Here is a 72,089-nt window from a genome sequence, read left to right on the forward strand (position 1 = left end):
ATCCAAAGGATCATGAGAGATTACTACAAGCAACTCTATGCCAATAAAATGGACAAATGGGAAGAAATGGACAAATTCTTAGAAAGGTACAACCTGCCGAGACTGAACCAGGAAGAAATAGAAAATATGAACAGACTAATCACAAGCACTGAAATTTAAACTGTGACTAAAAATCTTCCAACAAACCAAAGCCTAGGACCTGATGGCTTCGCAGGCAAATTCTATCAAACATTTAGAGGAGAGCTAACACCTATCCTTCTCAAACTCTTCCAAATACAGCAGAGGGAAGAACACTCACAAACTCATTCTACGAGGCCACCATCACCCTGATATCAAAAGCAGACAAACACGTCACAAAAAAAGAAAACTACAGGCCAATATCCCTGATGAACATAGATGCAAAAATCTTCAAGAAAATACTAGAAAACAGAATCCAACAGCACATTAAAAGGATCATACACCATGATCAAGTGGGGTTTATTCCAGGAACACAAGGATTCTTCAATATATGCAAACCAATCAATATGATACACCATATTAACAAGCTGAAGGATAAAAACCATATGATCATCTCAATCAATGCAGAGAAAGCTTTTGACAAAATTCAACACCTATTTATGATAAAAACTCTGCAGAAAGTAGGCAGAGAGGGAACTTTCCTCAACACAATAAAGGCCATATATGACAAACCCACAGCCAACATTGTACTCTATGGTGAAAAACTGAAACGATTTCCAATAAGATCAGGAAGAAGACAAGGTGGCCCACCACTATTATTCAACATAGTTTTGGAAGTTTTAACCACAGCAATCAGAGAAGAAAAAGAAATAAAAGGAATCCAAATAAGAAAATAAGAAGTAAAGATGCCACTGTTTCCAGATGACACAATATTATACATAGAGAATCCCAAAGATGTTACCACAAAACTACTAGAGCTAATCAATGATTTTGGTAAACTAGCAGGATACAAATTAATGCATAGAAATCTCTGGCATTCCTATACACTAATGATGAAAAATCTGAGAGTGAAATTAAGAAAACACTCCCATTTACCATTGCAACAAAAAGAATAAAATATCTAGGAATAAACCTACCTAAGAAGACAAAAGACCTGTATGCAGAAAATTGTAAGACACTGACGAAAGAAATTAAATATGATACAAATAGATGGAGAGATATACCATGTTCTTGGATTGGAAGAATCAACATTGTGAAAATGACTGTACTACTCAAAGCAATTTACAGATTTAATGCAATCTCTATCAAACTACCACTGGCATTTTTCACAGAAGTAGAACAAAAACTTTCACAATTTTTATGTAAACACAGAAGACCCCTATTAGTCTAAGCAATCTTGAGAACAAAAAATGGAGCTGGAGACATCAAGCTCCCTGACTTCAGACTATACTACAAAACTACAGTAATCAAGACAATATGGTACTGGCACAAAAACACAAATATAGATCAATGGAACAGGATAGAAATCCCAGAGATAAACCCACGCACATATGGTCCCCGTATCTTTGATAAAGGAGGCAATAATATACAGTGGAGAAAAGACAGCCTCTTCAATAAGTGGTGCTGGGAAAAGTGGACAGGCACATGTAAATGTATGAAATTAGAACATACTTAACACCATACACAAAAATAAACTCAATATGTATTAAAGACCTAAATGTAAGGCTAGACATTATCAACCTCTTAGAGGAAGACATAGGCAGAACACTCTATGACATAAATCACAGCAAGATCCTTTTTGACATACCTCCTAGAGAAATGGAAATTAAAACAATAATAAACAAATGGAACCTAATGAAACTTAAAAGCTTTTACACAGCAAAGGAAACCATAATCAAGATGAAAAGACAACCCTCAGAAAGGGAGAAAATATTTGCAAATGAAGCAACTGACAAAGGATTAATCTCCAAAATTTACAAGCAGCTCATACAGCCTTATATCAAAGAAACAAACAACCCAATCCAACAATGTGCAGAAAACCTAAAGAGACATTTCCCCAAAGAAGATATACAGATTGCCAACAAACACATGAAAGAATGCTCAACATCATTAATCATTAGAGAAATGCAAATCAAAACTACAACGAGATATCTCACACCATTCAGAATGGCCATCATAAAAAATTCTACAAACAATAAATGCTGGAGAGGGTGTGGAGAAAAGGGAACACTTGTACTGTTTGTGGGAATGTAAATTGATACAGCCACTATGGTGAACAGTATGGAGGTTCCTCTAAAAAACTACAAATAGAACTACCATACGACCCAGCAATCCCACTACTGGGCATAAACCGTGAGAAAACCATAATTCAAAAAGAGTCATGTACCAAAATGTTCATTGCAGCTCTATGTACAACAGGCAGGAGATGGAAGCAACCTAGTGTCCATCATTGGATGAATGGATAAAGAATATATGGCACATATATACAATGGAATATTACTCAGCCATAAAAATAAACGAAATTGAATTATATGTAGTGAGGTGGATGGACCTAGATTCTGTCATACGTAGTGAAGTAAGTCAGAAAGAGAACAACAAATACCATATGCTAACACATATATAGGGAATCTAAGAAAAAAAAAGTCATGAAGAACCTAGGGGAAAGATGGGAATAAAGACACAGATCTACTAGATAATGGACTCGAGGATATGGGGAGGGGGAAGGGTAAGCTGTGATAAAGTGAGAGAGTGGCATGGACATATATACACTACCAAACATAAAATAGATAGCTAGTGGGAAGCAGCTGCATAGCACAGGGAGATCAGCTTGGTGCTTTGTGACAACCTAGAGGGGTGGGATAGGGAGGGTGGGTAGGAGGGAGATGCAAGAGGGACGAGATATGGGAACATATGTATAACTGATTCACTTTGTTATAAAGCAGAAACTGACACACCACTGTAAAGCAATTATACTCCAGTAAAGATATTTTTAAAAATAAGACTCAAATAAGGACTTCTTGATACTTGTAAGAAGAGTTCAGCTTGGAAATTGAAAGGCTTACAGAAGACTCTACAGATCTAATAACCAGAAAATGCCAGAAAAAGAAAAGTGATAATCTCATACATTTTATAATCCCAAAGGAATAAAAACAATATGAAATAACTAAAGAGAATATGTACGTACATTTAACAGCATATAGTTTGGACTTTTTTTCTGGACTGCTTTTTATGAGGAGATCATAACAATATTTACAAGACTCTTGAAAAGGTAGGGAGAACATATAGCAGCCACTCACTCTCTTCTAGCACAGTTGAGAGGGCCAGAGCCCTACTGGTCTCTTCTTCCAGGCACTCTGGAAATGCCACTCCACTGAAAGAAATCACTCTGTGGAATAACCTCACCTCTGGTTCAGGCAATCCTTAGACCCTGAAACAGCTAAACTGCCTTTGCTTTCACACTGCTTGTGCATTTGGCTTCATTTCTGCAAATTGCTATTATGGTTTCCAATGATCTATTGTCTATATTTGAATGGTCCCACCCCAAAATTCATCTTTACATTCTTGCAGGCACATTGCTACCCAGCTACACTGTACTAGGTGTACCTGTAAAATGTGAGTTTGGTGAATGAGGTAGAGAAAATTGTTAGCCAGGTCATTTCCAACTTTGAGTGTTCTCTCACAATTCCAGCTTTTCCCCTTCCCGAGGACTGGAATACAGATGTGGAGAAAATCCACCTTCAACTCTTTGCCTAAGAGATGGCAGATCCACACAATGGAAGGACTTGTCAGTGCTATGAGAGAGAGAAGTAAACTGCTTTCTTTATTGTGCCATTGTATTTGGGGAACTCTTGTAGCAGTTCAACTTTATCTACCTAATAAGCCATTCCAGATTAACCTTTGTCAGTGCATATGACAGTGCATCAAGGTGTGCTGCTGCCTGACACTTATTTGCAAAATTGCCAAACAAAACCAAAGAAACACAAAACCATTAGAGAAGTGCTCATTTGGGAGAACCTAAATGACCGTGTTTACCTGCCAGAGTTCTGCCCAGGCCAGCCAGCTTTTCTTTGGTCAAGTGAAGCTGGGCTGCCACACAGAGAGCTTGCTGCCAACTGCCACAGGCCAAAAAGGCGCTGAGAGCTTTCTTGTGGGAACCACAGCAGGTAAACATGGGCCCTGCTGGCTGACAGAGGTGTTCCTGCAGCAGTTGTTCCCCATAAGCAATGCGGATGTCCTGGGACAGGAAGAGACAAAGGGTTGGTGAGGAGAGGTGATAACTGTTGTTTTAAATCTCCAAGGTAGGCTGCCTCAGTAATTACACTTGAAACTCCCTGAATTACTTAGAAAAACCCTGTGGATGACCAGAGAATTCAATCTTCCTTCCATTCAAAACCTTACTGAGGATGTGCCATGTATTCATCCAACAAATAATTACTGAGTGCTATTCAGGGCAGTGGGAGTAACACAGCAAAGCAAAAAATAAAACAAGCAAAACCAACCAAACAAACACAAAAACCAAACTAACAGGAACCACTCCCAAGTTCCTGCTCTTGTGGTGAAAGAGTACGGACTTATAAACACAATATGGTCAACAACATAATGGCAGATAGTAGTAAAGGGACAGAGCAATGGGAGTGCTATTTCAGAGGGCTGTGAGAAGAAGCCATGTGAAGGGTTAGGGGACAGTATTCCATGCCAAGAGCACAGAAAGCACCATGGCCATAGGGCAGGAATGGGTATGGAACACACAGGAAAGAATAACAAGAAGGTTGGTATGGCTGAAGCAGAGAGAGCACAGGAGAGGAACAGATAAGGCAAATAAGAGCAAAGAGGCAGGCTGTGGCCAAATTCTCTATTCCCCAGGCTCAGTATTAGGCAGGGAAACAGAGAGGCATAACACAGGGTCCCTGCCCTTAAGGAAACCCACAGCCTGGTGGGGGCAACAAATCAGTAAATAGCAGATTGATAAATGCCATATCCAAGGTAAGAACAAGGTACTCTGGAAGCTCAGTGTTTGGCACCTCAGCCAGGAATCGCTTTCTGGCAGAAGAGACCCGAGAGTTTAGAAGGACAGGAGGGCCAAAGGAAGGGGAGGGAGAGGGCTGGCAGAGGCTGCTGATGATAAGGAAGCAGGCAGGGACCAGATCACAGAAAGACGTGTGCAATTTGTGGAGAAACTGAAAATGGTGGTGGTGATGACATGGGCTACATATCCCCGGTCAGCCACTTCATGTCTCAGGTCCTCTGGCAAGGTGGTTCCTCATTTGAAAACTGTGCACAACACCTAGCAGGTTGTTGTAAGAATTATAATACATTTAGTTGACAAGCAAAGTATCTGGCATATAAGAAAAGCTAAACCGATGTTTGTTCAAACAAACGAACCAAACTTTATGCAGAAATATATCTGAAAGATCAGCACTATTCAGGATGATCGTGAGGTTGGGCTGGAGGAGGGGGCAGGATGGAAGCTGCCATGGTATTCCCGAGGAGGATTCAGAGACAATGCCCAGGTTTCCGGCCTGAGCAAGTTCTTCAGAAGAGGAACAGGTCAGGGCCATTCTCCCAGTTAAGAAGTTCAAGATGAGGCTAATTAGTTTGAAGATAAACCTTGAAACCAAGGACAGGGTCAGGGACTCAGGAGCCTCATCCTTTTCCAACTAAAGCACAAAGCAAAATCAGGACAGCCTCATTTCACATGCTACACACCTTGTACTGCTGCGAGTTTGGTGGATATAACTTCAGAGCTTCATTATACAAGTCTCTATCTTTTATTAAGTTTAAGCATTCTGGGAAGTACTCTGGTCCTACAGGAATAAGATTCATACACACACAAGCTTGAGACTTGGGAAGCATAACGGATTTCATTTCTACCAATGGTCCCTACATAAAATCAACAAGGGATGTTTTTTAAGACCTGCAAAATTAGAGTATCTGGAGAACAGAATGCAGGAGTGTGAGCTTAAATGAGCACCACTGCAGATTCTGAGGTATGAGAAGCACCAATTAGAATCAGAGTCCTACTTAAAAGGAATTTTACACTACCCCTGATAAATGACCATCCAGTCCAGTGTTTGCTCAGTCTCCTTAATAAGAATCACCTGGGGAGCTTATTAACCATACACACGCCTGAGTCCTATCCCAGCCCAGCTGAAACAGATTCTCCAAGGAAGCCAGAAGCTGAATGCTTAAAAAGCACCCCAGGTGACTCTTCTTCGTCCCTGTCTCAGCCCTTAGGAAAGGGTCATAACTGCTGAAGCCTGAGGCTCCGGTACTGGTCAGGGATGTGGTGAAGCAGAACACCCAGCATCCGTGCTGCTTCTACTCCACATCACTGCCAATCAAAACTGTGTCAGAGCAAGGCCAGTAGGCACGGCCACTCACTCAGACAAGCTGGGTTTCCTTCGGGTGTTTGCAAACACCAGGAGAAGAGTGAATTATCAACCAATTTTGATTTTAAGACACTGAAGTTAATTTCGAGGATGATCACTCTTGACTCAAAAGCATCTGCTCTATCTTCTTAGCTATGGACCTCCTCCCATTCATTCAATGACATTTGCTTTACCCTCAGCTTTTCAAAACATATGGTAAGAATAACCTGCGCCTATGTAATTGTTTACATTTTCAGGTGTGGAAACTGAAATCAGTCTGTCTAAACTAACATTTGATTTCAATTTATACTCTCCCTAGTTCCAAAGAATATTTTAAGTAGAAATAAACATACTAACCCTAACACTTACCACATTTGCTGAGGTGACCAATGGCTTTTTCATACCATTTCAAATATTTGTCTATAGTGAACTGCTGATGATTCATTTCCATTTTAAGTGTATTTAGAAATGGAAGGTATTCTTTGGGATCCTAAAATTATTTTTAATTTTTTAAAGGATAATTTTATTGCTTGTGACTATATTACTTATAAAAATAAAAGTATATAATTATAGCAATAAAACAAAAGCTACATCATTTTTAAAATATGTATTGTGTTAATATATTAATTATACATAAAATCAAACTACATAAAACCACTTTTGGTAAAAATGCCTTAACATATGGGCATATTCTCCAGGTTCCCAATTTCCCCTGGAACAAGAAGCTACATGATAGAACTGGACTGGAATATGAATCATTTGTTATATTTCCTTTATAAGAGAAAAATTTGTTCACACTTATGACTATTAGCTTAAAAATAACCCAGTAATTTTATTTCGATTGCTCAACCTAGCAATCAAAACACTTTGATAAGCCCAGAACAGCGATAGAGAATGAGCTTGAAGTATGGGCCCTGGAGACACAGATCTGCCTCGAGGCCTGTCCTCACAGCCTTAACATCAGACCAAACACTGCACTGTCAGCAGCACTGTTTCATACTACCATGTTCTCATAAACAAAAATGAGAAATATGTCTAAGTAGTAACTCCACATACCTTCTGTGACTTCTCAGCTACCATGAGGACCAAATCAAAGTTATAGGTCCCAAGAGAACTATCATATAATTCATTAACATCTACAAGAAGCAGCAAATACTTCAGGGCCTCTTCAGCACTCACAGCATCAGGAACAGGTAGAGCACTTCCTGTCAGTGTGTAAGAAAACAAAACAGAGCAAAACCACTTGGGGAAAAAACCCACACACCTAGCAACATAACCAAAAAGACAAAGCAATACGTTTTCCTGTCAGAACTGGACATCAGATGAATATACTCGTTTGACTCTTTTGTACAAGCTTTACAGGGCAGCACTCAAAAAAATGGACCCCAGGTCTTAAAATGGAGACCAAAATGCCACACGCTAAATCAGTGATGTGACCCTGGTCCTGGTCAGTGTGATCTCCAGAAGACCAAAGACCTGATGTCAGTCGAGGCCCCAATACACACACTCAACATGTCTCTACCTTGAAGCTTGTATACCTTCTGCAGCACATTTTCCAGTTCTGGGGTTGTTTTTTTCACAAGAGAGGTGAGTATGGATAGGCAGTACCTGAAGTAATAAGTGAAGTACACCAGAATAAGAAAGATGAGCAAGCTGAAGAAAAACAACTACACAGTTCTGTTATTCAAAAGATGCCAACTAATGACAGCACACATACTTGTGAGGATTTATGTTCTCCATGGCTGCTCTCATAGCATCGCAGATAAGGTCTACTTTTTTCCCATCAGGATCGCTGGACAGCTGGACAATGGTGGTAACTGGTGGAGGGTACATGGTCTTTGTAACATCTTCTTCCCTAAGAACAAGTGTGTGTTAAAAGGTCACTAACTGAACACATGTCCCAGCTATCAAACTACTAACATATATGTTGGAATACTGATGAGATAATAAATAAAAAATGGCTTTTGGAAGACAGTTTAATTCTAAAAATATTCATATACGGTGAAAAATGGAAAAACTTGCTGAGAAATGGAAACATGTCCACAGAAGACGTGTACGTTAATGTTTGCACATGTTACATTCATATAGCCCCAAACTGGGTACAGTCCGGGTGTCCACCCACAGGAGAATGAAGAAATAAACTATCGTATATTTACACTATGGCATACTACTCAGCAATAAAAAAGAATAAACTAGTGATACATGCAAAAACATGGATGAATCTCAAGATAATATGCTGAATGAAAGAAGCTTTATACAGAAGAGTAAATACTATATGATTCATTTATATAAAGTCCTTGAACAAGCAAAACTGATCTATAGTGAAAAACTCAAAAAAGCAATTGCCAAGAGGGTGGGGACAAAGAATAAATGAGAAGGGATTTGGCGGAACTTTCTGAGATGAAGGAAATGTTCTCTATCTTGATAGGGGTCAAGATTACATGGAGGTATACATTTGTCAAAACTCAGTGAATGGTACACTTATAATCTGTGCATTTCATTATATATAAATTTGACATACGGGGGGATCCTATATACAAAGAATGCGATCTAAGTTAATGGTGAAGTACTGACAGGTAAAATGGACTGATGTCTATAATTATCTCAAAATTTGTCTAAAATACATATGAATGGTGGGGACTTCCCTGGTGGCACAGTGATTAAGAATCTGGCTGCCAATGCAGGGGATACGGATTCAAGCCCTGGTCCCAGAAGATTCCACATGCTGCGGAGCAACTAAGCTCATGCATGACAACTACTGAGCCTGTGCTCTAGAGCCCATGAGCCACAACTACTGGGCCCACATGCCACAACTACTGAAGCCCACATGCCTAGAGCCCGTGTTCTGCAAAGAGAGAAGACACCAAAATGAGAAGCCTATGCACCACAACGAAGAGTAGCCTCTGCTCACAACAACTAGAGAAAGCCCACTCACAGCAACAAAGACCCAATGCAGGCAAAAATAAATTAATTAATTTTAAAAAAACTGCATTAGGAAAACAATAAATAAATGGTGGATGGACACATGGTAAATAGTGATAAAGCAAATACAGGAAAATAAGAACTGTAGAATATAGGTAGGGGTACAGGATGCTAACTGGACAATTTTCTCAACTTTTCTAAATGTTTAGAATTTTTCATTAAAAAGTTAGAAAAAAGTCATTGCATAAAAGGACACCATTTATTTCAATTAATAGTCTTTATGTAAACCTAAAATTAAAGTCAAATAATAATTCTAAATGACAATTTAAAGTTGTACTTTTACAATGGGACAAGTTTGAAAATCCACTACATGTGGCATCTAAGAGTTACAGAGATTTAAAACATATATATTGAAAAGTAGTTTTTCTCCTCTATTTATCTATCTGACTTCCTTTACCAGAAGAGAAAAAATTATGCATGATACTCATGAATCATTCCAAATACTTACTTTAATTCTGTGAAAAACAATTTAATATGATTTACAGAATCTGTCTTATGAAGGTTTCCACATTTTCAAGAAACACCTACCCAAGAAAAGAATAAAAAAAGGAAAAAATATTTTGGTTCAGATCATATTAGTACAAGCCTAAGGTAAGCTATGATACATACCAGATTTAGAATGTTATCTTAGGGTTATGAGCATGAATCAGATTGAGATTAATTCTCAGTTTTCTCATGCATTTAAATGCTTCTTTAAACATTAAGTCTGTAAACAGACAGAAAATGGACAGAGAGGGCATTTCACAAAAACTAAGCTCCTTAGGTAGGTTTATTCCTAGATATTTTATTCTTTTTGTTGCAATGGTAAATGGGAGTGTTTTCTTAATTTCTCTTTCCGATTTTTCATCATTAGTATATAGGAATGCAAAAGATTTATGTGCATTAATTTTGTTTCCTGCTACTGTACCAAATTCATTGATTAGATCTAGTAGTTTTCTGGTAGCATCTTTAGGATTCTCTATGTATAGTAGCATGTCAACTGCAAACAGTGACAGCTTTACTTCTTCTTTTCCTATTTGGATTCCTTTTATTTCCTTTTCTTCTCATATTGCTATGGCTAAAACTTCCAAAACTACGTTGAATAAAGTGGTGAGAGTGAGCAATGTTGTCTTGTTCCTGATCTTAGTGGAAATGGTTTCAGTTTCTCACCATTGAGGATGATGTTTGCTGTGGGTTTGTCATACATGGCCTTTATTATGTTGAGGAAAGTTCCCTCTAAGCCTACTTCCTGGAGGGTTTTTATCATAAATGGGTGTTCAATTATGTCAAAAGCTTTCTCTGCATCTATTGAAATGATCATATGGTTTTTCTCCTTTAATTTGTTAATATGGTGTATCCCATTGATTGATTTGCATATATTGAAGAATCTTTGCATTCCTGGGATAAACTCTACTTAATCACGGTTGTATGATCCTTTTAACGTGCTGTTGGATTCTGTTTGATAGTATTTTGTTGATGATTTTTGCATCTATGTTCATCAGTGATATTGGCCTGTAGTTTTCTTTCTTTGTGACATCTTTGGCTGGTTTTGGTATCAGCGTGATGGTGGCCTTGTTGAATGACTTTGGGAGTGTTCCTTCCTCTGCTATATTTAGGAAGAGCAGAGACAAAAGACCTGTATTCAGAAAATTAAAAGACAGTGATGAAATAAATTAAAGATGATACAAATAGATGGAGAGATATAACATATTCTTGGATTGGAAGAATCAGCATTGTGAAAATGATTGTACTACCCAAAGCAATCTACAGATTCAATGCAATCCCTATCAAACTACCCCTGGCATTTTTCACAGAATTAGAACAAAAAATTTCACAATTTGTATAGAAACACAAAAGACCCCGAATAGCCAAAGCAATATTGAGGAAGAAAAACAGACCTGGAGGAATCAGGCTCCCTGACTTCAGACTATACTACAAAGCTACAGTAATCAAGACACTATGGTACTGGCACAGAAACACATATATAGATCAATGGAACAGGACAGAAAGCCAGAGATAAACGCATGCACATACGGTCACCTTATCTTTGATAAAGGAGGCAAAAATATACAGTGGAGAAAAGGCAGCCTCTTCAATAATTGGTGCTGGGAAAACTGGATAGCTACATGTAAAAGAATGAAATTACAACACTCACTAACACCATACACAAAAATAAACTCAAAATGGATTAAAGACCTAAATGAAAGGCCAAACAGTATCAAACTGTTAGAGGAAAACACACAAAACACTCTATGACATATCTATGTCATAGATGACACTCTGACATCACAGCAACACTCTATGACAAATCTATGTCACAGATGACACTCTATGACATCACAGCAAGATCCTTTTTGACCCACCTCCTAGAGAAATGGAAATAAAAACAAAAATAAACAAATGGGACCTAATGAAACTTAAAAGCTATTGCACAGCAAAGGAAACCATAAAGAAGATGAAAAGAAAATCCTCAGAACGGGAGAAAATATTTGCAAATGAAGCAACTGACAAAGGATTAATCTCTAAAATTTACAAGCAGCTCATGCAGCTCAATATCAAAAAACCAAACAACCCAATCCAAAAATGGGCAGAAGAGCTAAATAGACATTTCTCCAAAGAAGATATACAGATTGCCAACAAACACATGAAAGAATGCTCAACATCATTAATCATTAGAGAAATGCAAATCAAAACTACAATGAGATATCGTCTCACACCGTTCAGAATGGCCATCATCAAAAAATCTAGAAACAATAAATGCTGGAGAGGGTGTGGAGAAAAGGGAACACTCTTGCCCTGTTGGTGGGAATGTAAATTGATACAGCCACTATGGAGAACAGTATGGAGGTTCCTTAAAAAACTACAAAGAGAACTACCATATGACCCAGCAATCCCACTACTGGTCATATACCTTGAGAAAACCATAATTCAAAAAGAGTTATGTACCAAAATGTTCATTGCAGCTCTATTTATGATAGACAGGACATGGAAGCAACCTATGTGTCCATCGACAGATGAATGGATAAAGAAGATGTGGCACATATATACAATGGAATATTACTCAGCCAGAAAAAGAAACAAAATTGAGTTATTTGTAGTGAGGTGGATGGACCTAGAGTCTGTCATACAGAGTGAAGTAAGTCAGAAAGAGAAAAACAAATAGTGTATGCTAACAAATATAAATGGAATCTAAATTTTAAAAAAGGTCATGAAGAACCTAGGGGCAAGATGGGAATAAAGACACAGCCCTACTAGAGAATGCATTTGAGGATATGGGGAGGGGGAAGGGTAAGCTGGGATAAAGTGAGAGAGTGGCATAGACATATATACACTACCAAACGTAAAATAGCTAGTGGGAAGCATCCGCATAGCACAGGGAGATCAGCTTGGTGCTTTGTGACCACCTAGAGGGGTGGGATAGGGACGGTGGGATGGAGGGAGATGCAAGAGGGAAGAGATATGGGGATATATGTATATGTATAACTGATTCACTTTGTTATAAGGCAGAAACTAACACACCATTGTAAAGCAATTATACTCCAATAAAGATGTTTAAAAAAAAACAAAACTAAGCTCCCTGGACTCAGCACATTTTCATAATGATATAAACCAGTTAAAATTAAGACTATAGCCCAACTACTACTGGATTTCTACTCTGAAATCACAGAATGAAAAAAATCAGGTACCAGATTCATTTACCTTCCTAAAAGGTATGCTTTAGTCATCAGGGCCGGCTGAGGGCTCTATCCCCACACACGCACACAAGAAAATCATTATAGATCTTAGAGCTACTTTCCTTTTTAACAAAATATTAGTAAACATCTTTCCAATATAAAGTTTCCTCCAAATTCAGAGATTCAAACAATGGATCATTTCCTTCACAATAGTGGCTCAGGCATTTTTGGGTCACAGGCCTTTTTATAAGTCTGCTGAAAGCCTTGGGTCTTCTGCCCAGACAAATACACAGAGACACAGGATGGTGTAAAGTTTCCCTGGGTTCACAGGCCAACTAAAGCCCATATGGTTCCCCTTAGACTAGGAAGCCCTGTTTCGTACAATGAGCCTCATGATTCCTTCTGCTAGGAATGTCTATTACACCATACGATATAAGAAGCAAAGTATGAAAAAAAGAGAACCTCTGAGAATCTGATTGAAGACATATGTAATGAAAGATTTAGACTTTTAAGTTTTAAAAATCTTAATGGAATACTTGCTGTCTTCACACATAAGTCATAACAATAACCTAACTAATCATATACATGGTACTCACTTGTCCAACCACTTCTGAATTTCAGCTAAAATCAGGGCTCAATGATGAATAACTTCTAAGTTTCCCCTAGGCATCTTAAAATAAATAAATCAAATCAATAACATTTTAATTAAATAGAAAAAAATTTAAATACCCAGGATATACAACTTTACCTACCTCTTTTTAAAGAACTAACACAACACTGTAAAATGAGCATAATTTTGGCAAAATTTAATTGTGCTCAAAATTTATTTTGACTTTTAAGAGAAGTTTCCCTCTTAGCCTTACTGGGCAGAGCTTGTATTAACATTCCTTTGTATAAAGCTAACAGAGAACTTAGCAAGGAAAGGCTTATAATAAATTAATACAAATGTTAAGAGAGCCTAAAATATAATCCACAAGAATTTTGTTCAGTATTTACTGCCAAATGACTATCAGAAACATAGCCTGAAAAATCAGCTTACCTGTAATATAAGCTTTGTGTCCTGGGGCACAACAGTGACAATGAGTGAACCCCTCTCCACCTTCCGCAGAGATTCCCCATTAGACACATGGCTGCTTCTCAGGCCTGCCTGTAATGCTAAAGACACCTTAGGCTAAACCTTAAGAATCACTGTCAGGACAAGCCACTCTCCATTAACTGCAGCTGAAACTGCACATCATCCAAAGTAGAAGGAAGCAATTAACAACTAAGCCACACTGTGCTCTCACTCAGCCTCAAGACCATTAGCCCCTCTGATATACAACCTTATCCCAAAATCTTGTGCTCTCTCACAGAGCCCTCATGCACATGCCCATACACAACTTCTCAACTGATACAGAAAACACAGGGAGGATTGGGCGGCTTCTCTCTTAAGTGTACTGATAAGGCTATGATCTTATCAGTGAAAGATTCCCTGTTTCCAAGTTATCAATAGAAGCAAAGAAAATAAGTGGGCTTTTTTTTCATAAGTAAATTGTGTGCATGCACACACATACACACTGCATGGGGGGCATGGAACCCAGAAAAAAATGCAGCTGATTTCGTATGAACCATGAGATGGAGTCCTTCAACCCTACAATAGAGGGTTGCCACAGTGAGAAAAGAAAGATTACAAAGAAGATTGAGCATATTGCCAGTTTGGTGCCTACATGGTAATTCAAAGTAAAATATTAGTTATATGAAAAAATTTCCAAAAAAATTTTGTTTACCTTAGGATGTGCTGCTTAAGGAAGAACCTCTTTCTCTTTTTTAACTGGTGTGGAGTGACTCAACTGAGATATTATGTTGAGATTAGGGGCTAAGTAAATGAACTTGAAAAGTTTTCTCCAGGCTAGGACTCCATGATAAACAGCCAAAGTATGAGGGGAATTGAGGAAGACAGCAGAAGAGTAAGACATTGAGATCACCTTCCTCCCCACAGATACATCAGAAATACATCTACACGTGGAACAACTCCTACAGAACACCCACTGAACGCTGGCAGAAGACCTCAGACCTCCCAAAAGGCAAGAAACTCCCCCACGTACATGGGTAAGGCAAAAGTAAAAAGAAAAAACAGAGACAAAAGAATAGGAACAGGACCTGCACCAGTGGGAGGGAGCTGTGAAGGAGGAAATGTTTCCACACACTAGGAAGCCCCTTCGCGGGTGGGCACTGTGGGTGGTAGAGGGGGAAAGCTTCAGAGCTGCAGAGGAGAGCACAGCAACAGGGGTGTGGAGGGCAAAGCAGAGAGATTCCCACACAGAGAAACGGTGCCGAGCAGCACACACCAGCCTGAGAGGCTTGTATGCTCACCCGGGGTGGGCAGGGGCGGGTGGGGGCTGGGAGCTGAGGCTCAGACTGGTGGTGTAAACACAGCCTGAAGGGGCTAGTGTGCCACAGCTAGCCGGGAGGGAGTCTGGGAAAAAGTCTGGAGCTGCCGAAGAGGCAAGAGACTTTTTCTTGCCTCTTTGATTCCTGCTGCACGAGGAGAGGGGATTAAGAGCACTGCTTAAAGGAGTTCCACAGATGGGCGCGAGCTGCGGCTAACAGCGCAGACCCCGGATACGGGAATGGGACGTTAAGGCTGCTGGAGCAGCCACTAAGAAGCCCGTGTGCGAGCACAGGTTACTCTCCACACCTCCCCTCCCGAGAGCCTGTGCAGCCCACCACTGCCAGGGTCCCGTGATCCAGGGACAACTTCCCCGGGAGAACGCACAGCGCGCATCAGGCTGGTGCAACACCACGCTGGCCTCTGCTGCCACAGGCTCACCCCGGATCCATACCCCTCCCTCCCCCCGGCCTGAGTGACCCAGAGCCCCCGAAGCAGCAGCTCCTTTAACCCTCTCCTGTTTCAGCAAAGAACAGACGCCCTCAGGAGAACTACACGTAGAGGTGGGGCCAAATCAAAAGCTGAACCCAGGGAGCTTTGTGAACAAAGATGAGAAAGGGAAATTTCTCCAAGCAGCCTCAGAAACAGTGCATTAAAGCTCCACAATCAACTTGATGTACCCTACATCTGTGGAATACCTGAATAGACAATGAATCATCCCAAATTGAGAAGGTGGACTTTGAGAGCAAGATATGTTATTTTCCCCTTTTCCTCTTTTTGTGAGTGTGTATGTGTAAGCTTCTGTGTGAGATTTTGTCTGTATAGCTTTGCTATCACCATTTGTCTTAGGGTTCTCTCCGTCCGTTTTTTCTTTACTTTAAATTTGTGTGTGTGTGTGTGGTACACGGGCCTCTCACTGTTGTGGCCTCTCCCGTTGAGGAGCACAGGCTCAGCGGCCATGGCTCATGGGCTCAGCCACTCTGCGGCATGTGGGATCCTCCCGGACCGGGACACGAACCCGTGTCCCCTGCATTGGCAGGTGGACTCTCAACCACCATGCCATCAGGGAAGCCCCAATTTTTTTTCTTAATAATTATATTTTATTTTAGTAACTTTATTTTATTTTATCTTTATTTTATTTTATCCTCTTTCTTTCTTTCTTTCTTTCTTTCCATTTTTTCTCCCTTTTATTCTGAGCCAAGTGGACAAAAGGCTCTTGGTGCTCCAGCCAGGAGTCAGGGCTATGCCTCTGAGGTGAGAAAGCCAACTTCAGGACACTGGTCCACAAGAGACCTCCCAGCTCCACGTAATATCAAACAGTAAAAATCTCCCAGAGGTCTCCATCTCAACACCAAGACCCTGCTTCACTCAACGACCAGCAAACTACAGTGCTGGACAACCTATGCCAAATAACTAGCAAGACAGAAACACAAACCCACCCATCAGCAGAGAGGCTGCCTAAAATCATAATAAGGCTACAGACATGGCAAAACACACCAGCAGACGTGGACCTGCCCACCAGAAAGAGAAGATACAGCCTCATCCACCAGAACACAGGCACTACTCCCCTTCACCAGGAAGCCTACACAACCCACTGAACCGACTTTAGCCACTGGGGACAGACACCAAAAACAACAGGAACTACTAACTTGCAGCCTGCAAAAAGGAGACCCCATACACAGTAAGATAAGCAAAATGAGAAGACAGAAAAACACACAGCAGATGAAGTAGCAAGGTAAAAACCCTCCAGACCTAACAAATGAAGAGGAAATAGGCAGTCTACCTGAAAAATAATTCAGAATAATGACAGTAAAGATGATCCAAAAGCTTAGAAATAGAGAAAAGCAAGAAACATGTAACAAGGACCTAGAAGACGAAAAAAGCAATGATGAACAACACAATAAATGAAATGAAAAATACTCTAGATGGGATCAATAGCAGAATAACTCAGGCAGAAGAACGGATAAGTGACCTGGAAGATAAAATAGTGGAAATAAATACTGCAGAGCAGAATAAAGAAAAAGAATGAAAAGAACTGAGGACAGTCTCAGAGACCTCTGGGACAACATTAAATGCACCAACATTCGAATAATAGGGGTCCCAGAAGAAGAAGAGAAAAAAAAGGGACTGAGAAAATATTTGAAGAGATTATAGTTGACAAATTTCCTAATATGGGAAAGGAAGTAGTTAATCAAGTCCAGGAACCACAGAGAGTCCCATACAGGATATATTCAAGGAGAAAAACACCAAGACACATATTAATCAAACTAGCAAAAATTAAATGCAAAGAAAACTTATTAAAAGCAGCGAGGGAAAAACAACAAATAACACACAAGGGAATCCCCATAAGGTTAACAGCTGACCTTTCAGCAGAAACTCTGCAAGCCAGAAGGGAGTGGCAGGACATATTTAAAGCGATGAAAGGGAAAAACCTTCAACCAAGATTACTCTACCCAGCAAGGATCTCATTCAGTTTTGATGGAGAAATTAAAACCTTTACAGACAAGCAAAAGCTGAGAGAGTTCAGCACCACCAAACCAGCTTTACAAGAAATGCTAAAGGAACTTCTCTAGGCAAGAAACACAAGACAAGGAAAAGACCTACAATAACAAACTCAGATCAATTAAGAAAATGGGAATAGGAACATACATATCACGAATTACCTGAAATGTAAATAGATTAAATGCTCCCACCAAAAGACACAGCCTGGCTGAATGGATACAAAAACAAGACCCATATACATGCTGTCTACAAGAGACCTACTTCAGACCTAAGGACACATACAGACTGAAAATGAAGGGATGGAAAAAGATATTCCATGCAAATGGAAATCAAAAGTAAGCTGGAATAGCAATTCTCATATCAGACAAAATAGAGTTTAAAATAAAGATTATTACAAGAGACAAAGAAGGACACTACATAATGATGAAGGGATTGATCCAAGAAGAAGATATAACAATCTTAAATATTTATGTACACAACATAGAAGGACCTCAATACATAAGGCAAATAATAACAGCCATAAAAGCGGAAATCAACAGTAACACATTAATAGTAGGGGAGTTTTCACCAATGGACATATCATCCAAAATGGAAATAAATAAGGAAACACAAGGTTTAAATAAAACATTAAACAAGATGGACTTAATTGATATTTATAGGACATTCCATCCAAAAACAACAGAATACACATTTTTCTCAAGTGCTCATGGAACATTCTCCAGGATAGATCATATCTTGGGTCACAAATCTAGCCTTGGCAAATTTAAGAAAATTGAAATCGTATCAAGTATCTTTTCCGACCACAATGCTATGCGACTAGATATCAATTACAGGAAAAGATCTGTAAAAAATACAGACACATGGAGGCTAAACAATACACTACTTAATAACGAAGTGATCACTGAAGAAATCAAAGAGGAAATCAAAAAATACTTAGAAACAAATGACAATGGAGACACGACGACCCAAAACCTATGGGATACAGCAAAAGCAGTTCTAAGAGGCAAGTTTATAGCAATAAAATCATACCTTAAGAAACAGGAAATATCTCGAACAAACAACTTAACTTTGTACCAAAAGCCATTAGAGAAAGAAGAACAAAAAAACCCCAAATTTAGCAAAAGGAAAGAAATCATAAAGATCAGATCAGAAATAAATGAAAAAGAAATGAAGGAAACAATAGCAAAGATCAATAATACTAAAAGCTGGTTCTCTGAGAAGATAAACAAAATTGATAAACCATTAGCCAGACTCATCAAGAAAAAAAGGGAGAAGACTCAAATCAATAGAATTAGAAATGAAAAAGGAGAAGTAACAACTGACACTGCAGAAATACAAAGTATCATGAGAGATTACTACAAGCAACTCTATGCCAATAAAATGGACCACCTGGAAGAAATGGACAAATTCTTAGAAATGTACAAACTGCCGAGACTGAACCAGGAAGAAATAGAAAATATGAACAGACCAAACACAAGCACTGAAATTGAAACTGTGATTAAAAGTCTTACAACAAATGAAAGCCAAGGACCTGATTGCTTCACAGGCGAATTCTATCAAACATTTAGAGAAGAGCTAACACCTATCCTTCTCAAACTCTTCCAAAAGATACCAGAGGGAGGAACACTCCCAAACTCATTCTACAAGGCCACCATCACCCTGATATCAAAACCAGAGAAAGATGTCACAAAGAAAGAAAACTACAGGCCAATATCACTGATGAACATAGATGCAAAAATCCTCAACAAAATACTAGCAAACAGAATCCAACAGCACCTTAAAAGAATCATACAATATGATCAAGAGGGGTTTATTCAGGGAATGCAAGGATTCTTCAATATACGCAAATCAATGAATGGGATAAACAATATTAACAAACTGAAGCAGAAATACCATATGATCATCTCATAGATGCAGAGAAAGCTTTTGACAAAATTCAATACCCACACTCCCTTATGATAAAAACCTTCCAGAAAGCAGGCATAGAGGGAACTTACCTTAACATAATAAAGGCCAAATATGACAAAGTCACAGCCAACATCATCCTCAATGGTGAAAAACTGAAAACATTTCCCCTGAAATCAGGAACAAGACAAGGTTGCCCACTCTCACCACTATTATTCAACATAGTTTTGGACATTTTAGCCACAGCAATCAGAGAAGAAAAAGAAATAAAAGGAATCCAAGATGGAAAAGAATAAGTAAAGCTTTCTCTGTTTGCAAATGACATGATACTATACATAGAGAATCACAAAGATGCTACCAGAAAACTACTAGAGCTAATCAATGAATTTGGTAAAGTAGCAAGATTAATGCACAGAAATCTCTTGCCTTCCTATACACTAAGGATGAAAAATCTGAAAGTGAAATTAAGAAAACACTCCCATTTACCATTGCAACAAAAAGAATAAAATATCCAGGAATAAACCTACCTCATGAGACAAATGACCTGTATGCAGAAAACTATAAGACACTGTTGAAAGAAATTAAAGATGATACAAAAAGATGGAGAGATTTACCATGTTCTTGGATTGGAAGAATCAACATTGTGAAATGACTATACTACACAAAGCAATCTATAGCTTCAATGTAACCCCTATCAAACTATGAATGGCATTTTTCACAGAACTAGAACAAAAAAATTCAAAATTTGTATGGAAACACAAAACATGCTGAACACCCAAAGCAATCTTGGGAACAATAAACGGAGCTGGAGGAATCAGGCTCCCTGACTTCAGACTATACTACAAAGCTACAGCAATCAAGACAGTATTGTACTGGCACAAAAACAGAAATATAGATCAATGGAACAGGATAGAAAGTCCAGAGATGAACCCATGCACATATGGTCACCCTATCTTTGATAAAGGAGGCAACAATATATAGTAGATAAAAGACAGCCTCTTCAATAAGTGCTGCTGGGAAAACTGGACAGCTACATGTAAAGAATGAAATTAGAACACTCCCTGACACCATACACACAACAAAAACTCAAAATTGATTAAAGACCTTAATGTAAGGTCAGACATTATCAAATTCTTAGAGGAAAACATAGGCAGAACACTCTATGCCATAAATCACAGCAAGATTCTTTTTCATCCACCTTCTAGAGAAGTGGCAATAAAATCTAAGATAAACAAATGAAACCGAATGAAATTTAAAAGCTTTTGCAGAGGGCTTCTCTGGTGGCGCAGTGGTTGAGAGTCCTCCTGCCGATGCAGGGGACATGGGTTTGTGCCCTGGTCTGGGAGGATCCCACATGTCATGCAGCGGCTGGGCCCATGAGCCATGGCCACTGAGCCTGAGTGTCCGGAGCCTGTGCTCAGCAATGGGAGAGTCCACAGCAGTGAGAGGTCTCTGTACCGCAAAAAGAAAAAAATGCTTATGCACAGTACAGAAACAATAAACAAGACCAAAAGACAACCCTCAGAATGGTAGAATATATTTGCAAATAAAGCAACTGACAAAGATTAATATCCAAAATTTACAAGCAGCACATGCAGCTTAATATTAAAAAAACAAACAACCCAATCCCCAAATAGGCAGAAGACCTAAACAGACATTTCTCCAAAGAAGATATACAGATTGCCAACAAACACATGAAAGAATGCTCAACATCATTAATCATTAGAGAAATGCAAATCAAACCACAGTGAGGTATCGCCTCACACCAGTCAGAATGGCCATCACCAAAAAATCTACAAACAATAAATGCTGGAGAGGGTGTGGAGAAAACAGACCCCTCTTGCCCTGTTGGTGGGAATGTAAATTGATACAGTCACTATGGAGAACAGTATGGAGCTCCTTTCACAATCTAAAAATAGAACTACCATACAACCCAGCGATCCCACTACACTACTAGGCATATACCCTGAGACAACCATAATTCAAAAAGAGTCATGTACCACAATGTTCGTTGCTGCTCTATTTACAACAGTCAGGACATGGAAGCAACCTAAGTGTCCATCAAAAGATGAATGGATAGAGAAGATGTGGGACATATATACAATGGAATATTACTCAGCCATAAGAAGAAATGAAATTGTGTTATACACAGTGAGGTGGATGGACCTAGTGTCTGTCATACAGAGTGAAGTAGGTCAGAAAGAGAAAAACAAATACTGTATGCTAACACATATATATAGAATCTAAAATAAATGGTCATGAAGAACGTAGGGGTAGGATGGGAATAAAGACGCAGAGCTACTAGCGAATGGACTTGAGGACACAGGGAGGCAGAAGGGTAAGCTGAGACAAAGTGAGAGAATGGCATGCACATATATATAGTACCTAATGTAAAATCAGTAGCTAGTGGTAAGCAGCCACATGGCACAGGGAGATCAGCCTGGTGCTTGGTGACCACCTAGATGGGTGGGATAGGGAGGGTGGGAGAGACGGAGACGCAAGAGGGAAGAGATATGGGGATATATATATATATATGTGTATAGATGATTCACTTTGTTATAAAGTGGAAACAAACACACCATTGTAAAAAAAAACATGGGCTCATTAAACAGAACAGAATCAAATTCTGGATTCTCACAGAAATGGACTTATAATTAATAATTTGGCTTCTAGGTGATTTTACAATGCCTATAATGTACTTGATGTATTCAATTATATTCAACTCTTCATAGTATCGTTCCAATAGGAAAATGCATTCTGATTTCCAACCTGAGAGCCTCAAAACACAGCAACCAAAAGTTCTGCACTGTAGGATGAGACAAAGTACATACTGCATTAGGTCAGGCACACATTAACAATGTACGTATCCTCATCTGTGTAAGCAACTGTACTCTGCTCTATCATCTGCATCTCCATCTTTCCCATGGGATTTTCCCTGTTGAAAATCCACCCAGGGATGTTGGGGGAATGGGTTCTAAGCCTGCTGAAGACATGCTCCATTGCCACCCATCAGCATATATGATGTTCAGATACATAGGTAACTGACTTCTCCAACCAGGCTGAAAAAACAGGGCCCAGGTGTTGTATCTACTTCTTGTTCCACTAAGCAACAGGCACAGGATAAGATAATAACAGTTGGCTGAATTAAGGACTAAATGCTGGCTGCTTCTGTACCCAGAGTTCCAAGGCAACTAAGAACAACCTACGTGTATCTCTTGTCCAGATGAGGTGTTCTAAGAGAAATGTTAAATCCATTTCCACCCACAGCCCCAGGTTTCACTGTAGATTCTACGCTTGGACTATCACCTAGGGAAAAAAATGCAAATACTATCATAGTAAACTACAAACATTTTTCCTGATACTATGGATATGGGGTCCTGCATTTAATGGGTTCTAGAAGGTAATCCACTTTTCAAATCAAGCAATATAGAAAATAACCACATCTGAACATCTTTCTTAAATTTCTGCCCACCTTTCAGGCTGAGAATTCAAAACATATTTGAAAACAAGGCTACCACTGTCATGTGCCAGTATAACTTATGATACAACCACAGAATTCACAAATTATAGGTTCTTCAAGTACATCAGGAAAGCAACTAGAAACTAAGAGCAACAGGACTGTGGAAGGACAACTAGATTAGACGCTAAAACACCTGAGTAGAGGTCCTTGTCCTTTCTTGCTCAAGCAGACTGCAAACCCTCTGGCATGCTGTTCCCTCATCTATAAAACAGAAAAACTCCACCTCTGACACAGCTCCTAGGAAAGCTGTGAGATCAACTGAAAATATGTGCAATGGCAATGAAAACTGTAAAACATGTTAAGGATGTAATGAGATACTATGTTCTTTCTAGGATTCAGAATTATTCTTAAATAACTAACCCTTCGAGTTCAACAAAGCAAAAAGAATTGTTCTTATTAGCCAAAGTAGGATAGAAGCCCCCCCGCCAAACACACACAAAAAACCTACAAGTGAATTAAACATCACAGTAATAATGATATTAATTATAAACTTCAAAATTTTTCAAAACCCTAGAGTTAACACAACACCAAAGTGTAATTTGATTTTGTGTTGGAGAGATTTGATTCAGAACATCCTGAGAACAGTTTTTGTACATACCACATTTATAAACAGAAATCTGGTTACTGGCATTTAGGACAACGAGGTCGTTACTCTTTTTAGCGTGTGTGGAGAAAAGGATTTGATTTACAGGGTGGGGGAGCAGCAGTCGGTAGGTGCACATGGGAGTTGGAACCACACTCTGCCAGAAGACTGTCACCAATACCCTGTCTGCATGAGAGAGAGAAAGAGGATTAGACACATGGATGTTCAATTTGTAAAACAAGGCATCTGAACAACACAGCACCACTAACAAATAATGGTGGTAGAAAATATACAGCGATTCTTAAAAGTAATTGTTGGTGTTTTTATCATGAATAAGCTTAAATACTGTGTAGAGGAGGAAAGTAAGTGTCAGAGCTCTGTCTATATCTGGCTACTGTCACCTCCAGGCCTATAGCAGTCCATCTCGGGGCTTGGAGTTTCAGGTGCCAGGGACTACGGCAAGCAGGACAAAAGGTCAGAGTTCTAGCTTTAGATCTGGGCCTGCAACCAAGCCAGAAAAACCAAAATCCTTAATGCACTTCCCTGTACATTGATCTGGTTATAAGGCATATGTGCTTAAGTCCTCTATACAGAACATATGATTGTAAAATCAGTATTATGATCACTACATAGAACATAAATTAGTATACCAACTCACATTACAATCTTAGAAGCAAGTCTTCCTTTATGTCATCAGCAATAAATAAATGTCGATTCAGGAAAGACTGACTTTCCCTAGTTTCTTTCCCCTCACTAAACAAAAACCCTCAACCTAATTAAAAAACACCAATCCAATACGAGTACTAGGCAGATATCAGTGACGTGAACTGAAGATACTGGAAAGGTACATAATTAGCAAGCATTATATCAAAAAACAAAGCAACACAACAGAGTGGTTTGAGAGTCAACGTAACGCTGTCAGTGCACAAAGACAAGGCCGACACACCAATGCCACAAGCCTACTGTTGTCTTCCTCTCTACCCAGGGTCAGAAATGTCAATGTCTTCAAAGCCCAGACAAGTAAATATGTAAAGGCCATGGTTGTAGTAGAAAAGGGAGTTGAGGGATGCGGGGGGAGAGGAGAGACTATGGGTCCTCAGGGGAGTACATGCCTCACCTAAGGGTGTTCCCATCCAATCAAAACCAAAACAAGTAAAAACAAACCAAAGAACCTGAATAATCAATCAAATAAAAATCCTGCACTGTCTAAGTCAAACTGCCACATCTGCACTCTCCTGGCTCAGGCCCCTTGCAGGCCCATGGACACACTTTTCAGCTCCTTACTTCCATCAACAACAGCCACATTTGCCATGTCACCTAATTATCTCCTGAGCTCCAGTCAGTCGTCCAGTGTCAGTCATAGCAGAGGTAATGCCAGCCTTGACAGAGAACATGCAACCGGTATGGGGTCACCGGGCCCCACATGACGGACACAATCTTGCTCTTCCCACAGGCGCTGAAGGGTAGGCTTTGCTTGAGATACCAGTGATAGTTTCCAACAGTCCAGAGCTGAACTGCAGGGGAAAATGAAAAGAGGGCCATCAGAGGCAGGGGGCAGAGGACCAGACTTTGTACCACTTGCTGGAGAGGGATGAGGACACCCTTTTCTTTTTCAAATGACCCTTTCTGCTCAGCCTCTTCATTAAGAGAATAATATTAACAATAATTGTTAAAGTATAGTTTTTCATGAGGACAAAATATTAAGCAGCATTAAGGTCAGAAGCACACATGTTCATTTCTGCCTCTATCTTCAAACTTTATGATCATGATGATGGAAGGCTCCTACCATAGAACAGTGCTTTAGTGAGTTGTTTTTTTCACAAAGACTTAGAAAGAGAAAACTTGGCAATCAGATTAAAAGTATTAAAACACCCAATCCAAGAGCACTAGACTAGCATCACTATGTTGTATGATGCCTAAGATGCTTATTATTTTCTTCCAGGTGTTTGGTATGCAGTTATGTCCAAGGGAGATTAGCATGCAAATACCCTTAAAAGAACCAGACCAAAACCTGTAGAGTGCAGGAAACAGAAAGAAGTTGGTCAAAGAGTACAACCTTCAGTTACAAGTTCCAGAGATCTAATGTATAGCATGGTGACTACAGTTAACAATACTGTATTGTATACTTGAAAGTTGCTATGAGAGTAGATTTAAAATGTTCTCACGGGACTTCCGTGGAGGCGCAGTGGTTGAGATTCCGCCTCCTGATGCAGGGGACATGGGTTCGTGCCCTGGTCCGGGAAGATCCCACATGCCATGGAGCCACGGCCGCTGAGCCTGCACATCCAGAGCCTGTGCTCCACAACGGAAGAGGCCACAACACTCAGAGGCCCGCGTACTGCAAAAAAAAAACCCAAAATGTTCTCACCGGGCTTCCCTGGTGGTGCAATGGTTAAGAATCTGCCTGCCAATGCAGGGGACATGGGTTCAATCCCTGGTCTGGGAAGATCCCACATGCCACGGAGCAAGTAAGTCCGTGAGCCACAACTACTGAGTCTGTGCTCTAGAGCCCAAAAGCCACAACTACTGAGCCCGCGTACCACAACTACCAAAGCCCGAGTACCTAGAGCCCGTGCTCCGCAACAAGAGAAGCCACTGCAATGAGAAGCCCACGCACGGCAAGGAAGAATAGCCCCCGCTCACCACAACTAGAGAAAACCCGCACACAACAATGAAGACCCAACGCAACCAAAAGAAAAGTTCTCACAGTAAGGTTAATCAACCTTACTGTGGTAAACATTTCACAGTATATGCATGTATCAAATCATCACATTGTACCTCCTGAATGAACATGTTACATGTCAACTATATCTCAATAAAGCTGGAAAAGAAAAGACCTAATCATGTCAAAGACAAACTTTGTTAAACAGGTGACACACATAAATGAAAATTTTAATTATATTAAGGAATTTCTTTTCTTTAAACATCTCCCTGATTACTAATTCTTAACTCAGCAATAACAGCAAATCCAACCTAGTTCTAGAACCAGGCTACTACAATACTTAGACCTATCTTTGGGTTAACTTAGACTCCATGCTCAGGCTCTGTGAGGACAGATGTTGTGGCTGTTCTTGCAGCAACACTTTTATCCTGAGCATATCACAGGGCCAGCCATTAACACCTGGTTAGTCAGTGGTTGTCAACTCTGGCTACACATTAAAAAATCACCTGGGGACTTCCCTGGTGGCGCAGTGGTTAAGAATCTGCCTGCCACTTCAGGGGACATGGGTTAGAGCCCTGGTCTGGGAAGATCCCACACGCCACGGAGCAACTAAGCCTGTGTGCCACAACTACTGAGCCTGCGCTCTAAAGCCTGAGATCCACAGCTACTGAAGCTCGTGCGCCTAGAGCCCGTGCTCCACAAGAGAAGCCACATCAATGAGAAGCCCGCAATGAAGAGTAGCCCTTGCTTGCCTCAACTAGAGACAGTCTGCACACAGCAAGGATGACCCAACGCAGCCAGAAATAAATAAATAAATAAAATTATAAATAAATAAATGTCAGTGTTTACAAAAAAAAAATCACCTGGAAGCTTTTTTTTTTAAATTAATAATGATGTATAGTCCCCATTATAACGTACTGAGAGCAACTCACAGATAACACATGGATAGCATTTATTTTTCTAAAGGTACAGCCAGGGTTGAGAACTATTGTGTTGAATGAATGAATGAGCTTCTTAATAACATTTCAGTTAGTTCTATTGATTAAAACGTTTGAAAGCCACTCAGAACATAAGCAAATGAAAAGATTTATGAAAAAACTGTTCAGTGCAGTACTGATGACAGTGAAAAATTACAATACTTTAAATGTTTAACAACATAAGATTGAATAAACTGTAGCATAAATGAATATACAGCAAGTTAAAATGATACAGATAGATATCTGAAATGGAAATAGTTTGTGACACACTGTCAAAGCAAGTTACAAAACTGTAGGTATCATACCTACATATTTAACAAAAATGAGATCACAGCTATACTGAGATGTATACATAAAATCTGGAAGACAAGAAAATTTAAATACTGATTATTACTGAGTGACAGAATTACAGAAGAACTTTTTGTCTTCCCATCTTTATTTTCTAATGCTTTCACATATTACATATACACTGAAAAATACATATTTACAATTTGATTTACCATTTAAAAGCTATAGAAGATTCTTACTTATATCTAAACTCATTTCTCTTTCACTTCCACAGTATTCCTTTGGCTAGCATTTTGATTTGCTACACTGGTACCATCCATGAAGAGAAAGCACTGATGACTTGTGGTGGTTAATTTACATGTCAACTTGGCTAGGTGATGATGTCTAGCTGTTCAGTCAAAACCCAGTCTAGATGTTGCTGGGAAGGTATTCTGTAGATATGATTAACCTTTATAATCAGCTGACTTTAAGAACAGCAGACTATCCTCCATAATGTGGATAGATCTCATCCAAAGAGTTTATAGAGCCTTAAGAACTAAAACTAAGGCTTCCCAGAGAAAAGGGAATTTTGTCTCAAGACTGTAACACAGAATCTTGTCCGAGTTTCCAGACTGTGGGCCAGTCCCACAGATTTTGGACTCAAGATTGCAACATCAACTCTTCACTGAATTTCCAACCAGCCGGCTTACCCTGATTCTATTTCTCTGGAGACCCTGCCTGATACATAACTGAAATCCCTCCCATCAAAAGCTAACCACTCCTTCATTCTACCTACCCCCCTCAGTTATCTTTGATTCCATTACAGGACTAAGTGAAAGGGATAATGGAAACTCCACGGCCCACTACTTTCAATTACATTTTGTGGGGCAGAAGGCTGAGATACGAGAGCTATCTTACCATAGGTTTTTAGAGTGGAATTTTCTTCCCTCTGAAGGTCTTCCAGGCAAAGCTGCAAGCACACTGGAATCTGCATTCCAGAGAAGGTCATTAACCTAGTAGGGAAAAAAGACCTGTCACTGGCCTTTACGTATTTACCTCTAAATCTTTATGATAGCTAAATTCCCTGCTCTCACAAGTCAAACAATCCCACACTTGAGTTGATCCCTAGCTGTAAATTACTAACCTATGGAGTTATTAAACAAATCTCTGTCATCATATGTAGAGGACTTCAAAAAAAAGGCATTATGTTTAAATACTTAACCAAAATGAAGGTGACATTTTTAGACAATCACGGAAATTTGAATATGGATGAGGTACTAGGTAATATTAAGGCATTATTACTAAGTTTGTAAAGTATGATAATGGAATTGTGCTTATATAAAGAAAAATGTTCTCAACTGTTAGAGAAATTAATTTTGAAAATATGATTTTTACAATTAAAACCCTAGGAAATTTTTACAAAGTGTGTGTGTGTGTGTGTGTGTGTGTGTGTGTGTGTGTGCGCGCGCGCGCGTGTGTGCAGGTGAGAAGAATAGATGAAAATAATTTTGCAAAATGCTGGTATATATCTGTTGAAAGTAAGTAATAGGTACATGGGAGTTCATTAAACTCTTCTTTCAACTTTTAATATATTTAAATTTTTACACAATTAAAAATTACCATTGGAGGACGGCTTAAAGATGGCGGAAGAGTAAGACGCGGAGATCTCCTTCCTCCTCACAGAGACATCAGAAATACATCTACACGTGGAGCTTCTCCTGTAGAGCACCCACCGAACGCTGGCAGAGGACCTCGGACCTCCAAAAAGGCAAGAAACTCCCCACATATCTGGGTAGGGCAAAAGAAAAAAGAATAAACAGGGACAAAAGAATAGGGACGGGACCTACGCCAGTGGGAGGGAGCCGAGAAGGAGGAAAGACTCCCACACACTAGAGGCCCCTTCGCGGGCGGAGACTGCGGGCGCCGGAGGGGGAAGCTCCGGAGCGGCGGAGGACAGCTCAGCCACAGGGGTGCGGAGGGCAAAGCGGAGAGATTCCCGCAGAGGATCGGTGCCGACCGGCGCTCACCAGGCCGAGAGGCTTGTCTGCTCGCCCGCCGGGGCGGGCGGGGCCGGGAGCTGAGGCTCGGGCTTCAGTCGGATCCCGGGGAAAGGGCTGGAGTTGGCAGAGTGAAGACAGCTTGAAGGGGGCTAGTGCGCCACGGCTGGCCGGGAGGGAGTTCGGGAGAAGTCTGGAGTTGCCGAAGAGGCAAGAGACCTTTTCCTCCCTCTTTGCTGCCTGGGCGCAAGGAGAGGGGATTAAGTGCGCCGCTTAAAGGAGCCCTAGAACCGGGCGCGGAGCTGCCGAAGAGACAAGAGACTTTTTCTTGCCTCTTTGCTTCCTCGGGTGTGAGGTGAGGGGATTAAGAGCACCGCGTAGAGGAGCTCCAGAAACGGGCGCGAGCCGCGGCTGTCGGCACGGACAGTAGAGACGGGTGTCGGACGCTAAGGTTGCTGCTGCCACCACCAAGAGGCCTGTGTGTGAGCACAGGTCACTCTCCACACCGGCCCTCCCGGGAGCCCGTGCAGTCCGCCACTGCCAGGGTCCCAGGATCCAGGGACAGCTTCCCCGGGAGAACGCATGGCGCGCCTTGGGCCTGTGCAGCGTCACGTCGGCCTCTGCCGCCGCGGACTCGCCCCGCCCCCGTGCCACTCCCTCCCCCCAGCCTGAGTGAGCTGGAGCCCCTGAATCAACTGCTCCTTTAACATCGTCCTGTCTGAGCGAAGGGCAGTCGCCCTCGGACAACCTACACGCAGAGGCGGGACCAAGTCCAAAGCTGAACCCCAGGAGCCGTGCGAACAGAGAGGAGAGGGGGAGATCTCTCCCAACAGCCTCAGAAGCGGCGGATTAAAGCTCCACAATCAACTTGAAGTGCCCTGCATCTGTTGAAAACCTGAATAGACAACGAATCATCCCAAGTTGAGGAGGTGGACTTTGGGAGCAAGATATACTATTATTTTCCCTTTTTTTTTCTTTTTGTGGGTGTGTATGTGTGTGCTGCTGTGTGAGATTTTGTCTGTATAGCTTTGCTTGCACCATTTGTCCTAGGGTTAGACCGACCCATTTTTCTGTTTTTTTTTTTGTTTGTTTGTTTTTTTGGGTTTTTTTTTTTGTTTGTTTTTTAAAAGGAAATTTTTCTTCTTAATAATTATTTTTTATTTTAATTACTTTATACTACTCTGTCTTCTCCCTTTCTTTCTTCCTTTCGTCCCTCCTTCCCTCCTTTCTTCCTTCCTTCCCCCTTCTTTCCTCCCTTCCTCTCTTCCTTCCTCCCTTTCTTCCTCTGCACCTTCCGTCCTTGCTTTCTTGCTTCCTTCCTTCATTTCTTCCTTCCTTTCTTCCTTCCTTCCATCCCTCCCTCCTTCCTTCCTTTTCTTTCCTCTCTATTTATTCTACCTTTTATTTTGAGCCGTGTGGATTAAAGGTTCTTGGCGCCCCAGCCAGGCACCAGGGCGGTGTCCCTGAGGTGGGAGAACCAACCTCAAGACACTAGTCCACAAGAGACCTCCGAGCTCCACGTAATATCAGACGGCGAAAATCTCCCAGAGACCTCCATCTCAACACCAAGACCCAGCTTCACTCAAGGACCAGCAAAGAACAGTGCTGGACACCCTATCCCCAACAAAGAGCAAGACAGGTCTACAGCCCCATCCATTAGCAGAGAGACTGCCTAAAATCATAATAAGGTTACCAACATCCTCAAACACACCACCAGACGAGGACCTGCCCACCAGAAGGACAAGATCCAGCCTCATCCACCAGAACAGAGGCACTAGTCCCCCCAACCAGGGAATCTACTCAACCCACTGAACCAACCTTAGCCACTGGGGACGGCACCAAAAACAACAGGAACTACGAACCTGCAGCGTGCAAAAAGGAGACCTCAAACACAGTAAGATAAGCGAAATGAGAAGACAGAAAAACACACAACAGATGAAGGAGCAAGATAAAAACACACCAGACCTATCAGATGAAGAGGTAATAGCCAATCTACCTGAAAGAGAATTTAGAATAATGATGGTGAAGATGATGCAAAATCTTGGAAACAGAATAGACAATTTGCAAGAAACAGTTAACAGGGACCTAGAAGAAATAAAGAGGAAGCAAGCAACGATGAGCAACACAATAAATGAAATTAAAAATACTCTAGATGGGATCAATAGCAGAATAACTGAGGCAGAAGGACGGATAAGTGACCTGGAAGATAAAATAGTGGAAATAACGACTGCAGAGCAGAAGAAAGAAAAAAGAATGAAAAGAACTGAGGACAGTCTCAGAGACCTCTGGGACAACATTAAACGCACCAACATTCGAATTATAGGGGTCCCAGAAGAAGAAGAGAAAAAGAAAGGGACTGAGAAAATATTTGAAGAGATTATAGTTGAAAACTTCCCTAATATAGGAAAGGAAATAGTCAATCAAGTCCAGGAAGCACAGAGAGTTCCATACAGGATAAACCCAAAGAGAAACATGCCACGACACATAATAATCAAACTGTCAAAAATTAAATACAAAGAAAACATATTAAAAGCAGCAAGGGAAAAACAACAAATAACACACAAGGGAATCCCCATAAGATTAACATCTGATCTTTCAGCAGAAACTCTACAAGCCAGAAGGGAGTGGCAGGACATATTTAAAGTGATGAAGGAGAAAAACCTACAACCAAGATTACTCTACCCAGCAAGGATCTCATTCAGATTTGATGGAGAAATTAAAACCTTTACAGACAAGCAAAAACTGAGAGAGTTCAGCACCACCAAACCAGCTCTACAACAAATCCTAAAGGAACTTCTCTAGGCAAGAAACACAAGAGAAGGAAAAGACCTACAAGAACAACCCGAAACAAGTAAATGGTAATAGGAACATACATATCGATAATTACCTTAAATGTAAATGGATTAAATGCTCCCACCAAAAGACACAGACTGGCTGAATGGATACAAAAACAAGACCCATATATATGCTGTCTACAAGAGACCCACTTCAGACCTAGGGACACATACAGACTGAAAGTAAGGGGGTGGAAAAAGATATTCCATGCAAATGGAAATCAGAAGAAAGCTGGAGTAGCAATTCTCATATCAGACAAAATAGACTTTAAAATAAAGACTATTACAAGAGACAAAGAAGGACACTACATAATGATCAAGGGATCGATCCATGAAGAAGATATAACAATTGTAAATATTTATGCACCCAACATAGGAGCACCTCAATACATAAGGCAAATACTAACAGCCTTAAAAGGGGAAGTCGACAGCAACACAATTATAATGGGGGACTTTAACACCCCACTTTCACCAATGGACAGATCATCCAAAATGAAAATAAATAAGGAAACACAAGCTTTAAATGATACATTACACAAGATGGACTTAATTGATATTTATAGGACATTCCATCCAAAAACAACAGAATACACATTTTTCTCAAGTGCTCATGGAACATTCTCCAGGATTGATCATATATTGGGTCACAAATCTAGCCTTGGCAAATTTAAGAAAATTGAAATCGTATCAAGTATCTTTTCCGACCACAACGCTATGAGACTAAATATCAATTATAGGAAAAGATCTGTAAAAAATACAAACACATGGAGGCTAAACAATACACTACTTAATAACGAAGTGATCACTGAAGAAATCAAAGAGGAAATCAAAAAATACTTAGAAACAAATGACAATGGAGACACAACGACCCAAAACCTATGGGATACAGCAAAAGCAGTTCTAAGAGGCAAGTTTATAGCAATACAATCATACCTTAAGAAACAGGAAACATCTCGAATAAACAACCTAACTTTGCACTTAAAGCAATTAGAGAAAGAAGAACAAAAAACCCCCAAATTTAGCAGAAGGAAAGAAATCATAAAGATCAGATCAGAAATAAATGAAAAAGAAGTGAAGGAAACAATAGCAAAGATCAATAAAACTAAAAGCTGGTTCTTTGAGAAGATAAATAAAATTGATAAACCATTAGCCAGACTCATCAAGAATAAAAGGGAGAAGACTCAAATCAATAGAATTAGAAATGAAAAAGGAGATGTAACAAGTGACACTGCAGAAATACAAAAGATTATTAGAGATTACTACAAGCAACTGTATGCCAATAAAATGGACAACCTGGAAGAAATGGACAAATTCTTAGAAATGCACAACCTGCCGAGACTGAACCAGGAAGAAATAGAAAATATGAAGAGACCAATCACAAGCACTGAAATTGAAACTGTGATTAAAAATCTTCCAGCAAACAAAAGTCCAGGACCAGATGGCTTCACAGGCGAATTCTATCAAACATTTAGAGAAGAGCTAACACCTATCCTTCTCAAACTCTTCCAACAGATAGCAGAGGGAGGAACACTCCCAAACTCATTCTATGAGGCCAACATCACCCTGATACCAAAACCAGACAAAGACGTCACAAAGAAAGAAACTACAGGCCAATATCACTGATGAACATAGATGCAAAAATCCTCAACAAAATATTAGCAAACAGAATCCAACAGCACATTAAAAGGATCATACACCATGATCAAGTGGGGTTTATCCCAGGAATGCAAGGATTCTTCAATATACGCAAATCAATCAATGTGATACACCATATCAACAAACTGAAGGAGAAAAACCATATGATCATCTCAATAGATGCAGAGAAAGCTTTTGACAAAATTCAACACTCATTTATGATAAAAACCTTGCAGAAAGTGGGCATAGAGGGAACTTTCCTCAACATAATAAAGGCCATATATGACAAACCCACAGCTAGCATCGTTCTCAATGGTGAAAAACTGAAACCATTTCCACTAAGATCAGGAACAAGACAAGGTTGCCCACTCTCACCACTCTTATTCAACATAGTTTTGGAAGTTCTAGCCACAGCAATCAGAGAAGAAAAAGAAATAAAAGGAATCCAAATAGGAAAAGAAGAAGTAAAGCTGTCACTGTTTGCAGATGACATGATACTATACATAGAGAATCCTAAGGATGCTACCAGAAAACTACTAGAGCTAATCAATGAATTTAGTAAAGTTGCAGGATACAAAATTAATGCACAGAAATCTCTGGCATTCTTATACACTAATGATGAAAAATCTGAGAGTGAAATTAAGAAAACGCTCCCATTTACCATTGCAACAAAAAGAATAAAATATCTAGGAATAAACCTACCTAAGGAGACAAAAGACTTGTATGCAGAAAACTATAAGACACTGATGAAAGAAATTAAAGATGATACAAATAGGTGGAGAAATATACCATGTTCTTGGATTGGAAAAATCAACATTATGAAAATGACTATACTACCCAAAGCAATCTACTGATTCAATGCAATCCCTATCAAATTACCACTGGCATTTTTTACAGAACTAGAACAAAAAATTTCACAATTTGCATGGAAACACAAAAGACCCCGAATAGCCAAAGCAATCTTGTGAACGAGAAATGGAGCTGGAGGAATTAGGCTCCCTGACTTCAGACTCTACTACAAGGCTACAGTAATCAAGACAATATGGTACTGGCATAAAAACAGAAATATAGATCAATGGAACAGGATAGAGAGCCCAGAGATAAACCCACACACATATGGTCACCTTATCTTTGACAAAGGAGGGAAGGATATACAGTGGAGAAAAGACAGCCTCTTCAATAAGTGGTGCTGGGAAAACTGGACAGCTACATGTAAAAGTATGAAATTAGAACAATCCCTAACACCACACACAGAAATAAACTCAAAATGGGTTAAAGACCTAAATGTAAGGCCAGACACTATCAAACTCTTAGAGGAAAACATAGGCAGAACACTATACGACATAAATCACAGCAAGATCCTTTTTGACCCATCGCCTAGAGAAATGGAAATAAAAACACAAATAAACAAATGGGACCTAATGAAACTTAAAAGCTTTTGCACAGCAAAGGATACCATACACAAGACAAAAAGACAACCCTCAGAATGGGAGAAAATATTTGCAAATGAAGCAACTGACAAAGGATTAATTTCCAAAATTTATAAGCAACTCATGCAGCTCAATAACAAAAAAACAAACAACCCAATCCAAAAATGGGCAGAAGAATTAAATAGACATTTCTCCAAAGAAGATATACAGATTGCTAACAAACACATGAAAGAATGCTCAACCTCATTAATCATTAGAGAAATGCAAATCAAAACTACAATGAGATATCATCTCACACCAGTCAGACTGGCCATCATCAAAAACTCTAGAAACAATAAATGCTGGAGAGGGTGTGGAGAAAAGGGAACCCTCTTGCACTGCTGGTGGGAATGTAAATTGATACAGCCGCTATGGAGAACAGTATGGAGGTTCCTTAAAAAACTACAAATAGAACTACCATACGACCCTGCAATCCCACTACTGGGAATATACCCTGAGAAAACTATAATTCAGAAAGACTCATGTACCAAAATGTTCACTGCAGCTCTATTTACAATAGCCAGGACATGGAAGCAACCTAAGTGTCCATCAACAGATGAATGGATAAAGAAGATGTGGCACATATATACAATGGAATATTACTCAGCCATAAAAAGAAATGAAACTGAGTTATTTATAATGAGGTGGATGGACCTGGAGTCTGTCATACAGAGTGAAGTAAGTCAGAAGGAGAAAAACAAATACCGTATGCTAACACATATATATGGACTCTAAGGGAAAAAAATGTCATGAAGAGGTTAGTGGTAGGACGGGAATAAAACACAGACTTATTCGAGCATGGACTTGAGGATATGGGGAGGGGGAGGGGTGGGCTGTGACGAAGTGGGGGATTGGCAGGGACATATATACACTATCAAATGTAAATTAGATAGCTGGTGGGAAGCTGCTGCATAGCACAGGGAGATCACCTCTGTGCTGTGTGACCGCCTGGGGGGGTGGGATAGGGAGGGTGGGAGAGAGGGTGATGCAAGAGGGAGGAGATGTGGGAGCATGTGTGTATGTATAACTGATTTAGTTTGTTGTAGAGGGAAAACTAACACACTATTGTAAAACAATTATACTCCAATAAAGATGTTAAAAAAAAAAAAAAAAAAAAAAAAAAAAAAAACAGATCCCCAAACTGTATATGTATTATAATCACAACTATATAAAATAATATACATACTGGGTGAAATAAAAACAATTATAGTAAAATAAAAATAAAAAAAAAATTACCATGATTTGTTTCCACTCCAGCAAAGATCCAAACGGTACACACCCTCCTTAAGGTTTAAATGTTAAAAATGACAAGTACCTTTATCGCTGGAAGAATTATGCTTTTGTCAAAACGAACAATAAAAACTGACATTTTTATTTCCTTTCTGTGTTTTACCTAGGGTGAGGAAGGAATGCTATTTCTTCTCTGCAAAATCTCCTTAAGAAAAACAATTTGGTCCGTAAAAACAAATTCAGTCATAGGAAGCCACTATTTTTATTACTGTCTACTCTGGGGCTTCTATCTACATACCCATATCAAATACAAATCTTCTCTATAGCTGTGGAAAGTCCTCTAAATGTGATGGTAAAACAACTCAGGCACCTACCTTAACCTCATCTTTGAGGAAAGGAGGTGTGAAATGTTCATGGAGATTTCCATTCTTCTCAAGAAACACAACATCCTGCTGATTGGGTTTATCTTGCATAGATGCAATCAAACTGCCTGAGGGCCTTAAAGCAAACCCAGAGTGTTGGAGCATCCAAAAGCTCATCCAGCTGGCTAAGAACAAGATGAAATTCAGAGAAACAATTCTTTCAGCAAAAACAAGAAGCCTCCATCCAAGGAAGTTTTAAATCCCATGTTTCCTGGCAAGCAGTCACCCTAGTGTGGGACTGTATCTGCCCAGAGGACATAGTGCCTTTTCCTGATTTGCACAAGGTCTCTATTTGCCCACACAGACTCACAGATTTAGACTGCACTTGAGTGACTTTTTAAAAGAACCAATAAATTATTTAAACCATTCCCAGGATAATGTCCTATAAAACCATGAACTATTTCTCCTTCAATTATATGACTTCAGCAACGCAGGTAGGTATTTTTAAAGACTTCTCAATCTACTGAAAACACCTTGATCACCCCATCATGTTTATATTTGTCTCCAGTTTTAATTCAAATACATTTCTCCCTTTTCTCTGTCATCCAATTGCCACTGAAATACTGGTGGGAAACACATGTCTAAAACCTAGAGACCTAGATTTTGCCTGTAACAGATGCTACTGAGGCAGGAAATATTTCTTCTCTCTATAATCAGGACAGCCATATATCACAAGCAGGTTGTGACCTGCACAAGTGTAGTGGGCCAACAGGGGAATCGGGCCCAAATCCAGCCCGCGTGTTCCTCAGCAAACAGGTCCCCTTAGTGTGGGAGCCTGTGCAGAGAAAGGAAGCCCTTTCCTAGTTTTCACCAAAGCTCTGCTGCTTCACAGAAATTCACAGACTGCAACTTTCCTTCTAAGCACCACTTTCTGTTTTACACAGTGGCTTCATGTAGGCCCTGCCTATAACCTACAAAACGTGTGGGCCTTGGAATGATGAGGTCTGTGAAACTCAGAATCTACTATTCAAACCACATTCAGACTTCAGGGAACTAACAAAGAAAGACATAGGCTTACAGCCAAATGAGAAAAAGTAATTATCTCTTTGTGTTTTATGAACACCTACATTCAATAGGTACCACCACTCCCACCCTAGTACCAAGAAATTCTCTGGGAAGAAGTTACAAGGTTTCTTCTCCCACTCACTTCTAAGCCAGAGCAGGTCCCAGTCCTGCCACAGGCTCACTGGCTGACTGTAAAGCAAACTCCCGGCTCCACACTCTGACCTTTTGAGCCCTTGTGTTGTAGATAGAGGGAGAAAAACAACAACGGCAAGACTTAAAGCTTTGTGATAAATGTTGTCAAGTCCGAACTTCCAAACATCTTCCTTATTAATGAAAACTGTCATGGCTTCACAAAGCCAATTAGATGAATCTTGTTAAAAATTTGTATCCAACAGGTAGGAGGCTGGGCCAAATACCCTCAAAGAACTCTTCTGATTCTTAGCTCTATATTCATTTAACACCGAAACCAGCACATTGTTACCTCATGGGTGTAATGAAAGAAAACCCTCAAAGCAAATTGAAGAAAAATTTATTTCCATACCTGTCTCTATGCGAACAACACTCATAGCAAAAACTGTCTATCACCACGCCAGGTAACTTGTGGTCCATGGTCATCCCAGGGCAAAGCAGACTCATGCTAAAGAGAGGAAGAAACACAAACGGTATTGGGGGCCTTAAATGGCCCAGAACCAAACAAGCCTCAGGCTATTAAAGTTAAATCTTTTATATAAGGTTTAAGCTATCTAGAAATCGAGTTTCACAGGATCCTCAGGAACCCTTCCAGAAGGGCCCTTAGACCCAGAAATCAAGAGAAAAGAACTTAACAAAGCAAAACAAAATCTTTCTCTGGGCATTAAAACGTGGCCTCCAAACATAACAACAGGGAGAAAGAGCTACAGATCTACATATGAAAAATAACGAGCTGAGGAATCTATCAGGTAACATTATACAAGGAAATTAATGTTTGTCTAAATTTAAGCGGGTAGACTTTCGTTCACTGAGTAAACTTCGCAATGCTGCACAGAAGAGTTAAGAAGATGAGAGGAAGGTGGGCAGGGAAGAGCCAGAGGAGATGAAGCCAGCAGCAGTGATGAAAACACGGACAAGCTCCGCATTTTGCAGCACAGAAAGAAGAAAGGTTTCCAGTGCCACTTGCACCTCCATCCCGAAAGCCTTGAAGACAGAAGCCAATTCTGTGCGGCTGGGGACAAATGACCACCACCTGAGCATCCATCATCACATTCCAGTGATAGGCTAAGTCAGAATGGTGCTGGTGCCACAAGCTGCACAGTAGGGAATACACAGCAGTCTAACAAGATTTATTCTCAATGAAATCGCCCTGTGGTATACACAAACTTCCTCTAGTGACGGGTTAGGAGACAATATGAGTGACACGGAATGTAGCCAGAAATAAACTAAGGATGGAAAATGTAACGGCAGGCAGTAAATGACTTCATCTATCCTACAAGGTCAGCTCAGGGAAATTTCCACATATAATATTGACAAAATGCTTCCATTTGCTCAGGCCCACATGAGGGGATTATCCCGAATTCCTCTCTCTCTCTTACCCTACATCTGATCTATTATCAATAAATCCTGTAGCTCTATCTTCAAGATGTATCCAGAAAGAAGGAAAACATAGTTTCATCCAGGAAGGGAAATCAGAAAAAAAAAGACTAATATATACATATGTAGGAAAAGTAGAAAAACATGCATGTGAATGATCAACAGTGAATGCAGGGCAGCAGCTCCTTCTGGGGAGGGAGGGGAAGGGTATCAGGAAGGGATACAGAGTGTTTCATTTCTGTCTGTGATGACTTATTTTTTTAAATGAATATTGGTGATAATTATACTCTATGTGAAAAAAAGAATAACAAAACAACTTGGCAACAGAAAGGATAAAAGGATCTTTCTAGGATGACTCATTCCCTAACGTCTCTAAATATCTTCACTTGTACTAGAGCAGAAGACATCTGTCCATTAACACCCTCTACCTGTGAAACAGGGCAGGACCATATGGTCCCCACGCACCCTGCATTCCATGTCCTCAGCCTGCCTTTTGACTGCAGAAAACCTTGAGCCAAACAGTAAGTTTAATCAGAGAAGTGAGAAAATGCAGCAACAAAGGAAAACAGTCCAACATGACTACATAATAATAGTTTAGGCATTAAGCAGTCAAGGACCTTTTTAGTTCCTCCTCAAGGGCTATAGATGATATTCTGAGCCATATCCTTTGAACTGTCTTATAGATACTGAAACCCCCACCGGGTGGAAGAAGCTAACTACATGATGACCAGACTGTGGCCATGACATAAGCTGCCGCAAATCCGAAAATTGGCCTCAAAGAAATGGGAACAAACCGACCCTGGAAGTAAAGACTAACTGCACTTAATAATCAAGATGATGCTGGTCAGACCAGCACATGACCAATTTCAAGATGACTGTCAGAGCTGCCTGTACTGTTTCTGCATGTAGCCCCCTCCCTCGGACTATAAAAGCTCTTGCTCACTGGTTGTCAGGGAGGGGAGTCGGCCATTGCACAAAAATCTGCCCCCAACCCTCCCACCCCACCCCCCGGTTGCTGGCATCCAGTGGAATAAAGCAAACTTTTCTTTCCACCAACCTTGCCTCTTTATTGGCTTTAGAGTGGCAAGCAGCCGGACCTCACTTTTGGTAACAACTGGACAACTATGAGCTCCTGGTGTGTAGCAGAACTTCTATTTGTTCCAAAGAAGGTTCTTTATCCATCAGACATACCTTATCATTTGCAGCTGAAAGGCAGCTTGCCTGCCTTCTGATCCATGGAACTGCGTCTCCTTCCTGCCCCAGCCAACAGTGATGAACTTGCCTAGAGAACAAATGAGTGAGAATAGACAAGACAACTGATAAGATAAATAAAATAAAAGCAGTTTCACAGCTATTCTTCATGAAGTTGGGTCCTCTGAGACCTCTCAATAAATTGACCAGCAGTCAATATTTTTAAAAACTATGCTCCATATTATATGCTGAAGTGATTCTGAAGACTTTGAAATGCCCTTATTTTGGAAAGAGCTCTACTGCAATCGTATATAAACTCCCTTGATGACAGTCAGCAATCCATCCCCACTTTACAAGGAGAATGAAACATGAACAATCTATGCAATATGTCCACAGATAACAAAACATAAAATTCAAGAAGACAAGAGCTGGGAATAAAATTCCGATTGTAAGTGTTCAATCCACTAAATGTATCCAACATCCCTGCTAGTGTGGGAGGAGACCATGATTATGGAATTTAACCACTCACAGAGACTGAGACCCCCTAGTGACAGAGGCCAAAATTAGAACACAGGGCTTCTGCCTTCCAGGCAGCTCTTCCTTCTAAATTATAATGCTGACCTTACCTAAAATGTAAAGTCAGAGTTGCTGAAATAATGCAGCCTTCTGTTACTGAAAGTAGGACTTGGCATCCACCTATAAGAGGTACTACAGAGATGCCCCTGAAAGCATCGGCCAGATCCAGGACCCAATATTTCCCTCCTATAACTGATGCTGATTCTGATGAAGCAGGGCTGTTTATAATTCCTATAAAGTATGGGTCAGCATGACCATTTTCTGTCTGCTCTGCTTGGGCACATCCACGTATTGTAGTACCCCAAAACATACCTTGCTGCTGTATACAAACAGTAGTGCCTATCCTGCTGCAGATCAGATAATAAGTGGTGGAGTTACAGCAGGAATCAGCAAACTACAGACTGCATCTGCTTTTACAAAGAAATTTGTATTGGAACACAGCCATACCCATTTCTTTTTTTTTTTTTTTTTTTTTTTTTTTTTTGCGGTATGCGGGCCTCTCACTGCTGTGGCCTCTCCCGTTGCGGAGCACAGGCTCCGGACGCGCAGGCCTAGCAGCCATGGCTCACGGGCTTAGTTGCTCCGCGGCATGTGGGATCTTCCCGGACCAGGGCACGAACCCGTGACCCCTGCATCGGCAGGCGGATTCTCAACCACTGCGCCACCAGGGAAGCCCACCCATTTCTTTATGTACTGTCTTTTGAGTGTTTTCACACTACATCACAGAGTTGAATAGCTGCAACACAGACCATATGGCCGGAAAGCGGAAAACAGTTACTATCCAGTTCTTTACACAACAAGTTTGTCAACACCCCGGTTAGAAGTAAAATATCTATTTACCACTCCACAGAGTGACTTTTTGTTCTGACAAGTACATTTCTGAGACCTGAGACCCTGACTTGGTCTCCCTCTCCTTTGATTTAGTCTATTAGACTTCTTATGGAAAAGTCGGTGGGATGAGCCAGGCCCAGAGCACTTTCCCATGCAAAGATGCGTTGGTTACTACCTCTATGAGTATTCTGAAAGCTGGATGCCTCAGAGTCCCACCCTGGGCCCTAGACCCAGCACCATACCTGCTCCCTGAGCAAGCACATCTAATCCAAAGATTGGAAAGATTCCCCACATGCCAATGACTCCCAGTCCACAGCTCTGGCCTCTCCTGAACTTCAGCCCCTTCTATTCACCTGCTTTACTTGGTGATCCCATAAGGCCCTTAAACAAATCCAAAAAGGAACTCTCCACCCACCCTTACAGACCAGCACTTCCCCCACCTTCCCTCTCACATACAGATATCTTTATTTCCACCACCTGAGCTTCTGGCTAGAGTCCTACTAAACTTTCTTCTTCACCTTACATACCCAAAGCCTATTTATTTCACTTTCTAAACTGGTGTTTCTCAACTAAATAGGGCAGGAGTGGAACCATGCACATATATTCAAAACAAGTTTCCCATAATTCCAAAAAATGTACTCCTATCCTCATTGAGAATCAAAATTTTCCTGCATTTTTCCCTTTTCTAGTCCCACACCTACCTTCTTGATCTCTCACCTGGATTCCTGTAGCAACCTCCTACCAGATCACACTGTCTCGTCTCTTCCCTCTTCACCAATCAGTCAATCTTGCATTATCAGAACCTTTAATGACTGATCTCCTATAACTTAATGTCCAAATTCCCTATCAAACTTAATCAAAATCCCCCCCTTTAGTTCACTGAACATCCATGTCCTGTCACTAGGCAATGCTAAATTACTCATAGTTGCCTGAATAAGCCATACTGTGTCAAAGGCTTCTATGAAACATCCCTGCCTTGGAATGAACTAATTCACTTGCTTGGACCACTCCCCCACCCTCAACCCTCATTTACCCAACACCAAATCAGCCAAAACACAGCTCAAGTCGGCCTCCTCTGGGAAGTCTTCTGCCCCCATTACTCCCTTTCTCTCCTTATGCTACCCTAATACCTGCACATCCTGTTATTATTGACTCCTTAAGGGAAAAGATGAATTAGCCACAGCACCAAACACACTGCTGGGTTCATACTATCTACTCAAACATTATTTCTGAACAAACAAATTATTTTTGAAGGAATAAATGAGTAGCACTTTTGTAAATGATTTCTTACTTAGTAGAATGAGAAGTCATGAGGTTAGATCTCAGCAAAGGTTAAAATACCATCTCCCCCATCCTTCTCCTCAATCAGACCAGCTACCTGGTGCCCTCAAGTTGGCCAGACCTTATACTCAATAAGCATCTCCCCTTCAGTACTTCCACAGCGTAATGCCCATATCACCTCAGCTAAATCTTAGCAAGAAAACAATATGATGGTTCCCATGAAAATTCAGGTCTAATTAGTAGGAACAAAAATCAGCTCTCGGGCTTCCCTGGTGGCGCAGTGGTTGAGAATCCGCCTGCCGATGCAGGAGACACGGGTTCGTGCCCTGGTCCGGGAGGATCCCACATGCCGCGGAGCAACTAAGCCCGTGAGCCATGGCCGCTGGGCCTGTGCGTCCGGAGCCTGTGCTCCGCAATGGGAGAGGCCACAGCAGTGAGAGGCCCGCATACCGCAAAAAAAAAAAAAAAAAAAAAAAAAAAAAAAAAAAAAAAAAAAAAAATCAGCTCTCTATCCAGCCTCTCTTGTCTTCTCCCCAAAATTGTACCTCAGAAATGCTCTCCTTATCCTAGCTAGTACAGTCTTTTTCATTAAACACCCCGGCTAAGCCTGTCCTGGGCTTTGGGCAACAACTACCCAGGTGATTCTAAGCACAGATCCCTATTCCCCAAGTTATTGACCAAGCCAACTCTGAGACTTGGAGAGGCACCAGAGGTATGCCTTTTAAAATCTCGAATGAACTAAAGGAATTGGGCTCTCAGACAGTGAACTAAGTAGGGGTTTAAGTTCTTTGTGCTTATGACGTGCCTATTAGTGTGCAAGACAAGCCACAAAATGTTTCAAAAAAAGCTATACTTACTTTCACCAAAATCATCCTGGTGGATTTGCTGTTCTATGATTGGTTCCAACTCTTTTGTCAACATAATTAGGGTCTGTTGACCTTGGAGGAGCACAAACAAGAATGATTTTGTTCTCATTTAGCAAATCTGCCATTCCGTAAGTATCTATAGCACTGGAAGCTACTGAGCTGGAGTGGAGGAGCTTATAGTCAAAACAGGGAAGACAGAATTTATTCAAAATATTCTGACTCTCATGTTTATAAAGAAGTTTCGACTGGGTATGTCACCTAGTGTTTATCCTCAGCTATTTATGTATGTCAAGCTAACATTAAAGTCCACATAGCCCTCTTGCACTAACTTCAACGATTTAGTCAGCAAGATATCTCTTCAAATGTACACCTCATCAGGGTGCTAGTTTGCAGAAACCCATCTGGAATGAAAAGACTTAAGGGAAAAAAATAGGACTGGGAGAGCATTTCTTAGAATCAGTTTATTTTATGTAGCAACTCTTCCTCTTAGAGTAGGCTAAATATTGCTGACATTTTGAACCATAACTATGGACCTTAGCAGCAATTTTTGTTTGTTTGGTTGTTTGGGTTTTTTTTTGTGTGGTACACGGGCCTCTCACTGTTGTGGCCTCTCGCGTTGTGGAGCACAGGCTGCAGACCCGCAGGCTCAGCGGCCATGGCTCACGGGCCCAGCTGCTCCGTGGCATGTGTGATCCTCCCAGACAAGGGCATGAACCCAAGTCCCCTGCATCGGCAGGTGGACTCCCAACCACCGCGCCACCAGGGAAGCCCCTCCAGCAACTTTTTAAAACAATATATTAAGAAGTAAAACTTAACCCCAAAACACCACATTCCATATAGATTATCATGTTGGTATCCTTGTTCCAAGAAAAGTTTTTTTGAAACCTAAGCACCCTAAAACTTAAGCCTGTGAGATATTAGGAGTCATGTTTTATAAAAGTCAAGAATTAGGGACCAGTGACATGCTTACCGTGGCAAGAAGCACCAGTTCTTGGTCAGGACTCCAACTCATGACAGAGATACAACTGGCTACACTCCCGACCGATTCCAGCTGACAGAGACATTTAAAAATATTAACGAAAATATGAAAATATAAGAGTCTCAGTAAATATTTATGATGACCTTAATCACAACAATTAACGAAACACACAAGGGTGAAATTATTCAGTAAACACTTATTCAGTAACAGTTATTAAAAGACCAGGCATGGTACAGACCATATGTACTCAAGGTGACTACGGCCACTCCATTCCTCCCGTTAAGGAGATAAAAGAGAGATAAAAGATGCCTCTACAGCAGGGTTAGGGATGTAACAGAGGTCTCTGGGAATTAAGCGGGGGCTCAGAGCAGAGACTGACAAATGGCCCTGGAGAGTCCAGGAAAGCTTCTCTGAGGAGGTGCTTTGAAGGGTAGGAATAGGGCCAGGAGGAAGAGACTGGGGGGAAAATGTGCAGTTAAAAAGAGCACTTAAAATCAGCTGCAACGAGAGCATAAGATATATATACACACAGGAATGATGCGGGTGGGAGGTGAGGCTAAAAATGAATTGGGGGAACAGATAGTGAAAGGTCTTATAAGGCACAATAAGGATCATGGATTCTGTCTTGCAGACACTGTGATGCCATAGATATGGAGGATCTGCCACATCTAGTGGAGACCAATGGATTGGAGGAGCTCAGAAATTAGGAAAAAAATCTACAAAATGTTTTGAAAGTAAAAGCATACCTTTTAAATGTGAGAAATACTCATTAAGTTATACTTCATGGCTATGCTATTTCTCACCATGAAGTGAGAACAAGATTTATTGTTTTACTAAATGGAACCGTTAAAAGCAAAGGTGCCAGACTTACACTGCCAGGGTTTAAATCCCACCTGATAACTGTTTGAACTTGGCCTAGTCATTTAAGCCCTCTGTGCCTCCACTTCCTCTTCTGAACAATGGAAAAACAACAATCTACCTCATAAGGTTGTAGTGAAGATTAAATACAATTTTGCATGAAAACCACTTGAAAAAGTGACTGGCGTATTGTAAACATTTAATAAATGTCAGCTGCTATTATTAAACTATGATTAGTAATATGACTTGTGATACATCCATGTTAAAGGGATCACAACTAAGGGAATAATCAACAAAGTTTAAAAAGCTGTCAAGAAGGTGAGGATAGAAATCCAGAAACTCAGCCTTATGCTAAGTAGAGAAGGAGGAAAATGCTTGTAATCTATCTTCTCTGGTAGTCATAAGATGTGCACATAATGATAGCATTATCACCTTAGCACCTGTAGTTCAGGGACTCTTAAAGTTAGCCATCAAGGAGAGGCTTACTCAGCATTCATAAAAGAAAACATAAGCCATATAAACACTTCAAAGACTCCATAAATTGAGAAATAAAGGTTACAACTCAGGATCAGAGGTGAGCTATACCATACAAGAATGGCCAGGTTTGAGTTTTTGTTAAGTTCTTATCTGGAATGTTCTGATTGTTCTCATTAATAAATGCAGTAGACAAAACGGACTTTTAGAAGAGTCCTGAAATATAGATAAAGCCATGCCAACAATTTTCTGTAAAGAATTATATAATGCAAAGACTTCAATTTGCAAAATGCTTAAATATTATGGCTCCTGACATTTTAAACTTCTACAAAAAACTAGTGACATCAAACCAAAAAAGGCATTTGAAGATGCCTAAGATTTCCTCCTCACTGGTCTCTTCCACTTACCTGGTGTGTGTTGAGATTGCAAAGTAGGACATCTCTAGAGGCTGTGGCCACAAACACAGTCTCGTGATCCAGCAACTCCTGAATACCAACAATGCAGCCACTTCCATCCTCTGAGAGAAAGCTTTCTGCTACCAAAGGAGTGTCATTTTTCACCTTTCACAACAAACAAATAAGCAAATTAAGTCAATCTACTTTCAAGAACAATTCATAACACTTCCAGAAATAATTTCTAATGTTTCTTTTATAATATAAAAGCTTTCTAAAAGGTTTTTCCTAGATTAAAACCCAAACTTTCAGTTGAGAAATATCACAACACTACCATCTTTAACACAAAACACAGTTAATGTGACCTTTGTGCCAAGCAAACATAAAAGCCTGGTATCTTTGAAAATATCCAATAAAATATGAAGCTGATAACTATGATTTCCTAAAATGTACACAGTATGGGGAAAGGGGACTATGAATGTAATCACCTAAAATACATTAGTAGCAAAATATAATTAAGGGAAGATATCAGAATCAACCTAAAGAACTTTTAAATATACCTACGCTCAAGCTCCAGAAGTGAAGATTCTGATTTAGTTGCTATGAGATGGTGACTGAAACAGTTAAAAAAGCCCTAAAGGAAATTTTCGTCTGCATTCCCACTTGAGAACTGTTAACAGACAGTATTTACATGGTAGAAAGGGTGAAAAGTAGGGCACCCCCACAAAATACAGTGTCAGAGTTTTGCCAACTTAGATTAAAACAGAAGCAGACTAAAAGATAGGGTACTAGTTAAGTTATAGCTAATATGACATCAGTATAAATCGAAGGGAGTATTCCTTTGGCGGGACATAAATTCAGAAAGATTTAGAGGACATACTATTTGGGGAAGCAAGTTTGGAAAAAGACAAGCCAAGAGTCATGCCACGTGCTAGCATCTTCCATCAGTAACTTACCTCTCTGGTGACAGGGTCTACTTCTATCAGTCCGTTTTCTGAGCCAAGGAGCACTGTGTCTTGTTCAGTTCAGAGAGAAGCACTGAGGTTTCCCTGGAGCCTGAATATCCCTGAACTCCAAGCTCTGAAATAACTTTAGATTTCTCATGATGAAGTGACTCCTGAAAGAAAAGTACAAATATCTCTTTCTTTTAAACATATTTATTGGAGTATAATTGCTTTACAATGGTGTGTTAGTTTCTGCTTTATAACAAAGTGAATCAGTTATACATATACGTATGTTCCCTTATCACTTCCCTCTTGCATCTCCCTCCCTCCCACCCTCCCTACCCCACGGCTCTAGGTAGTCACAAAACACCGTGCTGATTTCCCTGTGCTATGTGGCTGCATCCCACTAGCTATCTATTTTACGCTTGGTAGCGTATATATGTCCATGCCACTCTCTCACTTTGTCACAGCTTACCCTACCCCCTCCCCATATCCTCAAATCCATTCTCTAGTAGGTCTGTGTCTTTATTCCTGTCTTACCCCTAGGTTCTTCATGATCTTTTTTTCCTTAGATTCCATATATATGTGTTAACATACGGTATTTGTTTTTCTCTTTCTGACTTACTTCACTCTGTATGACAGACTGTAGGTCCATCCACCTCATTACAAATCTCTCAATTTCGTTTCATTTTATGGCACAGTAATATTCCATTGTATATATGTGGCACATATATACAAATATCTCTTGATGAAGCTTTAATGTCTCTGAGAAATTGAAAAACCTTAGTAGCGATCAATGACACTCTAATATAAGCAAAATGATTCAGGAAGTTAGAATAACAAAGAAAAAAAAGGAAAAAAAATAAAGATCTAATCTGAACCCACACAGAGATGAGTGGTAGCAACATAATCAATTGTGTAAATCTATGGTCTACAAATTGAGGCTGTGAAATCTATTTTATGGTCTCACTCTTTGCAAGAGGCAAGATTCTCAACTTCAGAGTTTTTGTTTCAAAAAAGATTTATCATCAGTTATTCTGCAAGAAAGTTGAGAGGAACACAATGAATGAGAAAACACTTTATTTTTGCACATGAGGATGTTTTCATAACTTGACAGATTTACAAAATCATATAAAAATCCACATATATAACCTGGCAGTGGAAGAAAATAAAATTACTTTAATACCACCAACTACATTTATTGATAAACTGGCTCTATATCTTCATTAAAAAATTAAAATTGAAATCAAACATAGAAATAAAGAAAAGCATTTATGGGACTTCGCTGGTGGCACAGTGGTGAAGACTCTGCACTCCCAATGCAGGGAGCCCGGGTTCGATCCCGGGTCAGGGAACTCAATCCCACATGCATGCCGTAAGTAAGAGTTTGCATGCCACAACTAAGGAGCCCGATTGCTGCAACTAAGGAACACGAGGGTCACAACTAAGACCCAGCACAACAAAATAAATAAATAAATATTTACAAAAAAGAAAATAAAAGCATTTATTGCCCTCAGGGAGAAAAGAAGACACTATGAAATTACAACAGTATACTTCAAAATGATGACCAACAGGTCGAGGAGCTTGATAACCAGATAAAAATACTTCACATTACTCCACTTTCCTGGCCTGATTTTCACCAGGGCAATAGCAAAGCTGAGAAAAGAACGACCAATAGGAAATCTACTTTGGTCTGGCAAAATCAGACTTGTTTTAACGTATAACATTATCTAAGAGGCAAAAAAAAAAGTTAACATGCTGTATATTTATATCCAGATCACTATAAGGTTTATACTGTAATTGGAAGTCCCTAACTCATGTTAGAGGTGACAAGTACACAGTCCACACTGGCCTTCTTGTCACCTTAATCCAAGGTGAATTCTCTCATCTTGCATTTCATACTTATGACAATGAAAGAATAAACATGAGTTAATCCTTATACTACATAGCAGATAAAATGTTAAGTGTAGTATGAGTGAGACAACATAAAATGTGGGTTAAGAGGAAAGTAAGCCCACACACGGTGGAAGTGAGGAAGAGTGTCAAGGCAAACAATGGTTTTGTAAGCTTTCAGGACATTTATATTCAAGAACTTCTACAAATTATTTGAACCTGTATTACACCATGAAGACTTTTTATTTAGATCTAATTTTATATAGAAAGCTTGGGTTTTTGAAAGCATATAAAAATTACATTATCTTTCATCTTTAAATAACATAAAGATGACCACTGACATAGATCTGAAAGGATGGGTAGATTTGAGATGAGAGGATGTCTGACTAGAGGGGAGTAAACACGGAAAATAATAGCAAGAGATGAAAACAGGCGACAGAAGACCAGGTGTATTTCATCCTGGTTTAGCTCATAATAATTATGCTGTTATTGTTGCCATGATCAGAGCATCAAAATGTCTCCCTGTGAACTTCGATTCTATTCACCAACAATCTGTGGAGCTCTGGTGTCCGTGAACCCCAGCATAAGTCTTTGGAAGGTAAAGGCAGAAGGAGCTGAGGAGGACTCCCGTTTTCCTATTACCTTGCTGTTTCCATCCATATCACCCCAGCAATAGGCCTTCATCCTTCCAGGGGCCCTTGGTCCCAGCCTCTGGCACTCCCATGACCAGCGTGATAACTACCACCCCAAAGGTACCAGCACTAACCAGGCAGGTGCCCCCTCCAGGTGCCTGAAGTCTAGTAACATGCAGCTCCTCCTCTGAATTCCAGAGTTATCAACACCAGCTTCACAATGCCTCTCCTCCAAGGTTAGGCCATGATAACCCCAATGGCTTCCCTTGTTTTGATCCTCAGACCTAGCTAAGTGTTGTAACTTCTTCTATCAGTTTACTTGTTTAGTTACTTCACTGCTCCCTTTTGCTTTTTGTTTCTCCAGCAGCTACTTAACCAATTCTTCGTTTTAAATTCTGTTGAAATATTATGTGGTTTCTACTTTCCTGACTGTATCCTGACTGACAAACATATCAAACAACCTGAGTTCTCAAATCACTGAGCTTTCAAAATCTCCGGCCAAGTGTAATAGGGAAGAACTTTTGTATTCTATTACAAGTTAATCACTAAAGGGATGCAGCCTATAAGCTTAAATTATACATCATCACCCAACTCTCAGAACCCTGACTCCCAGGTAATGAGCATTAAGCCAAAATACGTTTGTTTAGCTCACAAGAAACATCCTGACCAGGCCCACCTATGGGAGGAAGAAATTCACACATACCCCTCTGGAGGCTGATGGGAAACAGGAAATGTTTAACTTTACTCCCTCCCCTTTTAGTATGGAAGAAGCCTGAATTCTACCTCAGGTAAGATGGTTCTTTGGGGGCATGAGCTCACCATTTTGGTTTGCTGGCTTTCCGAATAAAGTCCTTCTTCCTTGCCCCAGCAACTCGTCTCTCGATTATTGGCCTGTCGTGTGGTGAGCAGTATGAGCTTAGACTTGGTGACACAAGGGCAGCTCATCATTCATCTCCCTCCTCCCCAACCCTTCCAGCCTCAAAATGAACTTCTCTACAATTTTACACCTATCATCCTTATTCCCTTACCTTCTCAGAAGTGTCCTACTCTTTATCAAGACCAGAAAAGGAGAACCCTCCAAACTCCCCCAGGACCTTGGCTTATCAGAACCCTTTCTTTTACATCTGCAATCTCCAAACGCCCCTGCCCTCAAATGACTCATGCTTTCTCAGCCCTTAAATGCGCTAAAGATCTCTCCACACCACAGATAAATTCTGGATCCTCTCTGAAATTTCTGTAACTCCTCTAATTTCTTCTCTTGCTCCTTCATCCATCCACCTCTTGGCTAATTATCATGCCCACGACCAAAAGTACCAAACAGATCACTAATATGCTTAGCAGATCTAAACGTCTAGCCCTGACCCTCCCTAAACTGAACACTAAACTCACATTCTCAACCTCCTGCTGTTACCACAAGGATTTCTCAAAAGCACATCAAATGCAACCTGTTAAATGAAATACCTGCTATTCTCCACCAAACTAGTTTCCCCTCTGGGGACATGGCATTCCTACTTTCTCTGACCTCCAAGCTGAAACTGTGTGTCTGCTTCCCTTTTGCCCACACTTTCACAGTACCCTCGCGGACAGAGCCCGTTTCCGTGCCCCCACCCCAGCTACGTCGTTCGAACACTCACCTACGCCGCGCTCTGAGGACCCCCAAACAGCAGTGCGTCCGCCCAGGGCTGTGCACGGGCTTCTCCCTGTACGCTGCTTCTGTCTGAACTCTCGCGACGCGCACTGGGTCTCCGAGCCGCCGGGCCGCTCGACCAGCCCCGCTAGTGGCTGAAGCCGGGCGGAGGGGCGACGGGCGAAACACGTACTCGCAAGCGAAGATACCCCGACAGGCGCCAAGCAGCGCAGGAGTGACGCCGCGAGGTCGAGGGGCCGTAGCCTGCCTGCTTCGTCGCCCCGCAAAGATATGTGAGGAGAGGCGCTGGCCGCTGCCTTCTTTCCCTACATTCTACTGACTAGCCTATTGTGTTTGAGCCCCGCTTTGACGTCAGACCGCAAAGCTCAGTAAGTGGCACCGGCGGGTGGAGCCTGCGGAGCCTGGGGAGCAGCGCGCGTGCGTAGAACATGTGTCCCGGGCTACACGCAGGAAAGACACCTTCCTCCGTGGCAAGCGGGAGGAAGAGTACAGGTCCCCAGGGGGCGGAGTTTGCAGCACCTGAGGTCGCCATGGCTACCGAGCCCGAGACCCCTTAGGCCGCCGTGGCTGAGGAGCCCGCGGTGCCGTCGCTTGTGGAACGTTTCTTCACTCGCTGGTACAAAGCGGGTAAGTGGAGAATGATGTCAGTCTCCACTGGGCCCAATTTGTCTGACAGTATAGGGACTATGATGACATCATAAGCCACACGCGCCCTCCCCAGCGCTTCCTCCCCACGTCAGAAGGAACTGGATCTCTCTGATCCCCTGTAGGCCAAGGGAATGGCATTTGCAAAGACATGGAAAACAGCAGAGTGCATGCTGGGTAGGGGAAGGCAGTGCGAGTTCAGGAGGGTAGGTTGCTTGCAGGAAGATGGTAGACTAAGGTGAGATCCCCGAGGGAGGCAGGAGATGGATTGCAATCTCCATGAGTGCCTACAGGGATTTTAGGGACTCAGTCCTCCAAGAAGAGGTGATACATAAACTGATTTAAATGCTAGCAGTCTAAACTAAGGTAGAGGCATAGGGATGGAGAGAAGAGGGTGGGTTAGAGTAGAGGCATTTAGAAGGCAGAATCTAACAGTTTTACTTAAAGGAAGTCGCTGGTATTACACATTTGCCACTTAGAAGTAGGTTTTCTGTTGTACAGGGTAAAGCAGTGTACTAACAAGTATTTACTCATAGCATCACACCTGACTTGGCAACATTGGAGAGCATGTTAAAATGTCATGGGGACTTCACCCATTTCTTGAGAAATAGAAATAAGATATATTACTTCCAAACCACTAGAGGAAATAAGGTGCTAAAGAACACTCAGTCCATCCAACAGAGACTCAATTAGTGCAGTACAAAACAGAAAAAGAGAATAATACATGAGAAGTGTAGGGAAAAATCACAATAAATAGGAAGCAGAAATAAGATGACAGAAACAACTGCAAACTACAGATTACTAGGAAAAATTCAAAATGGAGTCATATGATCTTTCAAAGAGCACTATCTAAATCATAAGGGCATGGAAGGGTCAAAAGTATATAGTTGTGAACATTTTTAAATGATTGTTTCAGTTCTTAAATGATTAAAAAGAGGGATTCAGGGCTAATGAGTGTGATTATAATTCTGAAGGCTCAAAATATACACATGCCAACAATTCACTGAATTTGACAAATTCAAAGAGTGGGAACTTTTAGAGTCTCTCTCAGTAACTGATCGATTAAGAAAACAATAACTATGAGCAATGATAAGGAAGATTTGAAGAACCCTATTAAAATCTTGATCGAATGGGTATGTACAGAATACTAGGTCCAAAGATTAGAGGATAGGGCTTCCCTGGTGGCGCAGTGGTTGAGAGTCCGCCTGCCGATGCAGGAGACACGGGTTCGTGCCCTGGTCCGGGAAGATCCCACATGCCGCGGAGCAACTAAGCCCGTGAGCCATGGCCGCTGGGCCTGTGCGTCCGGAGCCTGTGCTCCGCAATGGGAGAGGCCACAGCAGTGAGAGGCCCGCATACCGCAAAGATTAGAGGATATATATTCTTTGGAAGCACAATTGGAAGATTTAGAAAAGCTGATCATACACTAGGCCACAAATATGTCAGCAATTTTCAAAAAAGAGTTGTGAAGGTGGAAACCACGCTAGCTGAACACAATGTAATTAAGTTAAAAAATAATAACCCATGGAAAACAAACACAAACCACTTAGGGTTGGAACGTTTAGAAATATGACCTGAATCAAGTAATATATATGACCAACAAGGGATAAATTGTAATTATTAATCATAATAGAAATTAGGAAATATTGCAACTAAATGATAATGAAAATAGCACTATAAAATCTTGTGGAATACACCAAAATGTTAGAGGGACATTCATAACACTAAATGCTTGTATTAGAAAAGCAGAAACACCATAGATTAATGACCTAAGCATCCAGAATATGAAATTAGAATGAGAATAACAGAATAAATACAAGAAAGTGGAAGGAAGGAACATTCGTCAAAATTAAATAAAGAGAAAAGAAGAAAAAAATCCATAAAGAACTTCAAGCAAACCAAACGGCTGTTGTTAGGAAATGCAAAAGAAATGGATAAATGTATACCAACGGTCACTGAGAGAGAGAGAGAGAGAGAGAGAGAGAGAGACAGACAGACAGACAGACAGACAGACAAGTAAAACATATTAGGAATGAGAAAAGAAATAATCATTCGGATACAGTAGATATTTATGTAAGTAGCATTTCACTTAATTTGAATTACTTAATTTTAAAACAGATGAAATAAATAATTTTCTCAACCTACCAAACTTAAATCAAGTAGAAATAGACTGATCATTTTCTATAATAAAAGTATAATCCATCATAAATACGGAATGCAGGGCTTCCCTGGTGGCGCACTGGTTGAGAGTTCGCCTGCCGATTCAGGGACACGGGTTCGGGCCCCGGTCCGGGAAGATCCCACCAGCGGCTGCTGAGCCTGCGCGTCCGGAGCATGTGTGCCAAAACGGGAGAGGCGACAACAGTGAGAGGTCCGCGTACCACACACACACACACAAAAATAAATACGGAATGCTAAAACTAAAATTGATAAAGCCCTTCAACCTTTTTCCATGGCCTCAAATATTACCATTAAATTTTATGTCTGTAAGATCAACCCCATCTGGGACTCACAATTTATGTACTTATTAATTCATATCAGCCCAGCCCATACACTTGGGAACGTCATCCCCAACTTTGGATTCTACTCTTTTTACAGGCTGATAGGATTAATTACTTGAAAGCCCTCATGTGATAATTCCAGCTTTATCACACAGATATGAGCAAATCTTCAAAACACATAAACAGCCTTTACATGATCTGAAACCTGGAGACCTGGTTTTCTGAAATAAGTGTCAGAAAAATCTGCCCTTGAGCATAGGTTAAAAATAAAAAAGTCTTACCAGGTACTGTTAACAACTAACATCAGTAAAACTCCAGAGTGTTGATCCTTGAGTGGTTCCTCATCACATCTCCCTGTCTACTGGATATCAACTCAGTCTGAAGACCTTAAACTGAAGATTCTTAGGAGTCTTCTAGGTGACACTGACTTCAGAAGTGGACAGAATCCTCCAAGATGACAGCATGAGATTAATTTTCTGATTCTCTGAGACCTTTTTCTCCTCCTTTACTCTACTATCAATATTGTCTATCATTAGACTGTAATGCCTTCTAGCACATTACTGTGACCTTCCCTTATCTTTATTGTATTATTTTTTTATTCCTGTGATCTTCTTCTGCTACTTAAGGAAAAATATCTGACATTCCCAATCAGACCCTGCAGACAAAAGACACAAATGCTGCTCCTTTAAACACTCTTCAAGGCAGATTTCTTTTTGAAGGCCCCTTCTGATTTGTCAGTTTCCCTTACAGCATTAATCCCAACCTCCAGACTTTGAAAACTGGACACTGACCTCCTGCTTAGGTCATTACAATCCTATAAGCAAGTCCTACTCAAACAGGAGTAGGCTCCAATATTGGGGCCATCCTGGCCCTGAGAGTCAAATTTGCTCATGGTATTCCGTTTGTTCATGATAGTCAGCCTGCTTTGTGCAACTGGTTAACTCTGCTAAATACAGTTTGTTTGCCTTGAGGAACACAAAATTGGCTTTCTCTTGCTGTGATAAATGATACTTATACTCTGGATATAGTCTGTGCCACACTGGGGTACTATTCCTTATATAACATCTTAAAAAACACCCATATGGCATATGCTTACTTATCTTGTGTGTTCAGAATAATTGTTAGAGACATTCAGATATGTAAAACTGAACATTCCAGCAGATCTTGTTCCCCTGGGGTGGCTGGGTGGGGGGGATTATCCAGTAACAATCAAACCAAAGTTTTAAAAATATGTCCCAGGAAGAGTAAATGACTCCCTATTCATATATGCTTTGTGACCTGCTATGCTCACATTAGGGAAAATAATAACTAGCAAGGATGGCCCTAAACTTGTCTTTGATTCTGACAAAAGTCACGTGGCTATCAGAAGTGAACGCAGCTAGATTCATTGCCTGGTTTTTATAATCTAGGCCCTTGATTTCAAGACTTGTTTCAAGGGCTAATAATCATTGTGTTTTGAATGATTACTTGTTTTGCAGTTGGCCAGTGCATCCTGTCCAGAGTCTTAAATGCTATTGAATAGCCAATGTCACATCAGAGCGTTCAATGAGGCATTCTACAACGAAAGGAGGGGAAGAGATCAACCCATGTCCAACTAAAGACTACATTCTCTAAATAAATTCCTCACCAGTAAAATCAGAGCAATGGTGGAAGTCTAGATAACATGGATTAAGGTCTTGTGGGCAAACTGGGGTACTGAAAATCTCTCTTGACATCCAGCCTAGGACTTGTGATTCTCCCATTAGACATTACAAAATCTCACAGAATGCCAACTTCAGATGAGATCATGAGATGTCTTCACTCTGAGGTCATGATAAAGTGAGACACAACAAAGTCCACTTCATAATTTTTTCTAAGCCCAGACAAAAGCAAGATGACTGTACAAATCACCATATGTCCCTATCCTAGCTAATATGAGTGACAGCTATTTGGGGGTTTTGTTTTTGTTTTTGTTTTTCTGCTTTGTTTGTTTGTTTGTTTTTAACAATTGAAGCTTTACCCTCACTCTAATCTACTCTCTCTATACAACAGGTTTATGAAGATACTCAGTCATAGGAGTACCTGTCTTCCTGACAGTATCCAATCCAGATCAAAATTCTGATTCCTTAAGACTTCATCCAAATCACCTAAAACAAGTCCAAATGTCTTATTATCCCTTTCCTATCACCCTGTTTCTTATATGGCCCACAGTTCCTCACTGTGTGTGTTCTCTTTCAATGCTAGGAAAAGTAAACTCAGCTTGTTCAACTACCAGTGTGTTCCTGGTAATCCTTAGCTATGAGGCATTGACATATTGAGTCACGTTAAACTTGATGACATAGCAAAACAAAGAATCAGATGTATTTACTACAATGACCCCACATGCTAATATTTCTAACATAATTTTCAGGTCACAGAGACATTTATTTTGTATCCTTTCAACTGGCAATTACAAGGCCTTGAGACTGAGAAGAGGGCTGGCCTACTGGTGGAGATATTAACAAGATAAACAGTAAAAAAAATCAAACATAAAATATATTGCAAATAGATTTTCATGATAGTGGAATGGGAGAAGGAAGGAAAAGGTTTAGTTTTGGACAATGAGTTTGAGATGATGGTCTGGCTACCAGGTTACATGCTCTATGGGCCACAGAAGATAAGACCCAAATTCCTCTAATTCCAGAGGACAGGGCTTCAGAACAAACCATCCCTGTGGGTGGCTACCAATCTTCCTCAAGCCAGGCCCCAGCCTCCATAACATCTCAACAAGCACGGTGAGACAAATAAGATCCTGATGAGACCCTGGCAAATCCAAACGTGATGACTTTTTATTTCCATTTTTCTAACTCTTCCCCACCCACACAAATATAATCAACCCACTTCGAGGTTATCCAGGCAAACTATGTATTCAGAAATAGAAAGAAATGTAAAATTTACTTGGGGCAACTGAGGATAGAACAGCACTATCTAACAGAACTCACTGCACTGATAGAAATGTTCCATAGCTGTGCTGCACACAGTGCAGTAGCCACTGTTTACACACAGCCATTGAGCACTTCAAATGTCGCGAGACTGAGAGACTGAATTTTCAATTTTACTTAATTTTAATCAATTTAAACAGTCACATATGACTAGGGGCTACATTGTGGAGAATGTACCTTTTACAGCAAGTCTCCTCACCTGCTGGTGGACCATACTGAGCCACTTGCCTTCATCCAAAACATGCTCTTCGTGACTGCTTGGAAAATTTTAATTCACTTGGAGTCACTGTTCTTCATAAAATTCCATGTGCTTCAGACATGTTAATCAAAGCAATCAGTTGCTTGTAGATTCCTATTTTTACCATCACCTTGTATTATTTTTATTTTTTTTAAAAAAATACTTGACAGGTATCACCAATGCAATGCACTGTGTTTATGTGATGAATACTTTTCAGAGATTTAAGGATCTTTAGGGTATTCAAATCTCCCAATCTCCCCACGCCTTGACTAAGAGGCTAAAAAACAAAGTGAGTGTCAAGGTGGGAGGAACTTTCCTCCTCATCCTTAGCAGTCAAAACGAAAAGAAAAAAAATGAAGTCAGATAATAGGGACTGATATTGCATAAATTGCCCAAACTGGCAAATAGCAACAGTCATGGATTGTGAGAGTTTAAATGTTTATTAACGAGTGTATTTCAGCTGTCACTGTGTGTACATTATTGAACATGTTTCTATTCTAAACAGCAAAAAGCAATTTAAGAATTTAAAGCTACTTGGGTAGCAAAACAAAAGCAGATCTCTCAGTCAAGGTGCATTTCTGAATAAGTAGACTCTGAATCTCCCAAGTGAGGATTCCTCTCTTTAGATGAAATGGCATCCTGGCATTCAGCTCAAGAAAATGTAATTGGAAATTGCTTAGAGAGTTTATATAAAGGAAGTGAAATTGTTACAGAAAAAATAAATAACAATTTTTACCTTTCTACTGAATCAATGACTTACACTTTCCCCAAGTTTAGTTAATTTTTTTTAAAAAATGTAATGAAGTCTACTGTTTGTAGTTGGTTAGATATACAGAGTATAAGGCAACCCTGGGATGGTGGGTGGAATGAGAAATTAAGGGCAAACATCAAAGGATGCAACAGCAGCTTCCTGATTGAACTATTTCTTATAACTAACACTTCTGTAAATATTACTCTAATACTAGTAGGTGGGTTTGGGATAATGAAGCCTTTAAAACCTCCTTAAAGGGTAAAATTGAATAAATGAATGAAGAAAGAAAAACAAAGAAAGTCAAAAGTAGTTTGTTCACTGGATGACAAAGGATAAAATCTCACTGGGAAGTGAAATATAAACAAACGGTAAGGAAAATTCTTGTTTCAACTAAGTAAAACACTAAATCTGGTGATTATTCTTTTTTAATTTATTTGTTCATCTTGTATGAACTTTCCACACTCTTTCCAAGCATGTATTTATTACTTGTATGGATTCGTAAACAGAGCTTTCCATTCTTTGACCTTCTTTAACCACAAATATAACTCAGTGAAATGCAAACAAGTAGGGCATGTGAAAGGGAATAGGATGGGGCCAGTTTGCAAGTTAGCAGTAATCAGAAACCAACATATTCAAGTCATGACTAGTGTGTTTCTCCTTTGGTGACAAAGACACTTTCTACCTTATCCTTTTGATTGACTGGCTTGGACTGCTTGTCCTTTGATCCCATATCCAGATGCCAAGTAATTCCCACTATAATCCAAAGACATTCAGTTCCAGATGTTACCAGTCCTATTCTTAAGTGGGAAAGAGTCTTTCCTAATCCAATTTGAACATCAAAGATTTCTGAAGAGCAAAGGCCATCAACTTGCTTAAAGAGTACTGTATCTGGTGCATAAATAATTCATGACTGTATACCACAGAAAAAGTATATTTAGCACAGGAATAATCTCACAGAATTAATCTGCTTCCTTCCACTCCACCCCCAATATAGGGTGCTATAAGATTTGAAATGTTGGGGCTTCCCTGGTGGCGCAGTGGTTGAGAGTCCGCCTGCCGATGCAAGGAACACGGGTTCGTGCCCTGGTCTTGGAAGATCCCACATGCCGCGGAGCAGCTGGGCCCGTGAACCATGGCCGCTGAGCCTGCGCGTCCGGAGCCTGTGCTCTGCAACGGGAGAGGCCACAGCAGTGAGAGGCCCGCGTACAGCAAAAAAAAAAAAAAAAAAAAAAAAAAAAAAAAAAAAAAAAAAAAAAAGATTTGAAATGTTTCTCTGGGGTTAAAATGCTAGGGAATTTTAAGTCTAACTAACATCAAGATATGCTTAGGCTCATAAAAAGAAATGAAATTGGGTTATTTGTAGTGAGGTGGATGGACCTAGAGTCTGCCATACAGAGTGATGTAAGTCAGAAAGAGAAAAGTAAATGCCATATGCTAACACATATATATGGAATCTAAAAAAAATGGTTCTGATGAACCTAGAGGCAGGACAGGAATAAAGACGCTGATGTAGAGAATGGACTTGATGACACGTGGAAGGGGAAGAGTAAGCTGGGCCGAAGTGAGACAGTAGCATTGACATATATACACTACCAAATGTAAAAACAGATAGCAAGTGAGAAGCAGCTGCATAGCACAGGGAGATCAGCTTGGTGCTTGATGACCACCTAGAGGGGTGGGATAGGGAGGGTGGGAGGGAGACACAAGAGGGAGGGGATATGGGGATATATGTGTACATATAGCTGATTCACTTTGTTATACAGCAGAAACCAACACAACATTGTAAAGCAATTATGCTCCAATAAATATGTTTTTGAAAAAGATATGCTTAGGTTGAAGAACAACCAATAAAAAAAAGATCATCATCGTGGTCTGGGGGGTGTGCTCACATAGTGAGAGACCATGGAAACCAAGTAGCAGCTCTAAACACACCAACTGAAAGAGAAATGAAACTTACTTTAACATTAATTTAATCAAACTAAAGGAAACACATATTTTAAGAGAGTTTCACTAAAAGTAGTAGAGTAGGTAGGCTCACAGTTTCTCTCTAAAGTAAATAGCTCTTGGTCTTCACAGAAATAATGGGCGGGGTGGGGGTCGTGTCAATGGATCCTAAAACAGGAGGACAGGTTGCAACATTAACAGCCGAAATGAGTTCTAGAGGTGTTTGGGGGGCTTCACAATTTGTCCTCTTCATGTGCTCAGGTAAACAATCTCAAGTATTATGAGCTACAGTTCAACAAAGCCTCTGACAGAGTTGGTTACCAGAGATGGGCAAGCCTGGTTGGTCCCACAGAAGGAGCTGGCATCTGGACCAAGGTGGTCGTCCCTGACCCTTGGAAAGAGCTGCTCAGTTCTCTAAGCTTTTTTGCAGGCGTCCTGCCTTTGGGCAAAGCCCCTCTTGGTGGAGAAAAAGGAAGTTACAAGACACATATATGGGGAAAAGCACGTCTTGGTTTTCCAGGTTCACTACCTCTAGCTCTTGATCCTTTCTCAGGGAAAGCATCTGGTATCCTGTGTCCTTCCTGAAAACGGCCCTCCCAGCCCTTTCCAAGGAGCACAGACGTAGGCGGAACGTGACCTTTCTCTGCCAGTGTAAGCTGACCCCGAGGCTACAGGACTCGTTCAGTGTGCTGCACCGTAAAATGATGTGCTGGTTGGCATAATACACAACCAAGTCCCAGGTGAAGTTGAAGCCTTCCCAGCGCCAGCTGCACTGCTTGTCCCTGTGGAGCTGGCCCCCGCACCGCATGCTGTTCCCGTGGGGGTCGGACACGTAGATGTCCATGGGCCAGAGTTTTCTGGTCTGCTTAGCCCGGAGGGGGGCAAGCCAATGCTCTTTGTACACTGGAGTCAGCCAAGTGGCAGGGATCAGTGCATCCTGATGGATGACGCGTGCTGACGTCAGGTCCCAGATTATGTAGGCAAGCCGCAGCTGCTGGAACACCGGCACGAAGGCTCTGCCCTGCTCGGTCTCCAGGAAAGGGGTGCCCTCCGACTCCCTCCTGGCAAACCACGAGTTGGTGTCAGACAAGAGGGCAGTGCGCGGGCCACTCCGTGTCGGCTGCAGCTTTAAGAACATCCACTTTTTCAGCATGGTGTACACGTCCATCTCCACCTCCATCACCAAGAGATCTGAAGAGGCAATGACCTCTTTCATGAGATCCAGGCTGACTTCTCGCAATAGCTCGTCACTACGCTGGGTCATCATGTTGTCCAGCAGCCACTGAAGACACCTACTCCTGATGTTCTGGAGTCCGTAGCTTTCAGCAGAGTAGTAGTAGCTGCACACGGTCTGGGCAGTGACAGTCTCTTTCATGACCTCCCCGCATTGCTGAATCAGTTCGTCCAGCTGCAGCATGCTGGCTGTGGCCAGGATGGCGACGACCCGACCGGCTGGGATGAGCACGGAGTCGCGGTACAGGGAACCTAAAGCCTCGTGCAGTGCCTCACGATCAATGTTCTCATCAGGCATCTGCAACTCTATAGTATCCATGGTTGTCTCTCGCCAAGCACCACTAAACATGCTAGCAAAATACCCTGACTGGCACAAGTAGGCTCTATGCAAGTTCCACTCCTCCCCCAGTGCGCGGATCCGCACGTCACTCTCTTCTCCTCTCAGGAAGAGTGCCTCATAAACGGACCCTGAACTATCTTTAGCATGTTTCCGGCGGGACACTTTTCTGAGCGGCCCACCGGGGCCTGTCTTCCGCTTGTGGCTCCCCTGACTGTTGGCGGGTCTGGCCTCTTTGCTCTCCTTCCCTTCCTCTCTTTCTGCCACTACTGCCTCCTCAGCCTCCTCCTCCTCCCCAGTGGCACCTGGCTCCTCTGGGCCACGCTCCCCCGAGTGCCATGGCATCCGACTGCTTCGTGCTCCCATGGTCTATACCTCAGCGGTGCGGTGGAAAAGGTTCCGCTCCGGGTGCCGTTGCCATGGGCACTAGCTAAGCCCAGAGTGCTGCTGGGTACAGATGACGTTTGCTCTAAGGTCCTCTGGGATGCCACGCTAAGCCACACCCACTAGGCCCCACCCCACCGGATAAGGGCACTCCATAACAGGGATTCCACTCTTGGTATATCTTTCCCTCCTGGGATGATTGCTTTCGGGCTCCCTTCATAGGATGATGGTGGAACAGAGGCCTTTGTGTGTGAATTTTCCCCATTAATTTCAAGAACACAATTCGCTCTTCCCCATCTAAAACAGTTAGTGATCATTCCTTTATGGAGAATTACATGTCGGTCCCAGCTCTGTCCTCTAGGCACCTTAATTTCCATAACTGACTTCTTAGGCTATCTCATCACCTGAGCTGTGAAACCATTTTTTTTGTGATAAATGTGGCAATTTTTGCCCCCGTGTTTCCTTTGGTCTTTAACGTTTTTTTTCTTTGCCGTACACGGGCCTCTCACTGTTGTGGCCTCTCCCGTTGTGGAGCACAGGCTCCGAACTGCAGGCTCAGCGGCCATGGCTCACGGGCCCAGCCGCTCTGCGGCATGTGGGATCTTCCCGGACCATGGCACGAACCCGTGTCCCCTGAATTGGCAGGAGGACTCTCAACCACTGGGCCACCAGGGAAGCTCTGGTCTTTAACTTTTGTTTTAAAATAGCATTGCCAGTTATAGAATCATTTAGAACTGTGTGTGTGCATGCACATGTGTTTCCAAATCAGCTTCTCAGAGCTCATGCATTCATTTTCCATAGGCACACCAACCTTTAGTTTGGGGGAAGATCTTAAGTTCCCAAAATACTTTTAGCTTTTTAAAACGTTTTTATTTTTGTTCCCACTCTACCTGTTTGAACATCTTGAGCTCTCTGTTGGCACTTTCCTTGTTTCTTGCAAACAACTACGCATTCCTCGTGGTCTGAGATCTGGAACAAAGACCATCGTTTCTCACACCTCCAAGGCAGATATATATCTTTCTTCAACTGTACTCCCATCAGGCCTTGATGAAACATTTCTCCCCATATGGCTGAAGTTATTTCATTGTATTATTTTTCACCACTAGATTTTTGAATGTTGGAGGCAAGGACTTTGTATTACCAGCACCAGACCCAAGGCTGAAACATTTCTCCCCATATGGCTGCAGTTATTTCATTGTATTATTTTTCAACACTAGATTTTTGAATGTTGGAGGCAAGGACTTTGTATTACCAGCACCAGACCCAAGGCTTAGCAAGTAACAAATCTACAGTGAAAGAAAATGAGGAATGAATGGGATGGCTTTCCATTTTTGAGGAAATGAATAATATTAAATACCGCACTGACAAGTGTAATATGCTAAACAAATGAGGTGTTGCAGAGAGAGTCTGGATCTTTCAATGACAAGGAAGGTACAATATATGGGAAAATACAAACAAACAAAAACCTCTTAAAACTGGCAAGCCTCTAAGGTCATTTTGACCCTGCCTAAGGAGAATGTTTACATAATTTGAATAGTGTAGTATAACCATAGGTTATATTCTAAATATTCTTTGTTATAGAGCTTTACAGAGGAGCTTATAAGAGGGTCTACATAAAGGCTGCATGTTCAGTGGTGCTTGGTGGGAGACAACCATGGATACTATAGAGTTGCAGATGCCTGACGAGAACATTGATCGTGAGAAACTGCACGAGGCTTTATGTTCCCTGTACCACGACTCCATGCTCATGCCAGCCGGTCAAGTCATCACCATCCTGGTCACAGCCAGCATGCTGCAGCTGGACAAGCTGATTCAGCAGTGCGGGGAGGTCATGAAAGAGACTGTCACTGCCCAGACCATGTGCAGCTACTACTACTCTGCTGAAAGCTATGGACTCCAGAACATCAGGAGTAGGTGTCTTCAGTGGCTGCTGGACAACATGATGACCCAGGGTAGTGACGAGCTATTGCGAGAAGTCAGCCTGGATCTCATGAAAGAGGTCATTGCCTCTTCAGATCTCTTGGTGATGGAGGTGGAGATGGACGTGTACACCATGCTGAAAAAGTGGATGTTCTTAAAGCTGCAGCCGACACGGAGTGGCCCGCGCACTGCCCTCTTGTCTGACACCAACTCGTGGTTTGCCAGGAGGGAGTCGGAGGGCACCCCTTTCCTGGAGACCGAGCAGGGCAGAGCCTTCGTGCTGGTGTTCCAGCAGCTGCGGCTTGCCTACATAATCTGGGACCTGACATCAGCATGCGTCATCCACCAGGATGCACTGATCCCTAGCACTTGGCTGAGTGTACAAAGAGCATTGGCTTGCCCCCCCGCGGGCTGAGCAGACAGGAAAGCTCTTGCCCATGGACGTCTAAGTGTCCAACACCCAGGGGAACAGCATGTAGTGCGGGGGCAGGCTCCACAGGGACAAGCAGTGCAGCTGGCGGTGGGAAGGCTTCAACTTCAGCTGGGGCCTGGTGGTGTGCTATACCAACCAGCACATCATTATACAGTGCAGCGCACTGAACGAGTCCTGTAGCCTCGGGGTCAGCTTACTCTGGCAGAGAAAGGTCGCTTTCCACCTGCTCCTGTCCTCCTTGGACAGGGCTGGGAGAGCCGTTTTCAGGAAGGACACAGAATACCAGACGCTTTCCCTGAGAAAGGATCAAGAGCTAGAGGTAGTGAACCTGGAAAACCAAGATGTGGTTTTCCCCATATATGTGTCCTGTAACTTCCTGTACCTCCACCGAGAGGGGCATTGCCCAGAGGGAGGGCCACTGCAAAAAAGGTCAGAGAACTGAGCAACTCTTTCCTGGGGTCAGGGATGGCCATCTTGGTCCAGATGCCAGCTCCTTCTGTGGGACCAAAGAGGATTGCCCATCTCTGGTAACCAACTCTGTCAGAGGCTTTGTTGAACTGTAGCCCCACAATGTGGAAATCTTAAAGGTGCTGCAATATACAAAGGAAGAAATTTGAACTTATGGTCTAGGCATCCAATTTTAATCTAACTGTAGCTTCCTTCCTCATTTGAATCAATAAATAGAAAGACATTGATGGTGGTAGGGAGATAACAACCAAGACGTTGGCTGAAATTTATACTTCATCAAGTGATTGTTTGAGTTTCAGTAATCAAATGTGTATGTTCATGATGTTCTAAAGATAGGTGGCGTTTTCCCTAGTAGGCAAGAGAACTGAAATTTACCTCATTTATTTAGACAACAAAAATCCAATTGACATATGAACACCCTTTGTGAAAGATTTGTTCTAATGGTGCAGGGGAGTGTTGGGTTTAGTCTGTGAACACATTTTCCACATCGATTGTTTTGATTAGATGCTGAGATTAGACAACAAAGAATAATTTCACAACAAATTGTAGCATAATTCAACTATCAAACTTGCTTTAAAGACTAGCAGGGTAATATGATGCAGTGGAAGGGATTAAAAACCACCTGGGCAAATTCATGCAAAGATTTGAATACCCAAAAGATTCTTAAGTCTCTGAAAATTATTCTTTATGTAAACACAATGCATTATATTGGCGATTCCTGTCAATTATTTTAAAAATATAAATAAAAATAATGCAAGGCGATGGTAGAAATGGGAATCTACAAGCAACTGATTGTTTTCATTGAAGCACATGTAATTTTTTTTTTTTTTTTTTTTTTTTTTTTGTGGTACACGGGCCTCTCACTGTTGTGGCCTCTCCCGTTGCGGAGCACAGGCTCTGGACGCATAGGCTCAGCAGCCTGGACTCACGGACCCAGCCGCTCCGCGGCATGTGGGATCTTCCCGGACCGGGGCATGAACCTGTGTCCCCTGCATCGGCAGGCGGATTCTCAACCACTGCGCCACCAGGGAAGCCCGAAGCACATGGAATTTTATGAAGAACGGTGACTCTAAGTGAATTAAATTTTTCCAAACAGTCACGAGGATCATGTTTTGCATGAAGGCAACTGGTTGAGTATGGTCCACCAGCAGGTGAGGAGACTTCCTGTAAGAGGCACATCCTCCGAAATGGTAGACTCTAGTCATATGTGACGATTTCAATTGATTAAAATTAAGTAAAATTGAAAATTCAGTCTCTCAGTCTCATGACATTTGAAGTGCTCAGTGGCTGCATGTAAACAGTAGCTACTTCACTGTGTGCAGCCCAGATATGGAACACTTCTGTCAGTGCAGATAGTTCTGTTAGATAGTGCTGTTCTATCATCAGTTGCCCCAAGTAAATTTTATATTTCTTTCTACTTCTGAATACATAGGTTGCCTGGATACCCTCGAAGTGTGTTGATGATGTTTGTGGGGGTGGGGCGGAGTTTGAAATATGGAAATACAAAGTGGTCACGTTTGGATTTGCAGGGTCTCATCAGGATTTCATTTGTCTCACCATGCTTGTTGAGATGTTATGGAAGCTGGGGCCTGGGATTGAGGAAGGTTGGTAGCCATCCACAGGTATGCTTTTTTCTGAAGCCCTGTCCTCTGGAATTAGAGGAATTTGGGTCTTATCTTCTGTGGCCCATAGAGCATGTGACCTAGTACTCAGACCATCATCTCAAACTCATTGTCCAAAACTCAACCTTTTCCTTCCTTCTCCCATTCCACTATCATGAAAATCTACTTGCAATATATTTTATGTTTGATTTCTTTTTTTACTGTTCACCTTGTTACTATCTCCGCCAGTATGCCAGCCCTCTTCTCAGTCCCAATGCCTGGTAATTGCCTGTTGAAAGGATACAAAATAAATGTCTTTGTGAACTGAGAGTTATGTTAGAAATATTAGCATGTGGGGTTATTGTAGTAAACACATATGATTCTTCATTTTGCTTTGTCATCAAGTTTCATGTGCTACAATATATCAATGCCTCCAAGCTAAGGACCACCAGGAACACATTTGGAGTTGAACATGCTTGGTTTACTTTTCCTTGCAGTGAAGGAGAACCTACACACAATGAGGAACTGTGGGCCATATAAGTAAGAGGGTGATAGAAAAGGGATATTAAAACATTCAGACTTGTTTTAGGTGATATGGGTGAGGTCTTAAGGAAGCGGAGTTTTGATCTGGATTGGATACTATCAGGATGACAGGGTATTCTTATGACTGAGTATCTTCATAAACCTCTTGTAAAGGAGAATAGATTAGAGTGAGGTTGAACGTGCAATTGGTGAAAGCAAACAAACAAAGCAGAAAAACAAAAACAAAACCCCCCAACTAGCTGTCAATCATATTAGCAAGAGGAGGGATATATGGTGATTTGTACAGTCATCTTGCTTTTGTCTGTGCTTAGAAAAAAAATTATGAAGCAGCCTTTCTTGTGTCTCACTTTACCATGATCTCAGAGTGAAGAGATCTCATGATCTCATCTGAAGTTGGCATTCTGTGAGATTTTGTAATGTCTAATGGGAGAATCACAAGTCCTAGGCTGGATGTCAAGAGAGATTTTCAGTACCCCAGTTTGCCCACAAGACCTTAATCCATGTTATCTAGACTTCCACCATTGCTCTGATTTTGCTGGTGAGGAATTTATTTAGAGAATGTAGTCTTTAGTTGGACATGGGTTGATATCTCCCGCTCCTTTCGTTGTAGAATGCATCGTTGAATGCTCTGATGTGACATTGGCTGTGCAATAGCCTTTAAGACTCTGGACAGGATGAACTGGCCAACTGCAAACAAGTAATCATACAAAACACAGTGATTATTATTCCTCGAAACAAGTCTTGAAGTCAAGGGCCAAGATTATAAAAACCAGGCAATGAATCTAGCTACATTCACTTCTGATAGCCACATGACTTTTGTCAGAATCAAAGACAAGTTTGGGGCCACCAGTGCTAGTTATTATTTTCCCTAATGTGAGGAGATCGGGTCACAAAGCATATATGAATAGGGATCTAGTTACTCTTCCTGGGAGATATTGAAAAAGAAATTGATTTGACTGTTTCTGGATAATCCCCCCCAACCAGCCACCCCAGGGGAACAAGATCTGCTGGAATGTTCAGTTTTACATATCTGAATGTCTCTAACAATTATCCTGAACACACAAGATAAGTTAGCATATGCCATATGGTTATTTTTTAAGATGTTATGTAAGAAATAGTACCCCAGTGTGGCACAGACTATATCCGTTGTATAAGTATCATTTATCACAGCAAGAGAAAGCCAATTTTCTGTTCCTCAAGGCAAACAAACTGTATTTAGCAGAGTTAACCAGTTGCACAAAGCAGGCTGACTATCATGAACAAATGGAATACCATGAGCAAATTTGACTATCAGGACAACAATGACCCCAATATTGGAGCCTACTCCTGATTGAGTAGGAATTGCGTATAGGATTGTAATGACCTCATCAGGACGTCAGTGTTCAATTTTCAAAGTCTGGAGGTTGGGATTAATGCTGTAAGGGAAACTGACAAATCAGAAGGGGCCTTCAAACAGAAATCTGCCTTTAAGAGTGTTTAAAGGAGCAACATTTGTGTCTTTTGTCTGCAAGGTCTGATTGGGAATGTCACATGGTTTTCCTTAAGTGGTAGAAGGAGATCACAGGAGTAAAAAAATAATACAATAAAGATAACGGAAGGTCACAGTAATGTGCTAGAAGACATCACAGTGTAATGATAGACAATATTAATAGTAGAGTAAAGGAGGAGAAAAGTGTCTTAGAGAATGAGAAAATTAATCTCATTCTGTCATCTTGGGAGGAATCTGTCCACTACTGAGGTTGGTGTCACCTAGAAGACTGCTAAGAATCCTCAGTTTAAGGTCTTCAGATGGAGTGGATATGCAGTAGACAGGGTAATAGAATGAGGAACCACTCAAGGATCAACACTCTGATGTTAGTTTTACTGATGTTAGTTTTTAACAGTACCTGGTAAGACTTTTTTTTTTTTTTTTTTTTTTTTTGCAGTACACGGGCCTCTCACTGTTGTGGCCTCTCCCGTTGTGGAGCACAGGCTCCGGACGTGCAGGCTTAGCGGCCATGGCTCATGGGCTCAGCCGCTCCGCGGCATGTGGGATCTTCCCAGATCGGGGCACGAACCCGTGTCCCCTGCATTGGCAGGCGGACTCTCAACCACTGCGCCACCAGGGAAGCCCAAGACTTTTTTTTAACCTATGCTCAAGGGCAGATTTTTCTGACACTTATTTCAGAAAACCAAGTCTCCAGGTTGCAGATTATGTAAAGGCTGTTTATGTGAGTGTTTTGGTGATTTGCTCATATCTGTGTGATAAAGCTGGAAGTATCACACGAGGGCTTTCAAGTAATTAGCCCTATCAGCTTGTAAAAACAGTAGAATCCAAAATTGGGGATGAGGTTCCAAAGTGTATTGGCTTCACTGATATGAATTAATAAGAAGATAAATTGTGAGTCCCAGAAGGGGTTGATCTTACAGACATGAAAGTTAAAGGTAATATTTGAGACCATGGAAAAGTTTTGAAGGGTTTACCAATTTTAGTTTTAGCATTCCGTATTTATTTATTTATTTATTATTATTATTATTATTTTTGCGGTACGCGGGCCTTTCACTGTTGCGGCCTCTCCCGTTGCAGAGCACAAGCTCCGGTCGCACACACTCAGCGGCCATGGCTCTTTGCTGCATTTCACAGTTGATCAGCGACTCTGAAGGCTTGGAAAGAGCTGACGAAGATGTCTGATACCTGCAGTAACTGTACTTTCTTTTAGTTCCAGTGGTCATTTATGTCTCAATACCAGTTGTTACCAAGCCATCATGGTGACTGGCTGCTGAAGCCTGGTGTATTATGAGTAACATATGTGTATCTTAAGGGAAAAACTCTTCATGGAATAGGTGCTACATAACTTTCCCCCATTAAAAAATTGGGGGTAGATTTGTCTTGGGTTATCATCACTAAGGTCATGAGGATGCAACCCACAGCCATTCTCCAGACACTTCAAGCAGCAGATGCTCCTCTCCAACCAGACTGGATTCTCCATCAACCCGCAGGGTATACAACTGGAGTCTGGAATCGGTGCAAAATGAAGGCTGCCAGTTCTGCAGTGTGCGTTTGTGGGAGGCTGCTCCATGCAGGTCATTCTAACCCAACTAAGGAACTGAAGGTACATCAATATCCTCATTGTCTGGGAAGCCCTTCCAGAGCCCAGCATGTTCTGTGATATTTCCCGTGGGGCAATTTATAATTGGCCTTCAGTTTTTTAGAACAATCTCCAGTACATTCTCTGCCCTGTCTCCAACACTGTCAAGCAGCATAAAATAGTGGAAAGAGCATGGGCTTTAGACTCTGAGATTTGAAAGTGTTTTCCTACCAGCTAGCTGTGTGACCTGAGACTGCTCACCTGTAAAATTGAATTCAAATGCCTACCTCACACAGCTGATGTAAATATCACTGATAAACATCTGAATACCAGTGTGTGGCCTCCAGGAGGTGATCCCAAGGGTTGTTAGCTAGTATTATCTTGCAGAATTCTATCTCTTATAAAGGAGCCCAAATGCCTTACTATGATCCTGAGCCACTCCTACAACCAAAGACACACACATTCAATCACTCATAGGAGAGCGATGGCATCTCTACCATTCCCAGGGAGAAGCCCTACAGAACCACCCTCATAGCCTCCAAGTTTGCCTAGACAGCCTTCAAAGACCTAAATGCTCCACCCTGGAGGCCTGGTA

General features: G+C 41.2%; 2 pseudogenes; both read right to left on the minus strand.

The window, feature by feature from the left end:
• Positions 1-22,609: 22,609 nt before the first annotated feature.
• LOC131748129 (elongator complex protein 1-like) lies at positions 22,610-51,765 on the minus strand (annotated as a pseudogene).
• Positions 51,766-61,913: 10,148 nt separating this feature from the next.
• LOC131748130 (germ cell-less protein-like 1 pseudogene) lies at positions 61,914-63,443 on the minus strand (annotated as a pseudogene).
• Between the last annotated feature and the right edge of the window lie 8,646 nt (positions 63,444-72,089).

This window comes from Kogia breviceps, chromosome X (assembly GCF_026419965.1).
Source record: "Kogia breviceps isolate mKogBre1 chromosome X, mKogBre1 haplotype 1, whole genome shotgun sequence".
Taxonomy (NCBI): domain Eukaryota; kingdom Metazoa; phylum Chordata; class Mammalia; order Artiodactyla; family Physeteridae; genus Kogia; species Kogia breviceps.